Source organism: Tachyglossus aculeatus, chromosome 11, assembly GCF_015852505.1.
Source record: "Tachyglossus aculeatus isolate mTacAcu1 chromosome 11, mTacAcu1.pri, whole genome shotgun sequence".
In the NCBI taxonomy this organism is placed as follows: domain Eukaryota; kingdom Metazoa; phylum Chordata; class Mammalia; order Monotremata; family Tachyglossidae; genus Tachyglossus; species Tachyglossus aculeatus.
The window spans coordinates 65,573,121-65,645,209 of record NC_052076.1 but is presented as its reverse complement, the minus strand read 5'-3'; the positions used below and the strand labels follow the sequence as shown (position 1 = coordinate 65,645,209).

Sequence of the window (72,089 nt, the reverse complement as noted above, 5' to 3'; positions counted from 1 at the left end):
GAGGAGAAGCCTGCAAAGGAGACAGGAATGAATATCCAGAGAGATAAGAGGAGAACCAGGAGAGGACAGAGTCATTGAAGCCAAGATTGGATAACATTTCCAGGAGAAAAGGGTAGTACACAGTGTCAAAGGCAGCCTGAGAGGTCGAGGAGGATTAGGATAGAGTAGGAGCCGTTGGATTTGGAAAGAAGGAGCTCATTGGTGACTCCAGGAGGCCTTCCCAGACTGAGCCCCCTCCTTCCTCTCCCCCTCCTCCCCCTCTCCATCCCTCCCGCCTTACCTCCTTCCTTTCCCCACAGCACCTGTATATATGTATATATGTTTGTACGTATTTATTACTCTATTTATTTATCTGTTTCACTTGTACATATCTATTCTATTTATTTTATTTTGTTAATATGTTTTGTTTTGTTCTCTGTCTCCCCCTTCTAGACTGTGAGCCCCCTGTTGGGTAGGGACCGTCTCTACGTGTTGCCAGCTTGTACTTACCAAGTGCTTAATGATAATACTAATAATAATGATTATAATAATAATGTGGTACTTGTATGAGAAGCAGTGTAGCTCAGTGAAAAGAGCCCGGGCTTTGGAGTCAGAGGTCATGGGTTCAAATCCCGGCTCCGCCACTTGTCAGCCGTGTGACTTTGGGCAAGTCACGTGACTCCTTTGTGCCTCAGTTCCCTCACCTGTAGAGTGGGGATGAAGACTGTGAGCCCCCCGTGGGACATCCTGATCACCTTGTAACCTCCCCAGCGCTTAGAACAGTGCTTTGCACATAGTAAGCGCTTAGTAAATGCTATTATTATTATTATTATTATTATTTGTTTGCTAGGCACTTACCACGTGCCAGGCACCATTCTAAGAGCTGGGGTGGAAACCAGCAAATTGGGTTGGACCCTCTCCCTATCCCACGTGGGGCTCACAGTCTCCATCCCCATTTTGCAGATGAGGGAACTGAGGCACAGAGGAGTTAAGTGACTCGCCCAAGGTCATGCAGCAGACAAATGGCAGCAAACCTTGTGACTCCCAGGTCCGTGCCCTATCCCTATGCCATACTGCTTATCTATTGATGGTTATCGATTGCAGGAGCCTCTTTTGCAGGCTCCTCCTCCCCCTCCCATCCTCTCACTGTGGGGGTTCCCCAAGGTTCAGTGCTTGGTCCCCTTCTGTTCTCGATCTGCACGCACTCCCTTGGTGACCTCATTCGCTCCCACGGCTTCAACTATCATCTCTACGCTGATGACACCCAGATCTACATCTCTGCCCCTGCTCTCTCCCCCTTCCTCCAGGCTCGCATCTCCTCCTGCCTTCAGGACATCTCCATCTGGATGTCTGCCCGCCACCTAAAGCTCAACATGTCGAAGACTGAGCTCCTTGTCTTCCCTCCCAAACCTTGTCCTCTCCCTGACTTTCCTATCTCTGTTGACGGCACTACCATCCTTCCCGTCTCACAAGCCCGCAACCTTGGTGTCATCCTCGACTCCGCTCTCTCATTCATCCCTCACATCCAAGCCGTCACCAAAACCTGCCGGTCTCAGCTCCGCAACATTGCCAAGATCCGCCCTTTCCTCTCCATCCCAACCGCTACCCTGCTCATTCAAGCTCTCATCCTATCCCATCTGGACTACTGCACCAGCCTTCTCTCTGATCTCCCATCCTTGTGTCTCTCTCCACTTCAATCCATACTTCATGCTGCTGCCCGGATTATCTTTGTCCAGAAACGCTCTGGGCATATTACTCCCCTCCTCAAAAACCTCCAATGGCTACCAATCAATCTGCGCATCAGGCAGAAACTCCTCACCCTCAGCTTCAAGGTTGTCCATCACCTTGCCCCCTCCTACCTCACTTCCCTTCTCTCCTTCTCCAGCCAAGCCCGCACCCTCTACTCCTCTGCCGCTAATCTCTTCACTGTACCTCGTTCTCGCCTGTCCCGCCATCGACCCCCGGCCCACGTCATCCCCCGGGCCTGGAATGCCCTCCCTCTGCCCATCCGCCAAGCTAGCTCTCTTCCTCCCTTCAAGGCCCTGCTGAGAGCTCACCTCCTCCAGGAGGCCTTCCCAGACTGAGCCCCTTCCTTCCTCTCCCCCTCGTCCCCCTCTCCATCCCCCCATCTTACCTCCCTCCCTTCCCCCACAGCACCTGTATATATGTATATATGTTTGTACATATTTTTTTTACTCCATTTATTTATTTATTTAATTTATTTCTACATATCTATCCTATTTTATTTTGTTAGTATGTTTGGTTTTGTTCTCTGTCTCCCCCTTTTAGACTGTGAGCCCACTGTTGGGTAGGGACTGTCTCTATATGTTGCCAATTTGTACTTCCCAAGCGCTTAGTACAGTGCTCTGCACATAGTAAGCGCTCAATAAATACGATTGATGATGATGATGATGATTGATCTCTGCTATGTACTGAGCGCTCGCTTGCTTCGTGGAGAGCCCCGCACAAAATGCTCGGGAGGGGACACTACAACAGAGTTGGTAGATGTGACCCCTGCCCACAAGGAGTTTAGAGGAGGAGTTGGGCGTTAAAAACAGATTATTGGATTGGTTTCATCACCCCCCACAGACAAACGTTTGAAGTCAGTGCCTGCCAATGACAAAGTAAGAAATCATCTTTAGTAGGTGTGAAGATGGAGCCATCTAGTTTCGGCTTGCTACCGCTTCAGCAGAACCCTTTAATTTTTGCCTCATGATGGCTTCTGCTTAGTTACTCGGTTTTATGAAGAAAAATTGGATCTCGCACCTTCAGTGTTGGGGAACATCCAGCTCCTCAATTTTACTCGCTTTTGGCCCGCTACACATCCGCCATACACCCCCTGGCCTGGAATGCCCCCCCCCCCCCGCCCCCCGCATCCTCCAAGCTAGCTCTCTTCCTCCCTTCAAGGCCCTACTGAGAGCTCACCTCCTCCAGGAGGCCTTCCCAGACTGAGCCCCCTCCTTCCTCCCCCCCTCCTCCCCCCTCTCCATCCCTCCCGCCTTACCTCCTTCCCTTCCCCACAGCACCTGTATATATGTTTGTACGTATTTATTACTCTATTTATTTATTTATTTTACTTGTACGTATCTATTCTATTTATTTTATTTTGTTAATATGTTTTGTTTTGTTTTCTGTCACCCCCTTCTAGACTGTGAGCCCACTGTTGGGTAGGGACTGTCTCTATGTGTTGCCAACTTGTACTTCCCAAGCGCTTAGTACAGTGCTCTGCACACAGTAAGCGCTCAATAAATACGATTGATTGATTGATAGATTTTGAGAGAACGGTTTCAGGGGAGTGAAGGGGTTGGAAGTCAGAGAGGAGGGGGTCCAGGAGAGAATTAGAGGGAATTTGAGACAGCAGGTGTAGATGACTCGCTACATGGGGGACATGGACTGTGTCCAATCTGATTAGCTTGAATTTACCCTAGTGCTTAGAACAGTCCCTGCCACGTAGTGAGCACATAATAAATGCCATAAAAAAAATCACTTGCCCTCTGTGTGACAGGCAGCAGGAACATGACTGGCAGGATGAGAGAGCACTTCCTGGACTAACTCCTTATTTCCCCTACTCCCTCTAATAATAATAATAATAATGGCATTTGTTAAGTACTTACTATGTGCAAAGCACTGTTCTAAGCTCTGGGGGATACAAGGTGATCAGGTTGTCCCACGTGGGGCTCATAGTTTTAATCCCCATTTTACAGATGAGGTAACTGAGGCTCAGAGAAGTTAAGTGACTTTCCCAAGGTTACAGAACAGACATATGGCGGAGCTGGGATCATGGGTTCTAATAATAATAATAATGGTATTTGTTAAGTGCTTACTATGTGCAAAGCACTGTTCTAAGCGCTGGGGAGGTTACAAGGTGATCAGGTTGTCCCACGGGGGGCTCACAGTTTTCATCCCCATTTTACAGATGAGGTCACTGAGGTGCAGAGAAGTTAAGTGAGTTGCCCAAAGTCACACAGCTGACAGTTGGCAGAGCTGGGATTTGAACCCATGACCTCTGACTCCAAAGCCTGTGCTCTTTCCTCCAAGCCAAGCTGCTTCTCTACCTCCTGTGTCAACCTGCACTTGGATTTTCTCCGTTTATTCACCTCACTTTCAGTGCCACAACACTTACGTATAGATCTGTAATTTATTTTCCCAACTGTCTCCCCTTTTAAACTGTAAGCTTCTTCTGGGCAGGAAACATATATCCCAAATCTGTTATATTGTAGTCTCCCAATCACTTTATACAGTACTCTGCATGTAATAACCACTCAATAAATGTGACATTGATTGATCAGTACTGCTGGACAAGCCACGAGTACTATAATCAATTCCTTACACACGGTTTCCTCCCCAGTTTCCCTCCCTCCCTCTTGCTCCTTGTTTCTCTATTTGTTTGCCATATTATGGAAAATGCCCACAGGAGTCTATAAAGTCAAACCCTTGTCCCAAGATAACTGTTCAGGTAAGAAACCTCTCAAATGGACAGGCTCAGGAAACCGGCTACATCAGCTCAGGATAATGACTCCAGAACTATTCCCCCTGGAGAAGAGAAACCATGAAATTGGTATTTATTCTCAGGAACGATTCTTTCTCCGCCAGTCAGAGCCTCCATCTTTTCCCATTGGGATTTCCAGGAGCTAATTCCCCTGGGCTGGAAATGGGGGCCTGGGACTGGGGAAAGTATCTTGCTTTTAAAGTCAGGCACCCAACTTCAAACGGGAATGAAAGGGAATCTTAGGAAGCTACATTCTCCACCCTATCGCCAACAGCTGTTTGCTTTTGCATCATCGGTAAATTCAATTTATAGATGTTTAAGCAGGGGAGATGGTTCACTTTGTCATCCCGGGCCAGGTGAGTGTGCGGATTCCTTTCCCTTCAAAGATGCCTCTTCTTTGATATAATGATGGGTAATGACTGACTGCATCCTGGCACCTGCCGCAATCACGGCTTCCTTTCTGGTGCCTGATTGCAAATGAAAGCCAGCTTTGGAGCTCGGCAGTGGATGGGCGTCTGGGCAGAAACTGCAGCTGTGTTAGAGGGTGAGCGGAAGAAGATGGATTGGGAGAGTTGTCCTCATCTGCCTTTGAACCCCCAAACTGGGCTCAGGGACTGTGGTGGTGACTCTGACTAGCCCCCAAACTCAGGTTGAGGGAAGAGGACCCCACGTGATGGACTCCTAAATGCCCCTCTCTAAGGGAAGTTGAACTGAGCAGTTCCTAATGCCTTCTATGGCATGAACTTGTAACCAAGACAATCGGAGGGAAGGATTGGGAAGGGCATTGTAGGGCTGGAAAGTTGTGGGGAAGAGGGCCCAGAGCCATTTTGGAAAGAGGAGGGGCTCTTCTGCTGTCAGCTTCCCTTAGCCAGTCTTGGAAGAGTAGTGGTAGGCTCAATAATCAATCAATGAATTAATTAATTGTATTTGAGTGCTTACTTATTATAGTGCAAAGCACTATAGTAGATGCCTGAGATGGCACAACAGAACGGGGTTGGTAGACACGTTCCCAGCCTACAACAATCATCCTTCTAGACTGCGAGCCCGCTGTTGGGCAGGGACCGTCTCTATATGTTGCCGACTTGTTCTTCCCAAGCGCTTAGTACAGTGCTCTGCACACAGTAAGCGCTCAATAAATACGATTGAATGAGTGAATCTAGCTTTACTTCTCTTTATTCTGATGACTTGACACCTGTCCACATGTTTTGTTTTGTTGTCTGTCTCTCCCTTCTAGACTGTGAGCCCGTTGTTGTGTAGGGACTGTTTCTATATGTTGCCAACTTGTACTTCCCAAGCGCTTTGTACAGTGCTCTGCACACAGTAAGCACTCAATAAATACGATTGAAAAAAGAAAAAAAAATTATAATACTTGCCAAGTAACCAGACAGGCTCTCTGAGCAATGATATCCTATACCAACAGAGATATTGCAAGAGTCACTATGCAGTCAAACTACCAATCAATCATATTTATTGAGTGCTTACTGTTTGCAGAGCACTGTACTAAGCATTTGGGAGAGTATAATAGAGTTGGTAGACAATGTCCCTGTCCATAACGAGCTTAAAGTGTAGAAGACTAGACAAACTTGTTGTCTTCTGCTGTCGAGTCATCTCTGACCCACAGTGATGCCATGGACACATCTCTCCCCGAATGCTCTTCTCCATCTGCAATCGTTCTGGTAGTGTATCAAAAGATAATCAAATAATAGCTACTATCACCTTCAATGGGTGTTGTTGTTAATGCCAAGATTGAATAGCTTGAGGAGGTGATGAATTGGGTTTGGGAGAAGGACAACGGGAACCCAAAGTTCATTTTTGAGAGAGGCTAGCCTTTGTCCTCAAAGTATTCACGGTTAATGTGCTACTCTTTGCTCCCTTTCTCTGAGTGAGGGAAGGCTTTGCCATTTATGGCCCTTTCCTAAGAGAGTAAAGAACATACACTGGAAGACAGAAATCTGGCTAGATAACTCTGGCAACCAACCAATCAATCAGTCACTCAAAAGTATTTATTGAGCACTTACTATGTGTAGAACTTACTGTGGGTAGAAATAAGCACTTGGGAGAATACAGTATAACAGACTGGGTAGATACAGTCTCTGTTCCCAAGGAGTTTATTGAGCGCTTACTGCGTGCAGAGGGGGAGACAGGCATGAATAGAAATAAGCAAGTGATGGAAATGTACATAAATGCTGAAGGGCTGAAGGAGGTGGGAAAAAGGATGCAAATCTAAGTGCAACTATCCCAGAGTCTTCAGCAAACTATTCAAAAGGCCAATTGGAAGGAATGAGAGACACTACCCCCAAAGAAGCAGGCTGAAGGAGTTTGGTGAGATTTGCCTCTGTAACCAGACTTGAAGAAGAGGAGAAGAAGATATGCCTAGCGAGGGCAGTGGAAGGAATCAGATTGACCCTCACCACCCATGGGAGGCCCACTAGAAAATATAGATTTTCTAGATTTGTTTCTCTTCTCTCGGTCTTACTTTGACTCCAGTTGAGGAATTAATAGAAGTCAGAACCCAACAAGCACTAACGCCTTTGTAATCTCTGGTGATGGGGTAGGTGAGTATCACCTGAGGAAGAGGAGGATTGAAGGATGAGGCAGTGTTGCCTAGAGGATAGAGCACATGACTGGGAGTCAGAAGGATCTGAGTTCTAATCCTGGCTCTGATACTTGTCCGCTGTGTGATCTTGGGCAACTCACTTCACTGCTCTGTGCTTCAGTTACCCCATCTATAAAATACAGATTAAGACTGTGAGCCCCATGTGGGATGGGGACTGTGTCCAGCCCAATTAGCTTGTATCTATCCCAGTGCTTAGTATAGTGCCTGACACAGAGCGCTTAACAAATATCATAAAAAAAAGAAGCTCCACACTTTCAACCTCCACCCCCACACCTGACGTTTGCTTGCCGCTGTTTCTCGGCAGTCTCTTCCACGACTGTTGTTTTCCCACCTCGAAACTCAACTCGTCCTGCTGAGGGATTCCCAGGTGTGGGATGAAATCTGGAAATTCCCCCCTACCCTGCTTTAAACAGGACATCAGGTCACATCATAAACCAGGTCATCCTTAGAGAGATGGTGAAGTTTACCCTACGGGTGCAATGTGTGGCTGAAAAGTCGAGCTCCAACCACACTGTGCACACACCAAGATTGTCCTTTATTATGCTCTTGGGTTCATCGCTTTCAGTATATCACACTCTTTAAGCTTTTGCCTTCTTGTCTGACTATCTCTGGGAGTTTCCCTCTAGTCTGTAAGCTCGTTGCCGACAGGTAACGTGACTACCAACTCTGCTCTATTGTACTTTCCCGAGCGTTTAGTATGGTGCTCTGCACATAGTAAGCACTCAATAAATAGCACTGATTGACTGATTCTGCTCAGAAAGAGTCTCTCCTTAATTGCAATGCCTCAGGGTGATCTGTCTGCAATGATTGCCTCCAACTTTTCAGCTGAGGCTTGGTTTTGCTTTATCTTTAAAATGTTTCCTCTGTCCCCCCTCTTGTTTTCAGTTGCACAGTTTTTGCAGCAACTATTTGGGTATCCTGCTGGCATCTATTCTTCCCTACATGTCCCATGCAGCATGACTGCATGGTGCATATTACTCTATTTATTTTACTTGTACATATCTATTCTATTTTATTTTGTTAATATGTTTTGTTTTGTTCTCTGTCTCCCCCTTCTAGACTGTGAGACCACTGTTGGGTAGGGACCGTCTCCATATGTTGCCAACTTGCACTTCCCAAGCGCTTAGTACAGTGCTCTGCACACAGTAAGCGCTTAATAAATATGATTGATTGATTGACTGTGTTGAGGTGTGCATAACTTTAATGCTAGGCCTCGGTTTGTTTTAGGACTTGGTTTAAGGAGTTCATCGTTTATTATGTGACCCCTTCCTGCTGTTTGATTTTGAATATAGCTCAGAGTGATGCTGATGAAACTGCTCAAGGAGCTGGATAAAGAGTCTCCAGGCATGGGAGTCCAAATCTTACAACCATACATGTGGTTTTTTTTCTTTTTTTGTTCACCACTTAACTATGTGCCTAACACCATACTAAGTACTGAGGTAGATACAAGATAATCAGGTTGGGCACAGTCCATGTTCCACATGAGGCTCACAGTCTTAATCCCCATTTTACAGATGAAGTAACTGAGACACAGAGAAGTGAAGTGAATTGCCCAAGATCACACAGCAGACAAGTTGGGGGACCAGGATTAGAACCCAGGTCACTTGATTCCCAGACCCGGGCTCTTTCTTCTAGGCCTCACCACTTCTCATCTGGTATCATTTAGTTCCCTAGCGCTCCACTAGACCGTAAACTCCCCAAGGGCAGGGATTGTATCTACCAAGTCTATTGTAAATTCCCAAGTACAGTGCTCTGCACAGAATAGGTGAGCAATAAATACTAGTGATCAACTGAGCTGAAACTTAGTACCACTCTGCCATTATATTCTATTTGAAAGTCTCACAAATGATATTCTGGCCTATTCTCGTCTCACAATGATATTCTCATTGTGGGCAAGGAATGTGGCTGTTATATTTTATATTGTAGTCTCCCGAGTGCTTAGTACAAGGGCTCTGCATATAGTAAGCACTCAACAAATGTGATTAATTGATTCATTCAGCTTTCTCTTTTCTCCTTGTTCATCAATGCCACCAAAGTCTGTGGTCTGTAGAATGATTTTTCCACAGGTCATTCTACGGGTCCAGGCTTTACATATTTATTACTCTATTTATTTATTTATTTATTTATTTCACTTGTACATTTCTATCCTATTTATTTTATTTTGTTGGTATGTTTGGTTCTGATCTCTGTCTCCCCCTTTTAGACTGTGAGCCCACCTGTTGGGTAGGGACTGTCTCTATGTGTTGCCAATTTGTACTTCCCAAGCGCTTAGTACAGTGCTCTGCACATAGTAAGCGCTCAATAAATACGATTGATTGATTGATTGATTGATTTTTCACGGGCCTAGACTTTTCCTGTAGGCTCTAACCTCCCTCTAGATGTAAGCGCATTGTGGTCGGGAAACATGTCTGTCAACTCTGTTATATTGTACTCTCCTAAGTGTTTAGTATAGTGCTTTGCATGCGGAAAGTATTCAGTGAATATAATTGATTGATTAATAGCGAAGTTCCCTGAGGGCAGGGTCTCTGTGCCTTTCAAGCCAATTAAACTTCAGAGACACACTCACATAAATTCCACACACAATCCATACAAACAATCTTGTATGAAGGGCTTCAGAATACGGCAGTGATTCCCAAACACTCTTAGTCTGAGACTGGCATCTTAAAAGACGTTTGTAAAGGATCTAACACCTGGGTTTCCACTAGGGACAAGTATACTACCTGGTTAAAATGATTTTTTTTTACAGTTGCAGTCGTTCTGGTTTTACTCTTGTCTTTTCAGCAAAACTACATTAGCTCTAGGGAGAGAATGAGAAATAGATCTTACAGCTACAGATTTCCTGCAGAAATGAATATATTACATATACATTCAAAATATAAAAAAATCTTTATATTATACGCATATTTACATGCATGTATAGCTATTGTTCTCTGCAAAATCGGTTATTACATGTAAAACGGTATTTAAAATTCAGTTTTACTATGGAATAATGGAATAATGTTGCATTAGAAAGGTTGTGATGCCCCCTCATGGCAACTCGAATCCCCAGAAAAATTATTTGTTGGAAAGCCCAGCTATACATCTGGAAATTATCTGTAAAATCAAGACCATAGGTGATTTCGGTTGGAATTACCTAGAAAATGGCCTCAAGCTTTCCAGTTTACCAGCATGTGTCACTGTAGGAAATTCATTTGAATAATTGACGACTAACATTACACTTTCCCCTGAATTATTCAGTTATCTTTTGGACAAAAACACCTACCCACCTGGATTAGAGAGGCCAAAGAATATATTTTTAATGACTCAGTTGCTTGGGAAACTTACATGTGTTGACTGACCTTTTGGGTGTATAGGACCAACCCTCGAAATGTTATTATTTTAATAATCATTTCACTATCCGAAGAACTCTTTATTTCTGGAGTGTTGAAACTGCATCTGTTACTTCACTTTGTCCTTAGAATCAGGGCCCTTTTCTTTCCGTTTTACAAATGGGGACTGCTAATGGCATAGTGTCACATGCAACGTCTTACTACACTGAAACTTCAGAAATGTTTGTAGTGGGAACAGCAGCTGCTTTTGCTGCTGGTAATGATGATGGGGGAAAATAAGGTACATATTGGGATGTTGAATATATATTCCAACTTCAGGAGCAGAGATCGGACTAAAACTCAGTCCAGTCCACTCGACTAAAGTTATTAAAATTAATTAACTGGGGAGGAGGGGGAAAATCATTTCACTTTTTGGGAAAATCTCATTTGAAAAAGCCCACAGCTGGGTAGTTGAAGTAATTTGTTTAAAGATCCTCAAATCTGTGACTCCAAATTTTTTTAATAATTCATTTAATGGGCTTAAGACCCTTTTGGAAATGAGAAAGGGCGTACAATCAAGAATGGTATTTAGTGAGTGCCCTTGGGAGCATTATAATGATGGTATTTGTTAAGCGCTTATGACGTGCAAAGCACTGTTCTAAATGCTGGGGAGGTTACAAGGTGATCAGGTTGTCCCATGGGAGGCTCACAGTCTTCATCCCCATTTTACAGATAAGGGAACTGAGGCCCAGAGAAGTGAAGTGACTTGCCCAAAGTCACACAGCTGACAGTTGCTGGAGCTGGGATTTGAACCCATGACCTCTGACTCCCAAGCCTGGGCTCTTTCCATTGAGCCACACTGCATACAAAACAATAGAGTTAGTACACGGTATCCCTGCCCGAAAGGACCTTACAGTCTAGAAGGGAAGACAGACATTAAAATAAATTACCGTTAGGGGATTACCAAAAAAAAAATCAAATAAAACTGCAGTCCAGGTTATATTAAAATCTGATTTCTAACAATGAAATTTTCATTTACTTTCCTTTGTAGTTTTTTCCCCTCCATGAGTGGGGGGAAGTAAATACAATGATATAAACACTGATGATTGCAGTAAAATGAAGCAAGATGGAGAACGAAAAAAATAAAAAGTTTTTTTATAAATAAAATAGCCTCTAATTTTATATTTTTTTATAAATAAAATAGCCTCTACCGTTGAGGCTAGTTGGAGAGGGAGGCTGAACATGAGTTTCTGAACTGTTGTAGAACAGGGCAGTGTCCCAGAAGGAGAGTTAATTACTACACCTTCATTATCAAGCTTAAAGAAAATAGGTCCAATTTCCCAGAGCAGTGCTCTTTCCAACAGAAGACAAGAAGTTGCCACCCCCATATTGCCCCTCCACCTCCCCTGCCTCTCTCCATCATCATCTCTTAGTACAGTGCTTTGCACACAGTGAGCGCTCAATAAATATGATTGAATGAATGAATGAATCTCTTCTGTGTTGTCTCATTACAGTGGGCTCCCAGCACCCTCTTTCCCTAGGCAGCGGTCTTTTGCCACTACACAATCTTGATAATAATAATAATAATAATTGTCGAGCTTACTACGTGCCAGGCACTGTATTGAGCACTGGGGTGGTCATGGGTTCAAATCCCTGCTCCGCCGCTTGTCAGCAGTGTGACTCTGGGCAAGTCACTTAACTTCTCTGTGCCTCAGTTACCTCATCTGTAAAATGGGGATTAAAACTGGGACAACCTAATCAACTTGTATCCACCCCAGCGCTTAGACCAGTGCTTTGCACATAGTAAGCGCTTAATAAATGCCATTATTATTATTATTATATAAGCAAATCAGATCAGACACAGTCCCTGACCCACAGGGGGCTCAGAGTCTTAATCCCCATTTTACAGATGAGGTCACTGAGGACCAGAGAAGGAAAGGGACTTGCCTAAGGTCACACAGCAGGTGAGTGGAGGGGCTGGAATTAGAACTCGGGTCCTTTCGACTCCCAGGCTCTTTCCATGACTCCTGTGCCTTGAAATTTTGCTTCCCCTACTGTCAGTTAATCCATAGTATCTATCAAGCGCCTACTGTTTGCAGAGCATGGTACTCAGTGCTTGGGAGGCAAAAATACAGTAGACAAAGTCCCTTACACAGCGAGCCAGGGCTCGTTGCCCAGGAGAGGAGCTGGCCCCTAATGCCATTGCGATTCCTTTTGGCTCCAGCCTGGGAAGGACTCAAACAGTGGTGGCAACTAGAAGCCGCTTCAGTTTTTAGAGACTCTGCAGCTGGGGCTGCTGCTGTGATTTCTGTGAATGGTGAATTGATTCTATGGAAGCCGGAAACCCTTCTCCTGTAGCCCCAGCACTCTTACTTCATTTGCTGCATTTATCATCATCACTGTCTTTATATTTTCATCTTTCTCGTGGGTCTGTCACACCCTCTCCCTCTCCCCTCCTCTTCGGTTGTGAGCTCCTCGGGGACCAGAGACTATCAAGTTGTCATTCTGATAATCTTCCCAGTGCTTAGTACAGTGTTTTGCATTCACTCATTCAATCGTATTTATTGAGCATAGAATTGATTCTATGGAAGCCGGAAACCCTTCTCCTCTAGCCCCAGCACTCTTACTTCATTTGCTGCATTTATCATCATCACTGTCTTTATATTTTCATCTTTCTCGTGGGTCTGTCACACCCTCTCCCTCTCCCCTCCTCTTACTCTTCAGTTGTGAGCTCCTCGGGGACCAGAGACTGTCTAATTGCCATCCTGATCATCTTCCCAGTGCTTAGTACAGTGTTTTGCATTCACTCATTCAATCGTATTTATTGAACATAGAATTGATTCTATGGAAGCCAAGAACCCTTCTCCTCTAGCCCCAGCACTCTTACTTCGTTTGCTGCATTTATCATCATCACTGTCTTTATATTTTCATCTTTCTCGTGGGTCTGTCACACCCTCTCCCTCTCCCCTCCTCTTACTCTTCGGTTGTGAGCTCCTCGGGGACCAGAGACTGTCTAATTGTCATCCTGATAATCTTCCCAGTGCTTAATACAGTGTTTTGCGCTCACTCATTCAATCGTATTTATTGAGCACTTACTGCGTGCAGAGCACCGTATTAAGTGCTTGGCAGAGCACAATAGAACAATAAACAAACTGATTCTCTGCCCACTGTGAGCTAACAGTCTAGAGGGGGGAGACAGGCATTAATATAAATAAATTACGGATCTGTACAGAAGTGTTGTGGAGCTGGGAGGGGAGATGAATAAAGGGAGCAAGTCGGAGTGACACAGAAGGGAGTGGGAGAAGAGGAAAGGAAGGCTTAGTCAGGGAAGGCTCCTTGGAGGAGATGTGCCTTCAAAAAGGCTTTTGAAGTGGAGAGGAGTAATTGTCTGTCGAACATGAAGAGGGAGGATGTTCCAGGCCAGAGGCAGGATGTGGGTGAGAAGTCGATGGCAAGATGCTAAATAAATATTAGGACAACTACAATCCCTATCCTTAAGGAGTTTACAGTCTAGTTAGGGAGACATGCTACATGTCTAGCAACTCTATTGAATTGTATTTTCCCAAGCGATTAGTACATTGCTCTGCACACAGTAATCACTCAATAAAAACCTTTGATTGATCCAAATCCCTTCTGAAATCACATTGCCCCAGGAGTGCCCTCTAATCTCCCTATTTTATATTCCCCTTAACAGCCCCTTAATTTTGTATGCACCCCAGCCCCAGAGTATTTATGTACAATCTGTAACTCATTTTTTAATATTAATGTCTGCCTCGCTCTCTAGACTGGATTTAAAACACTTGATAGCCTTGACTCTTCCTACCTCACCTCACTTCTCTCTTTCTACACCCCAGCCGGCAGACTTCACTCCTTTAGTGTTAGCCTTCCCACTGTGTCTCGATCTCACCTGTCTTGCTGTGACCCCTCACCCATTGTCCTGCCTCTGGCCTGAAATTTCCTCCCTCCTCAAATCCAACAGACAATGACTCTCCCCCACTTCAAGGCCTTATTGAAGGCTCATTTCCTCCAAGGGGCCTTCCCAGACTAAGCCCCACTTTTCCTCATCTCCCACACCCTTCTGTGTCACCCTGACTTGCTCCCCTTGCTCTTCCCCATCCCGGCCCCACACATTTTTGTATATATCTGTAATTTTTTAAATTTGCATTTGTATTTGTGTCTGTCTCCCCTGTCTAGATTGTAAGGTCGTTGTGGGCAGGGAAGGTCACTGTTTGTTGTTGTACTTCCCCAAATGCTTAGTACAGTGCTCTTCACACAGCACTCAATAAGTACGATTGGATGAATGAATGACTGTAAGCTCACTGTGGGCAGGGAATGTGTCTACCAATTCTATTGCATTATAATAATAATGATGGCATTTGTTAAGCACTTACTATGTGCAAAGCACTGTTCTAAGCACTGGAGAGGATACAGGGTGATCAGATTGTCCCATGTGGGGCTCACAGTCTTAATCCCCATTTTACAGATGAGGTCACTGAGGCACAGAGAAGCTAAGTGACTTACCCAAGGTCACACAGCTGACAATTGGCAGAGCTGGGATTTGAACCCAGGACCTCTGACTCCAAAGCCCGTGCTCTTTCCATTGAGCCACGCTGCTTCTCATGTATTGTATTATACTCTCTCAAGTGCTTAGTACCTTGCTCTGCACACAGTAAGCGCTTAATAAATATCACTGATGGATTCAACACTTCTGCACCACCTAAGAATTAAATACTCACCGTCCACCCCTCACTTATTTGCAGATTTTTACACTCTATTTCATCCTCCTACCTGCAATTTACTTTAGTGTCTGTTTTCTCCTTGAGTGCCGGGATCATGTACACTAATCCTATTGTATTCTTCCAATAATTCAGTACAGTGTCCTGCATTCATTCATTAATTCATTCAATCGGATTTATTGAGCCCTTCCCATGCGCATAGCACTTTACTAAGCACTTGGGAGAGTACAATATAACAATAAACGGACACATTCCTTGCCCACAGGGAGCTGACAGTCTAGAGTCTCTCAATCAATCAATCAATCAATCAATCAATCGTATTTATTGAGCGCTTAGTATGTGCAGAGCACTGTACTAAGCGCTTGGGAAGTACAAATTGGCATCACATAGAGACAGTCCCTACCCAACAGTGGGCTCACAGTCTAAAAGTGGGCTCACAGTCTAAAAGTCTAAAAATAAATACTACTGATTGATTGCTTGAGGCTGAAACTCAGAGTCAGCACCCTCAAGATGATCAATTTCCTGTTTGCAGGAGAAGAACTGGTCCGAGCCCCTTGTTTTAGGGAAGCTGTGCGGCCTACTGGAGAAAGCACGAGCCTTGGGGTCAGAAGGACCTGGGTTCTAATCCTGCATCCACCACTTATCTGTTATGTGACCTCGGGCAAGTCATTGCGCTTCTCGGTGCCTCGGTTACCTCGTCTGAAAATTGGGGATTAAGATTGTGAACCCCTTGTGGGACAGGGACTGTGTCCAACCTGATTAGCTCTGTCTACCCCAGCCCTGAGAACAGTGCTTGACACATCATCATCATCATCAATCGTATTTATTGAGCGCTTACTGTGTGCAGACCACTGTACTAAGCGCTTGGGAAGTACAAATTGGCAACATATAGAGACAGTCCCTACCCAACAGTGGACTCACAGTCTAAAAGGGGGAGACAAAACCAAACGTACTACAAAATAAAATAGAATAGATATGTACAAGTAAAATAAATAAATAAATAGAGTAATAAATATGTACAAACATATATACATATATACAGGTGCTGTGGGGAAGGGAAGGAGGTAAGATGGAGGGGACGGAGAGGGGGACGAGGGGGAGAGGAAGGAAGGGGCTCAGTCTGGGAAGGCCTACTGGAGGAGGTGAGCTCTCAGTAGGGCCTTGAAGGGAGGAAGAGAGAGTGCTTAACAAATACCATTATTATTATTATCTTTCAGTCACAAATCATCTCTACTGACAAGGAGAAGCATCAGGAGAAGCAAATTCTCCACAGGGCAGGTGGACTTGGCCACCCTGCGATAACTGTGGTAAAATGCTTACTATGTGTCAAGCACTAAGCTATGGGCTGGGGTTGACCAATCAATCATTGGTATTCACAGTGCTTATCATGTGCAGAGCACTGTACTAAGCGCTTGGGAGAGTACAAGATAATCAGAAGAGCAAGTATCCTATCCCCATTTTACAGAAGAGGAAACTGAGGCACTGAGAAGTTAAGTGACTTGCCCTAGGTTACCCAACAGGCATGTGGCAGAGCTGGGAATAGTAATGGGCTCTTCTGCCTCCCAACCTAGTGCTCTAGCCAATAGACCACACTGCCTCCTCATATTCATTCATTCATTCAATCATATTTACTGAGCGCTTACTGTGTGCAAAGCACTATACTAAGCGCGGGGGAGAGTGCAGTGCAACAATAAACAGACGCATTCCCTGCCCATAATGAGCTTACAGTCTAGAAGGGGAGACAGACCTTAATATAAATAAATAAATAAATTACTACATAAGTGCTGTGGGGCTGCGAGCTGGGATGAATAAAGCAGATGCAGAACGGGGAGGGAGAAGAGGAAAGGAGGGTTTAGTCTGGGAAGGCCTCTTGGAAGAGATGTGCCTTCAATAAGGCTTTGAGGAGGGTGAGAGTAATATCTATTCTATTTTGTACATATCTATTCTATTTATTTTATTTTGTTAGCATGTTTGGTTTTGTTCTCTGTCTCCCCCTTCTAGACTGTGAGCTCACTGTAGGGTAGGGACTGTCTCTATATGTTGCCAACTTGTACTTCCCAAGCGCTTAGTACAGTGCTCTGCACACAGTAAGCGCTCAATAAATACGATTGATTGATTGATTGATTGATAGGAGGAGGGAGGGTGTTTCAGGCCAGAGGTAGGACATGGGTGAGACAGATGAGATAGAGGTACAGTGAGAAAGTTAGCATGGAAGGAGCGAAGTGTGCGGGCTGGGTTGTAGAGAAGAGTAGCGAGGTGAGGTAGCGACTGCATTGTCCAAGGTAATGCTTGATTCCCTCATTTCCCAGGCCTTCGACCCAATAGGGTTTTAGTGAATCTTGGGAAAACACCCACGTGCCTATCGGTTGGCCTCTCCGAATTCATCTTCCAGGACGATTATTTATGTACATCTCCTCTTTTCCTTCTCCCTCCTTTCTGTATTTTAGGGCCTGTTTCCTCAGTTATATTACCAGCTCCTTGAAAGCAAGAATCATATCTGCTAATTCTATTGTCCTCTTTAAGCCCCCAAGTACAGTGCTCTCCCTTCACCTGCATATCTGACCCCATCCCTTCACACCTTATCAAAATCCTCCCTAACTACCATCTTCAACTGTTCTCTCTCTAATGGCTTCTTCCCCCCTGGGAGTCCCTGTCTCCCCTATCCTAAAAAAACCTCTCCCTTGACCCCAAGCCTCCCTCCAGTTATCGCCCCCATCTCCCTCCTCCCATTCCTCTCCAAACCCCTTGAGTGAGTTGCCTACACCCATTACCTCAAGTTCCTTTCCTCCAATTCTCTCCTTGACCCCCTCCAATCTGGCGTCTGTCCCCTCCACTCCATAGAAACTGCCCTCTCAAAGGTCACAAATGAGCTCCTTCTTGCCAAATCCAATGGCCTCTACTCCATCCTAATCCTCCTCAACCTCTCAGCTGCCTTTGACACTTTGGACCACCCCCTTCTCCTAAAAACGTTATCCATCCTTGACTTCACTGACTACTGTCCTCTCCTGGTTCTCCTCTTATCTCTCTGGCTGTTCATTCCAGTCTCCTTCACGGACTCCTCTCCTGCCTCCCACGCCCTAACTTTGTGTTGAGGGGAATCCCTCAAGGTTCAGTTCTGGGTCCCCTTCTATTCTTCATCTATTCCCACTCCCTTGGAGAACTCATTCTCTCCCATATCTCCAATTACCACCTCTACACGGATGACACCCAAGTTTACATCTCCAGCCCTGAAGATTTCTCTCCCTCCCTCCAGGCTCACATCTCCTCCTGCCTTCAAAACATCGCTACTTGAATGTCCTGCCGTCAGCTCAAACTTAACATGTCAAAACTAGAACTCCTTATCTTCCTACCCAAATCTTACCCTTCCCCTGACTTTCCCATCACTGCAGACAGCACAACCATCCTTCCTGTCTCACAAACTCGTAACCTTGATGTTTTCCTTGATGCCCCTCTCTCATTCCTCCCACTAAATTCTGTCAGTTCAATCTTCACATCGCTAAAATCCACTCTTTCCTCTCCATCCAAACCGCTATCACGTTACTCGCAGCACTTATCCAGTGCTGCCTTGATTACTGCATCAGCCTCCTTGCTGGTCTCCCAGCCTCCTGTCTCTCCCCACTCCGGTCCATACTTCACTCTGTTGCCTGGATCACTTTTCTATAAAAACGTTCAGTCCATCTTCCCCACACTCCTCAAGAACCTCCAGTGGTTGCTCATTCACCTCCGTATCAAACAAAAACTCCTCACAATTAATTTTAAAGCACTCAATCACTATGCCCCCTCCTACCTCACCTAGCTACTCTTCTACTACAACCCAACCTGCACACTTGGCTCCTTTAATGCTAGCCTTCTCACTGTACTTCCATCTTGTGTATCTCATTCATTCATTCAATTGTATTAAGCGCTTACTGTGTGCAGAGCACTGTACTAAGCGCTTGGCAGGTACAATTCAGCAATAAAGAGAGACAATCCCTGCCCACACCGGGCTCACCTCAACGCCGATCTCTGCCTTCGTTCTGCCACTTGCCTAGAATGCCCCTCCTCTTCATAACCGAAAGACAATTACTCTCCCTGCCTTCAAAGTCTTACTGAAGGCACATCTCCTCCAAGAGGACTTCCCTGATTAAACCCTCTTTTCCTTTTCTTACATCCTTTTCCACACCTCCCTAACTTGCTTCTTTTTCTCATCATAATTCATCCTAATTATTATTATTATCCCCCCTCCCACCCTCAAAGTACTTATGTACATAGCCATTTATTTATGAATTTATTTAGGTGAATGTTTATCTCTCCCACTAGACCGTAAATTCATTGTGGTCCAGGAATCTGTCTGTTATAATGGTCTATTGAACAGTCCCAAGTGTTTCATACAGCGCTCTGCACACAGTAAGCACTCAATAAATACAATCAATTGGTTGATTGTTTGATTTGGACTAAGGTGTGATTAGGTGGGAGTGCACGGCACTATTCTCTATTTTGTCATTTTTATCATTGTCATTATTATGTTTGTTAAATGCTTACTATGTGTCAAGGACTGTGGGAGATACAAGTTAATTAATTTGGACACAATCCCTGTCCTAGATGGGGCTCACACTCTAAGTAGGAGGGGGGAACAGGTATTTCATCCTCATTCTAAAGGCTGAGGAAACTGAGGCCCAGAGAAGTTAAGTCACTTCACTTCCCTGGGCCTCAGTTCCCTCATCCATAAAATGGGGATGGAGACTGGAGCCGCATTCATTCATTCATTCATTCAATCGTATTTATTGAGCGCTTACTGAGTGCAGAGAACTGTACTAAGCGCTTGGGAAGTACAAGTTGGCAACATATAGAGACGGTCCCTACCGAATAACGGGCTCACAGTCTAGAAGGGGGAGACAGACAACAAAACAAAGCATGTAGACAGGTCCTTCATGCCAGGCGGGGACTGCGTCCAACCCGATTTGCTGGTATCCACCCCAGCGCTTAGTACAGTGCCTGGTCCGCAGTAAGCGCGACCTGATTACCTTGTATCTACCCTTGTAGATACAATGGGGTTGCCAATGGGTAGCCAATGGGTTGGTAGCCCTTGTATCTATTAGAGCAGCAGCGTGGCTTAGGGGAAAGAGCCCGGGTTTAGGAGTCAGAGGTTGTGAGTTCTAATCCCCTCTCTGCCATTTATCAATCAATCAATCAATCAATCAATCAATCGTATTTATTGAGCGCTTACTGTGTGCAGAGCACTGTACTAAGCGCTTGGGAAGTACAAGCTGACAACATATAGAGACAGTCCCTACCCAACAGTGGGCTCACATAGAAGGGGGAGACAGAGAACAAAACCAAACATACTAACAAAATAAAATAAATACAATAGATAGGTACAAGTAAAATAAATAAATAAATAGAGTAATAAATATGTACAAACATATATGCATATATACACAAACACTTTACCTTGTTTATCAGTTGTGTGACTTAGGGCAAGGCACTTCACTTCTCTGTGCCTCAGTTCCCTCATCTGTAAAATGGGGATGAAGACTGTGAGGCCCACGTGGGACAACCTGATGACCTTGTATCTACCCCAGTGCTTAGAACAGTGCTTGACACTTATTAAGCGCTTAACAAACACCTTAATGATTAAGAAATGCCACCGTTAATTCTTCTTCTTCTTGTTATATGGTTACTGTAATTATTATTCAGTGGTGATCCCGAGAAGAAGGGACTGCCTTCGATGCAAAGTTCCCTCATCTGGAAAATGGAGATGAAGACTGGGAGCTCCATGTGGGACAACGTGATAATAATAATAATGATGATGGTATTTGTTAAGTGCTTACTATGTGTAAAGCACTGTTCTAAGCATTGTGGTGGGGGGGGGACACAAGGTGATCAGATTGTCCCACGTGGGGCTCACAGTCTTCATCCCCATTTTCCAGATGAGGGGACTGAGGCCCAGAGAAGTGAAGTGACTTGCCCAAGGTCACACAGCTGACAAGTGTCGGAGGCGGGATTAGAACCCATGACCTTTGACTCCCAAGCTGGGGCTCTTTCCACTGAGCCATGCTGCTTCAATCACCTTGTATCCCCCCAGCGCTTAGAACAGAGCCTTGCACATAGTAAGCGTTTAACAAATGCCATCATTATTATTACTCTATTTATTTTAGTTGTACATATTTACTATTCTATTTATTTTGTTAATGATGTGCATCTAGCTTTAATTCTATTTGTTCTGACAACCTGACACCTGTCCACATGTTTTGCTGTCTGTCTCCCCCTTCTAGACTGTGAGCCCGTTGTTGGGTAGCGACTGTCTCTATATGCTGCGAACTTGTACTTCCTAAGCGCTTAGTACATCAGTAAGCGCTCAATCTAGACTGTGAGCCCATTGTTGGGTAGGGACCGTCTCTATATGTTGCCAACTGGTACTTCCCAAGCGCTTAGTACAGTGCTCTGCGCACAGTAAGCGCTCAATAAATACGATTGAATGAATTGAATGAATGAAAGTGGTAGAACCAGGATTAGAAAGTAATTCCTTCTCACTCCCAGGTCCATACTCTTACCCACTAGGCCACACCACTTTTCACTGAGGGCAGGAATATATGCTCTGTTATATTGTACTCTTCCAAGTGCTTAGTACAGTGCTCTGCACACAGTAAGCATTTAATAAATACCATTGATTGATTGATTGATGAATTGCGACAAACAGTCTTCAAACCAAAGGCGTCAGTAAGCGCTCAATATAGATTGTGAGCCCGTTGTTGGGTAGGGACTGTCTCTATATGTTGCCAATTTATACTTCCTAAGCTCTTAGTACAGTGCTCTGCACACAGTAAGCATTTAATAAATACCATTGATTGATTGATTGATTGATGAACTGCGACAAACAGTCTTCAAACCAAAGGCATCAGTAAGCACTCAATATAGCCTGTGAGCCCGTTGTTGGGTAGGGACCGTCTCTGTATGATGCCAACTTGGACTTCCCAAGCGCTTAGTACAGTGCTGTGCACACAGTAAGCATTTAATAAATACCATTGATTGATTGATTGATGGATGAACTGCCACAAGCAGTCTTCAAACCAAAGGCATCAGTAAGCGCTCAATCTAGACTGTGAGCCCGCTGTTGGGTAGGGACTGTCTGTATATGTTGCCAACTTACACTTCCCAAGCGCTTTGTACAGTGCTCTGCACACAGTAAGTAAGCATTTAATAAATACCATTGATTGATTGATTGATGAACTGCGACAAACAGTCTTCAAACCAAAGGCATCAGTAAGCGCTCAATATAGCCTGTGAGCCGGTTGTTGGGTAGGGACCGTCTCTATATGTTGCCAACTTATACTTCCCAAGCGCTTAGTACAGTGCTCTGCACACAGTAAGCGCTCAATAAATACGATTGAATGAATGAATGAATAGGATTGAATGAATGAACTAATGAATTATTATTCATCATTCATTTATTATTCATTATTCATAATGAATAATTATTCATCATCACTATTCATTTATTATTACTATTATCATAATAAATAATATAACATATAATATAATTATATTATATAATTACAATTACAATTAAAATTATAAATTAAATTAAATTAATGATAATGATAATGATAATGATAATGATGATGATGATGATAATAATAATAATAATAATAATAATAATAATAATAATAATAATAATAATAATAATAATAATAATAATAAAGAGTGAGCTGCCGACCAGCAGGGGGAGCCCAGGCTGCGGAGCCGCGGGGGCGGGAGGGGGCGTGGCATCCACCAAGCCCCGCCCACCAGGGCGGGGAGCCAATGGGAGCGCCGGGGGGCGGGAGGCGGGGTGATGAGGGGGCGTGGCTCCGGAAAAGCCACGCCCACCATGCCAGGGAGCCAATGGGAGCGCCGGGCCGGCGGGAGGCGGGGGGAGAAGGGGCGTGGCGTCCTCAAAGCCACACCCACCAGTCCGGGGAGCCAATGGGAGCGCCGGGTGGGTGGGAGGAGGGGGGGCGTGGCCCCGCCCACCGACGCCGGAGAGCCAATGGGAAAGCCGATCGTTGTGACGTCACGGAGGGGGGTGATCCCGCGGAAATTTGAAATAGCGGAAGTGCGGGCGGGCCGCGGGGAGCCGCGTCGGGTTGCGATGACCTCATCCGGGATGCCGAAGGCTGCCGAACACGGTTGGTAATAATAATAATAATAATAATAATAATAATAATAATAATGGCATTTATTAAGCGCTTACTATGTGCAAAGCACTGTTCTAAGCGCTGGGGTGGCCGCCGATCCCCCGCCCGGAGGACCCTCGGGGCCCCCTTCATTCATTCATTCATTCATTCATTCATTCATATTTATTGAGCGCTTACTGTGGTGCAGAGCACTGTACTAAGCGCTTGGGAAGTCCAAGTTGGCAACATCTACAGACGGTCATTCATTCATTCATTCAATCGTATTTAGTGAGCGCTTACTGTGGTGCAGAGCACTGTACTAAGCGCTTGGGAAGTCCAAGTTGGCAACATCTAGAGACGGTCATTCATTCATTCATTCAATCGTATTTATTGAGGTCTTACTGTGTGCAGAGCGCTGTACTAAGCGCTTGGGAAGTCCAAGTTGGCAACATCTAGAGACGGTCATTCATTCATTCATTCAATCGTATTTATTGAGCGCTTACTGTGGTGCAGAGCGCTGTACTAAGCGCTTGGGAAGTCCAAGTTGGCAACATCTAGAGACGGTCTTTCATTCATTCAATCGTATTTATTGAGGTCTTACTGTGTGCAGAGCGCTGTACTAAGCGCTTGGGAAGTCCAAGTTGGCAACATCTAGAGACGGTCATTCATTCATTCATTCAATCGTATTTAGTGAGCGCTTACTGTGTGCAGAGCGCTGTACTAAGCGCTTGGGAAGTCCAAGTTGGCAACATCTAGAGACGGTCATTCATTCAATCGTATTTATTGAGCGCTTACTGTGGTGCAGAGCGCTGTACTAAGCGCTTTGGGAGTCCAAGTTGGCAACATCTAGAGACGGTCGTTCATTCATTCAATCGTATTTATTGAGCGCTTACTGTGGTGCAGAGCGCTGTACTAAGCGCTTGGGAAGTCCAAGTTGGCAACATCTAGAGACGGTCTTTCATTCATTCAATCGTATTTATTGAGGTCTTACTGTGTGCAGAGCGCTGTACTAAGCGCTTGGGAAGTCCAAGTTGGCAACATCTAGAGACGGTCATTCATTCATTCATTCAATCGTATTTAGTGAGCGCTTACTGTGTGCAGAGCGCTGTACTAAGCGCTTGGGAAGTCCAAGTTGGCAACATCTAGAGACGGTCATTCATTCAATCGTATTTATTGAGCGCTTACTGTGGTGCAGAGCGCTGTACTAAGCGCTTTGGGAGTCCAAGTTGGCAACATCTAGAGACGGTCGTTCATTCATTCAATCGTATTTATTGAGTGCTTACTGTGTGCAGAGCGCTGTACTAAGCGCTTGGGATAGTCCAAGTTGGCAACATATAGAGACGGTCATTCCTTCAATCGTATTTATTGAGGTCTTACTGTGTGCAGAGCGCTGTACTAAGCGCTTGGGAAGTCCAAGTTGGCAACATCTAGAGACGGTCATTCATTCATTCAATCGTATTTACTGAGCGCTTACTGTGTGCAGAGCGCTGTACTAAGCGCTTGGGAAGTCCAAGTTGGCAACATCTAGAGACGGTCATTCATTCATTCAATCGTATTTATTGAGCGCTTACTATGTGCAGAGCGCTGTACTAAGCGCTTGGGAAGTCCAAGTTGGCAACATCTAGAGACGGTCATTCATTCATTCATTCAATCGTATTTATTGAGCGCTTACTGTGTGCAGAGAGCTGTACTAAGCGCTTGGGAAGTCCAAGTTGGCAACATCTAGAGACGGTCATTCATTCATTCATTCAATCGTATTTACTGAGCGCTTACTGTGTGCAGAGCGCTGTACTAAGCGCTTGGGAAGTCCAAGTTGGCAACATCTAGAGGCGGTCATTCATTCAGTTGTATTTACTGAGCGCTTACTGTGTGCAGAGCGCTGTACTAAGCGCTTGGGAAATCCAAGTTGGCAACATCTAGAGACGGTCATTCATTCATTTAATCGTATTTAGTGAGCGCTTACTGTGGTGCAGAGCGCTGTACTAAGTGCTTGGGAAGTCCAAGTTGGCAACATCTAGAGACGGTCATTCATTCATTTATTCAATCGTATTTTTTGAGGTCTTACTGCGTGCAGAGAGCTGTACTAAGCGCTTGGGAAGTCCAAGTTGGCAACATCTAGAGACGGTCATTCATTCATTCATTCAATCGTATTTAGTGAGCGCTTACTGTGTGCAGAGCGCTGTACTAAGCGCTTGGGAAGTCCAAGTTGGCAACATCTAGAGACGGTCATTCATTCAATCGTATTTATTGAGCGCTTACTGTGGTGCAGAGCACTGTACTAAGCGCTTTGGGAGTCCAAGTTGGCAACATCTAGAGACGGTCATTCATTCATTCAATCGTATTTAGTGAGCGCTTACTGTGGTGCAGAGCGCTGTACTAAGCGCTTGGGAAGTCCAAGTTGGCAACATCTAGAGACGGTCATTCATTCAATCGTATTTATTGAGCGCTTACTGTGGTGCACAGCACTGGACTAAGCGCTTTGGAAGTCCAAGTTGGCAACATCTAGAGACGGTCATTCATTCAGTCATATTTATTGAGCGCTTACTTTGTGCAGAGCGCTGCACTAAGCGCTTGGGAAGTCCAAGTTGGCAACATCTAGAGACGGTCCCTACCCAACAGCGGGCTCACAGTCTAGAATGATGATGATGGCATTTATTAAGCGCTTACTATGTGCAAAGCACTGTTCTAAGCGCTGGGGTAGCCGCCGATCCCCCTCCCGGAGGACCCTCGGGACCCCCTCTCCACTCATTCATTCATTCAATCGTATTTATTGAGCGTTTACTGTGTGCAGAGCTCTGTACTAAGCGCTTGGGAAGTCCAAGTCGGCAACATCTAGAGACGATCCCTACCCAAACAGCGGGCTCACAGTCTAGAAGGGGGAGACAGACAACAAAACAAAACATATTAACAAAGTAAAATGAATAGAATAAATAGGTACAAGTAAAATAAATAGATAGAGTAATAAATACGTACAAACATATCTGCATATATACGGGTGCTTTGGGGAGGGGAAGGAGGTAAGGCGGGGGGAGGGGGAGAGGAATGAGGGGGCTCAATCTGGGAAGGCTGACCAACCCCCCCGCACTCCCTTGGGACCCCCGGACCCCCCCCCCCCCGTCTCCCCAGGACCCCCCACCCCGCCACCCGGGCCCCCAAAACCCCGGACCCCCAGGACCCCCCCACTCCAGCACCAACGCCCCCAGGCCCCCAACCCCAAGACCCCTAGCATCTCGGACCCCTAGGACCCCCCCACCCCCGGGCCCCCAGGACCCCCCGCCCCCGGGGGATCCGGGACCCCCAGGACTCCGCCCAGGGCTCCCAAGAACCCTGGATCCAGGACCCCCAGGACCCCCCCAGGCCCCTGGATCCCAGGCCCCCCGGGACCTCCAGGATCTCCCTGGACGCCCCCCACCCGGCCCCCCAAGACCCCTGGATCCCACACACCCCCGGAACCCCCAAGACCCCTAGATCCCGGACCCCCTCCCAAGGGCCCCCAGAACCCCTGGAGCCCAGACCCCCCGGGGCCCCCAGAACCCCCGCCCCCGGACCCTCAAAACCCCTGGATCCCAGGACCCCCAGAGCCCCTGCCCCCAGGTCCCCAAGACCCCAGCATCCCGGACCCCCCCCCGGGGACCCCCAGCATCCTCCTGGACCCCTGGGCCCCCAAGACCCTTGGATCCCAGACCTCCCCCTGACCTCCAGAACCCCGCTCCCTGGCCCCCAAGACCCCAGCATCCCGGACCCCCCCCCCCCCCGGGGACCCCCAGCATCCTCCAGGACCCCCCCGCCCCTGGGCCCCCAAGACCCTTGGATCCCAGACCTCCCCCGGGCCCCCAGAACCCCGCCCCCTGGCCCCCAAGACCCCAGCATCCCAGATCCCAGACCCCCCGGGGACCCCCAGCATCTTCCAGGACCCCCCCCCCCCCCAGTCCCCGGGCCCCCAAGACCCCTGGATCCCAGACCCCTTGGGACCCCCAGGACCCCCAAGACCCCAGCATCCTGGAAACCCCCCCCCACCCCGGGGACCGCCAGCATCCTCCAGGACCCCCCTGCCCCCGGGCCCCCAAGACCCTTGGATCCCAGACCTCCCCCGGACCCCCAGAACCCCTAGCCCCCAGGACTCCAGCATCCCGGAGCCCCCAGGGACCCTCAGCATCCTCCAGGACCCCCCCACCCACGCCCCCAAGACCCCTGGATCCTGGACTCCCAGGACCTTCCCCTGGAGACCCAAGACCCCCATCCCCCAGGATCCCCACCCCTGAGCCCTCAAGACCCCTGGATCCCGGACCCCCTGGGACCCTCCGGACCGCCCCCAGGGCCCCCAAGGCCCCTCCATCCAGGACCCCCCCCAGGACCTCCCACCTGGGCCCCCAAGACCCCTGGATCCCTGGACTTCCAGGACCTCCCTGGTTCCCGCCCCACCCGGCAGGGTCGGGGGAGGAGGGGGCGCAGCCTCCCCCGCAGCAGCCCCAGAACCCCAACCCCACACCATCAATAGACCTGTCTTTATATGCATATATTCTAAACGACTGATTTATTTTTGTCACTGTCTCCCCTTCTAGGTTGTGAAAACTCCTTTTAGGTAGGGAAGGTGTCTGTCAACTCCCTTATATTGTACCTTCCCAAGCGTTTAGTACAGAGCTCTTCACGTAGCACTCAAAAAATGCCACCGATTGATTGAGGAACCACCGACTCTAACCAAGTGCTTCTGGTGGCTGTCGATAACCCCCAGCCCCTGCCCACAAGGGGCTTCCAGCCTTCAACCCATCAGTAGTTATTTCTTGAACTCCTCCAGGGTGCAGAGCAGTCAATCGTATTTATTGAGCACCTACTGTGTGCAGAACACTGTACTAAGCACTTGGAAGAGTACAACATAACAGAGTTGGTAGTCACGTTCCCAGCCCACAGTGAATTTCCAGTCTGGAGGGGTCAGTTGTATTTATTGAGCACTTACTATGGGCAGAGCACTGTACTAAACTCTTGAGAGAGTACAATAGTTTGTGGACCCATCCTCTGCCCTCAAGAATCTTGTGATCTAGCATAGAGATGATAGAGAGGTGGGCAGTGGCCCTTGTCACCGGGTTGCTGTAATAATAATTGTGGTATTCAAGTGTTTACTCTGTGCCAAGCACTGTATCAAGTGCTGGGTTAGATTCAAGATGATCAAGTTGGAAGTTCATTCATTCAATCGTATTTATTGAGCGCTTACTGTGTGCCGAGCACTGGACTAAGCGCTTGGGAAGTGCAAGTCGGCAACATATGGAGACGGTCCCTACCCAACAACGGGCTCACAGTCTAGAAGGGGGAGACAGACAAACAAAACAAAACAAGTAGACGGGTGTCAATACCATCAGAATAAATAGAATTATAGTTGTATGCCCATCATTATTACTACTCTATTTTATTAAAATAAAATAAAATAGAGTTGTAAATATGTAAGTCAAATAAAAGTAATAAATATGTACAAATATATACAAGTGCTGTGGGGAGGGGAAGGAGGTAGGGCAGAGGGAGGGAGGGGGCGATGGGGAGGAGGAGAGGAAAACGGGGGCTCAGTCTGGGAAGGCCTCCTGGAGGAGGTGAGCTCTCAGTAGGGCTTTAAAGGGAGGAAAAGAGCTAACTTGGCAGATGTGTGGAGGGAGGGCATTCCAGGCTAGGGGAAGGATGTGGGCCAGGGGTCGATGGCGGGACAGGCGAGAATGAAGCACAGTGAGGATGTTAACGGCAGAGAAGCGGAGGGTGCGGGCTGGGCTGTAGAAGGAGAGAAGGGAGGTGAGGTAGGAGGGGGTGAGGGGATGGACAGCCTTGAAGCCGAGAGTGAGGAGTTTTTGCTTGAATCAAAAGGTTGACAGGCAATCTCTGGAGATTTTTGAGGAGGGGAGTGTCATGCCCAGAGCGTTTCTGTACAAAGATAATCCGGGCAGCGGCGTGAAGTATAGACTGAAGCAGGGAGAGACAGAAGGACGGGAGATCAGAAAGGAGGGAGGCTGATGCAGTATGATTGAATGAAAAGTTGGCTAGAGCACGTGCCTGGGAGTCAGAAAGTTATAATCCCGGCTCCACCACGTCTGTTCTGTGGCCTTCGGCAAGTCACTTCACTTCTCTGTGCCTCAGTTACCCCATCTGTAAAATGGGGATGGAGACTGTGAGCCTCACTTGGGACAGGGACCGTGTCCAAACTGATTTGCTTGTATCCACCCCAGCACTTAGTACAGTGCCTGGCACAGAGTAAGCGCTTAACAAATACCACAATTATTATTATTAAGTTGGACACAACCCCTGCCCATACATGGATGTCCCACGTTATGGGGGAGGGAGAATAGGAATCTTATCCCCATTTTTACCGAAGCGGCAACTGAGGCACAAAGAAGTTAAGAGACTTGCCCATGGTCAAATAACAAGCAAGAGGAAGAGTCAGAATTAGAACCCAGCTCCCCGGACCCCCAGACCCTGCTCTTTTCACTAGGCCACGCTCCTGTGAAGAATAGTGCTTGGTACATAGGAAGCGCTTAACAAATACCATCATCTTTATTATTATTAATAACCAGGCTAAGGACATTTGTAACTGCAGGGTACCCAGGGATGAGGGTACAGATTTTGGATGAGAAACTTGGAGGGGCCAGAGGGAAGAATCCAGCTTGGAAGACTTGTTTTTGTCTTAAAACCCAATCTCGGTTTTGGACAGGATCAAATAACCTGGGATCAGAGGTAAAGGGAGCCCAAGTGTACTTCTATCACCCTTGTTAGTTTTTATGAGCGGGAGTATACGGAGAGAACAAACATTTGGAAATGTTTAGGGAGTTGACTGTGCTAATTCTGGGTTCTTCTAGACTTGTTCCAAGATGAAGGTGCATGCAGTGACTGTGGCAGTCCAGATAAACCAGGGACCATTTTACAAAGATTTGTTCCATCCGGGAACGTGCTTTTTCCAGACACCTTCCAAACCAATCAACTTTTGTTCTATGAGCGGTTCAAAGCCTATCAGGATTACATCTTGGGTAAGTCGCCCCGTGGCAGCCAACACTAGCTTGGTGGTTTCTGTTATTTGATTAATTTACCGGGCTGTAATTTGGTTTTCTTTCCAGCCCATCCTTCAGTAGAGGCTACTGAAGGAGGTGCACTGAGTAAAGACGTTAGGGTCTGGGGTGGGACGGCAGCCAAAAGGATCTGGAAACATTCCCGTGATAGTTTGATTATGGCATTTTATAGCTATGTGGGCGATAGTCATGCTGAGTTGCTGGCTGGTTGGGCAGGGGCTCCGTCTTTAATATCAATTCTTAAGTGTTTAATTTGCTTGTAGCTGACTGCAAAGCCTCCGAGGTGAGGGAATTCACAGCTGAATACTTGGAGAAGGTCCTCGAAACATCTGGATGGCAGGCAATCTGGCGCACTAATGTGTTCGAAGTGCTGGTTGAGGTAAATTTAATTCAGTTAAGACATTTGTCTCCAGCTAAAAGCACTTTACCTCAGACCATTATATGCAAAGTACTTATTTTTAATTAAAGTTTATGAGCTGATTGAAAATGGCGTGTTTTTCCCAACTAATTGTGATGATGGGTGGGTGGGGGACTACCTAAGGCAAATTTTCAAGGCAACTTTCTCTCCGTAACCGCCGTGGTTGAAATTTCAGAGTCCTCTTGACAAGGTCAAGAGGAGCAGAGAGGCAGCGTGGCTCAGTGGAAAGAGCACGGGCTTTGGAGTCAGAGGTAATGGGTTCAAATTCCGGCTCCACCACTTGTCAGCTGTGTGACTTTGGCCAAGTCACTTCACTTCTCTGGGCCTCAGTTACCTCAACTGTAAAATGGGGATTAAGACTGCGAGCCCCCCATGGGACAACCTGATCACCTTGTAACCTTCCCAATGCTTAAAACAGTGCTTTGCACATAGTAAGTTCTTAATAAATGCCATTATTATTATTATTATTATTACTATTATTATTATTATTATCATTATCATTATTATTATTATTATAAGGTGACTGGGGCCATAGCCCACGAAGTGTAGGTTTTTACGTTTGTTAACATTGTCTAGTTGTGAAGTCAACAGCAGAGTTAATTTTCGTCCTCGTAATTGTTGCATGCTAAGTATTTTAAACTGAATTGGAGGTAAGAATTCAGTCTACTTTTTTTGCTTAGCAAATCTTCACTTATGTGGTTAATCTCTTGCTAAGTGCTTAGTGCAGTGCTCTGCACACAGTAATCGCTCAATAGATACGATTGAATGAATGGATGGGAATGTCCCCCAGTGCAGGAAGTAAAATAATCTTATTTTTCAATTGGCTGGGACTTTAACGTTAAATTTGCAGTCTAATTAAATCTGTGAATTTTTCCTCATCATATTTGTGAGTTGGACCACACAAAAAATAACTTGTTAAATTATGGTGTTGAATTGATAGTGTGAAAGCAAGTACTTACCAACTGCTCCTCTCAGATAGTGTCACTTACGACAATCCTAGGCAGAAGACAATGAATAGTAATGTTTAATCATAAAGTTAGACTTCCAAATATGATGAATTTAAGTTTAGCCCAATACATTCAAGTACTCTGGGAAAATTTTTTTCTTTTTTTCCATCCCTTTGCTTCTAGTAGATTATTTAATTTATTTGAGACAAATAATTTAAAAAATATTGTATTTGGCCAATTTTATCCTTTTCTGTCCCAGTTCAGGTGACACACGCATCTTTTTTAAGGAGATGTCCTGATGCATTAAAATGAAATGTGTGGCTTGTTTTCACCCTTAAGTGTGTCCAACCTGATTAACTTGTATCTAAGGGAAGTAGCATGGCTTAGTGGAAAGAGCACAGGCTTGGGGGTCAGAGATCGTGGGTTCGAATCCCTGCTCTGCCACTTGTCAGCTTTGTGACTCTGGGCAAGTCACTTCACTTCTCTGGGCCTCAGTTACCTCATCTGTAAAATGGGGACTAAGACTGTGAGCCCCATGTGGGACGACAACCTGATTACCTTGTATCTGTCCCAGTACGTAGGACAGTGCTTGGCACATAGTAAGCCGCTTAACAGATACCATCATTATTATTGCTATTACTCCATCCAGCCCTTAGAACAGTGTTTGGCGCATAGTAAGTGCTTAACAAGTACCATAATTATTATTAAGTAGTTACGGTAATTGTTCAAGCATTTGGGACAGTGCGTTCTGCAATTCTAAATACATAGGGTTTGGGGGACAATTTAAGCAGGAAAATGCAGAAATGATTGAGGGATGCTATTGGGCCAATACATTTTTTCATTCACATAGGAAATTCCCGTTCCATCTTTCTCAGTTTGATTTTCCTACATCCCAATCTGTCCCCAAGAGAGAATGGCCTTTCCTGATTATCGAACTTTTTAGCTATTGAGCTGTGTCTCTTAGAGCCCTCTTGAGGTTCCCTGTAACAGTGATTATTCAAAAGAGTGGTAAAATCTTGTATAAAACTACAGTTGACTTCTTGGAAAACACATAAGCCAAACCATGTCACCCAATCAGTAGGAATTAAGAGTTAGCTTCTTGAGGGGTCATTTTTTTTTCCAAGCATTAAAAAATAGTTCAGTGACTAATATAGTACAGCACCATGCACACAGTAAGTGCTTAATAAATGCCGCTGACTGATTTTCATAAGTTCAAAGCTTAAACGATATAAAAAGAAACAAGTTTTTCTTAATCATATCTGAAGTTCATTAATGCAGAAACACAGTTAGGGGATTTTTATATAGTTCTGAATATGTTCCAGATGGGGGTGATTGGAGCAGAACAACTTTCACTTCCCGAATTGTACGGCTTTACTCAATTTTTGTTTAATAAAGTCAGTCTAGTCAGTAAGGCAGTTAAGGTCATGGGTTCTATTTCCAGCTCTGCCACTTGTCTGCTGTGTGGACTTTGACAAGTCATTTCACTTCTCTGGGCCTCAGTTACCTCATCTGTAAAGTGGGGATTTAAGACTGTGAGCTCTATATGGGACGGGGACTATGTCCAACCCGATCTGCTTGTATCCGCTTCAGTGCTTAGTACAGTGTCTGGCACATAGTAAGTGCTTAACGAATACTATAATTATTATTATTATTACTACTACTAATAATAAGGTGCTTCCAATCACTGCCAGCCATCCTACATTCCATTCTTAGGCAGGAGGAGCATGGAACTATATAGTACATGATTATCTGGTGCCAAAACAAAACAGGGAGGGATTGGGATATTCCTTAAGGAGGAAAACCAGCTTTACCGAAAACCATTCCTATTTTTGTGTTTCTGGCACTATTTTGAGACATCAGCGACCGTACTAAACAAGACAGTCCTTGTTTTATTCAAGATATGGGTGGTAGAATCTCAACACTATTTTGAGACATCAGCGACCATACTAAAAGAGAGAATCCTTGTTTTATTCAAGAAGTGTGTGGTAGAATCTCAACACTATTTCGAGACATCAGTGACCGCATTGACAAGAGAGTTCTTGTTTTATTCAAGAAGTGGCTGGTAGAATCTCAGCCATGATGTATCAAAACTGCAACACAAAGCAGTGTCTTATAAGATTCTTCTGTATTTTTAAATACATCAGTTTATATCTGGAAATCTGTTAACAGCGAATTTGGTTTAGTTGGTGAGAACAGTAAACTTTGAAACCTAGGAAGCTATTATACGTTTTTCTCAAACATTAGTATGAATATCCATTTAAGAAGAACTCATTATTTGACATTTTGATCAGGGCATCAACTCTGACAGATTCTGATCAGTTGCTGTTGATTTTTGGGAACACAAAACTGCTATCTTGGTATGTGTCAAATTTCATGACGTTTGGAAATTTGTATTCCATTTTGTGCTCCTGCAAAAATGGATTTTTCTATAATGGTTTCGGCCACGGAGAGGGAAGAACCACATTGTGTCCATGTTCCCTCTGTTGGAATGAGCTGCCTGTGGCTAGGAGAGAGCTGGTTATCTACCCTGGGCTGAAAATAGAGAATTCGTGGAAGAGCAGGGGTTGGGGGTTGAGGAATTTCCAGCTGCTGGGCTTCTCTGGCTCCTAGCTGGCCCAGCCCTACCTAGCAGGGGCTGGGAAGAGAAAACCTCAATTAGGGTTCAGTGTGGGTGAGGGTAGATGTGGTGTATGCTTATGCTTGTGTACAATGCATATACTTGTATTTGCAGATGTAAAAAAAAAATATCTGAGCACCAAAATGAAAGAGGAAAAATATACTGATGGCGTTCTTTCTTTGGACCTGGGTTTTAGCATTTAAAATGTAGTTGTTACGGATGGATTCTCACGGGAGGAACCCTTCATGTTTTTTGTACTAGACTTTCTGGCAGAATATTTTCCTTTAAAATCTTGGAAGCATCCAGTTACTTGTGAAATTTTAAAATCAGAAAAGCTATCCGCTGTTTTCTGAAAGCCCAGGAGGGCAAAATATTTGGTTTTTGACATTTGCCTTTTTATCGGTCTTATCTTTCTGGTAAATAACGTTGAGTAAATGAAAAGGATCTGGAGTGCCTACTATGTGCAGAGCAGTGTACTAGACATTGGGAGAGTACAGTGATAGAAGACACAATCCCTGCCCCAGGGGAAACCATGGATTAGGCATCTTGTCTTTCCCATATTAATGCTCATTTCCCAATAGTCCCATGATGGAAATGTATGTGCATGGTCAGATGCAATCATTTTGTGTGTTTCTGGAAAATAGAATAAATAAACAAGTCTCATTGCCTTCTCTTTTAGGTCACAAATGTGGACTTTTCATCACTGAAGGCAGAGGTGAAACTTAGTGACCCGTATCTCTGTGAGCCCCGGGTTGCTACTTTTACTTGCGAGTGTATGAAAGAGCTGTTGGATCTAAAGGAGCATCAGTTACCACTGCAAGAGCTGTGGGTAGTGTTTGATGATTCAGGAGAGTTTGATCAGACGGCGCTTGCAATAGAACACGTCAGGTAAAAGACAAATGGAGATTTTTGTTGGTATCCCGAAAAAATCGGCCTGGCTCTGGCTTCCCCGGGGGAGTATCTAAGTCCGAAGCCCAAGATGGCAAATCACTTATTGTAATTTTAAAAAGGTTTCTCGTTGTGCAGCAATATTTAGCCCAGAGTGAGAGAGGCGACAATGATCCAAGAAATAAATTTGAACATCTAAGAAATTTCTGTACTATTAGAAACAGAAGCGGTGGTTACTAAATACTGAGGCTGAAGCAGTTGAAGGAAGAAGAGCCTATTTGGACGGTTACGCCTCAGTTAGCTCTCATAATTGGCTCCAGGAAAACAGAGTAAGCAAAAGAGCACCAAACGCACGATAGTTTCCAATAGGAATTAAAGCATAGGGAGTTCTACTGTAGCATGGGTGTTGTGTCCTTGGAAAACCTTATGCTGTGGTGAAATCACATTATAATAACCGCTGACTGAATGGGAATTACTGGGTTAGGAGGTAGATAGTTTGAAGATACAAAAATGGATTGACCTTTTACAATATAAATTCTTATATTATTATTCCCCCACCCCATCCCTGTCTCTCACCCCCAGCGGAATGCTTTTCCACCATGGCCACTTGGCTATTTTGGGGTAGGAAATACTAGAAACTTGCAAAAACAAACCCAAAATACTGTATGGTACAGTTCAGTAAGGCTGAGGAAACGTCTGGAAAGTTCAACAGCATCCCACTTTGACTAAAGCTGCATGCTCAGACACCGCCATTTCCTGCTTTTTTGCTTTTTTATGGTATTTACTAAGTGCTTATTTTGTGTCAAGCGGTGTTTCTCCTTAACCCAGTCTATTTGTGCCAATTGTACATTGTGTCATGCCAGAAAAACTTTTGTTGGGGAAAGAATGTTCCCTAATTCTTCCATTGGGTTATATCCATATTGTCTAAGAACAGCATGTCATTACAGGGAATACTGTGAAGAGCATTCATGGATTCACAAGATCCCTAAAGACCAAATTTATGTCATTATATTAGAGCATAGTAAATACAGTTAGGTGATTAAATTGTAACTTAAATATGAACCAATACTAAAATATTTTGAATTAGATGTTTTTTGTGTACATTCTGTACAGCGCTCAATACAGTAGTCATTATTATACCTTGTTCTAGTGTCTTCCGCCACCAACCTCTTCCTTACGCCCTCTTTTTTATCTGGAACTCCCTCCTCCTTCACATCTTCTAGACTGTGAGCCCACTGTTGGGTAGGGACCGTCTCTATATATTGCCAACTTGTACTTCCCAAGCGCTTAGTACAGTGCTCTGCACACAGTAAGCGCTCAGTAAATACGATTGATTGATCTGGGAGACACTTGCTCTCTCCATCTTCAAAGTCTTTCTGAAATCACATCTCCAGGAAGCCTTTTCTGATTAATTTCTCATTGTGCTCATCCAATATCCCCCCAACTATCCCTTCAACACTTCGCGCCACCTAAGTATTTGGATACCCTTCTCACTCCCCCATAATGCTTGTGAACTTATCTTTAAACTATTTAACCATAATCATTATTATGGTATTTGTTAAGTGCTTCCTATATGCAGGCACTGTAGTAAGCGCTGGTGTTTGACATAAGCAAATCAGGATGGCCACAGTCCCTGTCCTACCTGGGGCTCACAGTCTTGATCCCCATTTTATGGATGAGGTAACTGAGGTACAGAGAAGTTAAGTGATTTGCCCAAGTTCACACAGCAGACAAGTGGCAGAGCCGGGATTAGAACCCATGACCTTCCGACTTCCAGGCCTGTGTTCTGTCCACTGTGCCACACTGCTTCTCTTTACTTAATCCTAACTGATTTATTTTAGTGTCAGTCTCCCTGTGAGATTTCTAGGGCAGGGATGTATCTACTATTTCTGTTGTAGACCCCTCCAAGTGCTTAGTACCTTGTTGGGTGTTCAGTCTGAGCTCAGAAAATATTTTGGATGAACTTTCAGAGGGTTATTTTTCACATAGCAAGGACAATGCCCTCCATGCCTAATGGAAATAGGCTTTAATCACTAAACCAAGGTTAACTGTAGGAGAGTGCTAAAAATAATACCAGGCATTGAATTGAATAGACCTATCAAGAAAGGGTCCTGTAAAGGAGAGTTTTATAATGTAGATGGGTATACATTTAAGGATTTAAAATGCCTTGAAAAAATGACTTTTTTCATCTTGCAGGAATAACCAGATACTCTTTCAGTATGTTTGATATTTTTGTATATTATTCATTACAGAATGCATTAGGTGAATATTAAATATTACAAGGAATTTCAACCTGTTTTAGAGTCCACTCTTGGGGCCCCAAGTCTTCTATCACCTGAAGACCTCTAACCCTCACTACTCTATCTCCCACCCCTAATACAATAATATTAGAGAGCCGTTCACTCTCTAATTGCTTCTTCCCCACTGCCTTCAAACATGTCCATGTCTCCCCTATCCTAAAAAAACCCCTCCCTTGACCCCATGGCTCCCTTACTGCCTCATCTCCCTCCTACCCTTCTTCTCCAAACTCCTTGAGCGAGTCCTCTACACCCGCTGTCTCAAATTCCTCTCCTCTCATTCTCTCCTTGACCCCTTCCAAACTGGCTACCGTCCCCTTCACTCCACAGAAACCGCCCTCTCAAAGGTCACCAATGACCTCCTTCTTGCCAAATCCAACAGTCTCTACTCCATCCCAATCCTCCTCGACCTCTCAGCTGCCTTGGACACTGTGGACAACCCCTTTCTCCTGGAAATGTCATCCATTCTTGGCTTCCCTGACTCTGTCCTCTCCTGGTTCTCCTCTTATATCTCTGACTGTTCATTCTTAGTTTCCTTTGTGGTCTCCTCCTATCCTTCCCACCCCCTAATTGTGGGGTCCCTCCAGGTTCAGTTCTGGGTCCCCTTCTTTTCTCCATCTATACACACTCCCTTGGAGAACTCATTCGCTCCCATGTTTTCAACTACCGTCTCTGTGCAGATGATACCCAAATCTAAATCTCCTCCCCTGATCTCTCTCCCTCTCTCCGGTCTTGCATCTCCTCCTGCCTTCAAGACATCTCTATTTGGATGTCCTCCCGTCACCTCAAACTTAACATGTCCAAAACAGAGCTCCTTAACTTTCCATCCAAGCCCTGTCCTTTCCCTGCCTTTCCCATCACTGTAGACAGTACCACCATCCTTTCTGTTTCACAAGCCCGTAACCTTGGAGTTATCCTTGACTCTTCTCTCTCATTCAATCCACATTTTCAATCCGTCACCAAATCCTGTCGCTCCTACCTTCGCAACAGCACTAAAATCCACCCTTACCTCTCCATCCAAACTGCCACCATGCTAATACAATCACTCATCCTATCCCACCTAGATTACTGCATCAGCCTCCTTGCTGACCTCCCAATCTCCCACTTTAGTCCATACTTCACTCCTCTGCTCGGATCATCTTTCTACAAAAACGTTCAGGACGTGTCACCCCCCCCCGCCCCCGAAAAAAAACCTCCAGTTGTTGCCCATCCACCTCTGTATCAGACACAATCTTCTCACCTTTGGCTTTAAAGCACTCCAATTCCTTGCCCCCTCCTACCTCACCTCACTTCTCTCCTTCTTCTCTCCCAGCCTGCATACTTTGCTCCTCTAGTGCTAACCTTCTCACTGTGCCTGATCTCACCTGTCTTGCTGCCAACCCCTGGCCCACCTCCTGCCTCTGGCCTGGAACGCTCTCCTTCCTCAAATCCGCCAGATAATGACTCTCCCCCACTTCAAAGCCTTATTGAAGGCACATCTCCTCCAAGAGGCCTTCCCAGACAAGCCCCACTTTTCCTCATCTCCTACTCTCTTCAGCATCTCCCTGACTTGCTCCCTTTGCTCTCCCCTCTCCAGCCCCACAGCACTTAATGTATGTATCTGCAATTTTATTTATTTGTACTGATGTCTGTCTCCCCTCCTCTAGACTGTGGGCTTCTAATGGGCTGGGAATGTCACTGTTTATTGTTTTACTGTACATTCCCAAGTGCTTAGTACAGTGCTTTGCACACAGTAAGCACTTAATAAATACGATAGAATGAATACTAGCAGCAGTTGGAAGTAAGTGTCACTAGAAAGCAGCTCTGGTCTGATTCATATCCTCCCGATAAACTGCTACTGCTGCTTCCTTCTGGGTTTCCCGATGTCCCATTGTGTGCCGTTAACTAAGGTTATGGTTCTTAGCCCTATAGTTCTTTGAATTACCCTCAGGGACTCTGAATTCCTGTTTCAAAAATAGCTAACTGTCCCGTGACATTCAGTATGTCTTCTGTGATTCTGGCTTTTTGGGGGTTTTCTCAGAAGAAACGATCAGAATGTAATCCTGTAAACCAAGCTGAAATTTGTTGAGTTATGCCCACATCTTTGGCCCTTTTGTTCTTAGCTGGAACTTAACGATGGTGTAGTATTTGCGGGGTCTCACCATAATGTTCCAGTGAATTTGGTGATGGTTCCTCTTGTAGTTTTGGAGAAGCTGCTTTTTGTTTCTAAGTGACTGGGCCCCTGTAAAACCTAGGTACAGCTTCCATGAATCATATTTTATAATAATAATAATGATGGCATTTATTAAGCACTTACTATGTGCAAAGCACTGTTCTAAGCACTGGGGAGGTTACAAGGCGATCAGGTTGTCCCATGAGGGGCTCACAGTCTTAATCCCCATTTGACAGATGAGGTAACTGAGGCACAGAGAAGTTAAGTGACTTGCCCAAAGTCACATAGCTGACAAGTGGCGGAGCCGGGGTTTGAACCCATGACCTCTTACTCCAAAGCCCGTGCTCTTTCCACTGAGCCACACTGCTTCCCCAAGCGTTCTCTTCCTTTTATAGGGAATTTTAGTTCCAATCCCACTTTTAAACAAAAAACCTGAAACATGCACTCTAGAGAAAAATTTTAGGGGGACTTTGAAAACTGGGCGACCTGCAGTTGGAGGATTTGAAGGACAAGAAACAGTATAAGAGGTTGATGGGCAGGAATTAGGCCCAGTTAGAAGGTGATCTTGGGAGGAATGAAGAATAAGGACTACAGTGGTTTTGACAGCTGATATGTAAGATAGTGGAAGCTGGGGGAGAGCCTTAATAATAATAATAATGATGGTATTTGTTAAGCACTTACTATGTGCCAAGCACTGTTCTAAGCACTGGGATAGATACAAGGTTTTCAGATTATACATGTGGGGCTCACAGTCTTAATCCCTGTTTTACAGATGAGGTAACTGAAGCACAGAGAAGTGAGGTGACTTGCCCAAAGTCACACAGCCGAAAAGTGGTGGAGGTGGGATTAGAATCCACATTCTCTTACTTTCAAGCCCGGACTTTTTCCACTAAGCCATGGTGCTTCTCTAATCCTTGAATCCAAGTAGTAAATTCTGCTTGGTGTGGAGGGAATTAGGACTTAAATAGCAGTGCAAAATATTTGGCAACCTTTGATTTAAGAAGTAGTTAAGTGGCTAAATTTTGGGTCCCCCTCCTGCTGAGAAGCAGCATGACATAGTGGCTAGAGCACTGGCCTGGGAGTAGGAATGTCAGGGGTTCTAGTCCTGGCTCTGCCATTTGTCTGCTGTGTGACGTTGGGCAAGTCACTTCACTTCTCTGTGCCTCAGTTACCTCATCTGTAAAATGGGGAGCAAGACCGAGCCCGATGTGGGTCAGGGGACTGTGTCCAATCCAATTTGCTTGTATCCACCCCAGTGTTTAGTGCAGCACCTGGCATGTAGAAAGTGCTTAACAAATGCCATCATCATTATTATTGTTATTAATAATAATAATCGTGGAATTTGTTAAACACTTACTATGCAAAGCACCGTTCTAAGCGCCAGGGAGGATGCAAGGTGATCAGGTTGTCCCACGTGGGGCTCACAGTCTTCATCCCCATTTTCCAGATGAGGGAACTGAGGCCTGGAAAAGTGAAGTAACTTGCCCAAAGTCACACAGCTGACAATTGGTGGAGTTGGGATTTGAACCCATGACCTCTGACTCCCAAGCCTGTGCTCTTTCCATTGAGCCATGCTGCTTCTCTGATCTAAATAATAATGATGGTATTTGTTAAGCGCTTACTATGTGCCAAGCACTGTTCTAAGTGCTGGGGTAGATACAAGGTTGTCCCACGTGGGGCTCACAGTCTTAGTCCCTATTTTACAGATGAGGTAACTGAGGAACAGAGAAGTTAAGTGATTTGCCCAAAGTTACCCAGCAGACAAGTGGCAGAGCTGGGAATCGAACCCACGACCTCTGACTCCCAAGCCCGGGCTCTTTCCACTAAGCCACGCTGCTTCTCTCCTAGAGAAGATTAGTCGTGTTTGTACACGAGAAGGACAGATAGTCTCAATATTTCTTTGTGGGATCGTGATCGAATAAAACAACAATAATTGTGGTATTTGTTAAGTGGTTACTATATGCCCAGCATTTTCCTAGGAACTTGGTAGATATAAGATGATCAGATCAGACATGGTCCCTATCCCACATGGGGTTGCAGGCTGAGGGAAGAACAAGTATTTAGTTTCTAATTTGTAGATGGGGAAATTGAAGTCCAGAGAAGTTAAGTGACTTAACCAAGGTCACAGAACAGGTAAGGGGCAGAGCTGGGATTAGAACCCAGCTCACCTGATTCTCAGTCCTGTGCACTCTCCAAAGGGAGAAAGAGAGAATGGAAGGAGGGTTTGCACGTCATCCAAAGACCAGTGAAGCTCTATAATTTCAGTTACACTTGGGGTTGAAAAGATACTTAGTAATAATAATTGTGGTATTTGTTAAGCGCTGACTATGCGCCAGGCATTTTTTCAAGTGCTGGGGTAGATATAAGGTAATTGGGTTCCACACGATCACTGTAACAGTCTTAATCCCCATTTGACAGACAAGGGAACTGAGGCACAGAGAAGTTAAATGGTTTGCCCAAGGTCACAGAACAGACAAGTGGCGGAGTCCGGATTAGAACCCACGTCCTTCTGGTTCCCAGGCCTGTGCTCTTTCCACTAGGCCATCCTGCTCCAAAGAGGGGACCTGTCATCTGCTTCTTTCCCCTTTATGCCAAATACCACAAATATCACAGTCATTCATTCATTCAATCGTATTTATTGAGCACTTACTGTGTGCAGAGCACTGTACTAAGCGCTTGGGAAGTACAACTTGGCAGCATATAAAGACGGTCCCTACCCAACAGTGGGCTCACAGTCTAGAAGGGGGAGACAGAGAACAAAACAAAACATATTAACAAAATAAAATAAATAGAATAAATATGTACAAATAAAATAGAGTAATAAATACGTACAAACATATATACATATATACAGGTGCTGTGGGGAGGGGAAGAAGGTAAGGGGGGGATGGGGAGGAGGGGGGGAGGAAGGAGGGGGCTCAGTCTGGGAAGGTCTCCTGGAGGAGGTGAGCTCTCAGTAGGGAAAATGAGGGAGGATCCCCCCCAGGCCCAAGGCCTGAGGCCCACTTCCACCCCATTGCTTAGTACAGTGCCTGGCACATAGTAAGTGCTGAACAAATACCATAATTATTATTTTATTCAATCTGTAACCAAATCCTGTAGGTTCAGCCTTCAGAACATCACTAGAACCTTCCCTTTCCTCTCCATCCAAACTGGTACAATGTTAATCCAAGCATTTATCTTATCCCGCCTTGATTACTACATCAGCCTCTTTGCTGACCTCCCTGTTCCAGCATTTTCTACAAAAACGTTCAGTTCATGTTTCCCCATTCCTCAAAAACCTCCAGTGGTTGGTTGCCCATCCATCTCTGCATCAAACAGAAACTTCTTACCATCGACTTTAAGGTATTACATAACCTTGCCCCTCCTACCTTACCTTTCTGCTTCCCAACTACAACCCAGCCCGCACACTTCACTGCTCTAATGCCAACCTACCCACTGCACTTCAAGCTCATCTATGCCGCTTCCGACAAGTTGCCCTTCATTGTTACTGTTATCGTTATTATCTACTTAGCCTAGATTTGTTTACACAAAGTGCCCTTTAGCTGAATAGGATATAAAAGATAGCACCTTGAAGACTTAGTCCTTATTTTCCTGCATACACAAAAAATCTAATTAAAAATCTTTCATTATTGTTAGATGTTTACATTCCTGTTCAGTCAAGTACTCTTTTGTCTTCTATCATTTTAAAAAATATATTTATATGTTGCTTTTTTTGGAATCTTGAGAACGTATTAAAACTCTTTACATTTTTCTTGAGGGAAACTATCTTTAATGCTCTTTCATTTAACGCTTTATTTTCAGGAAACCAAACGAGAGGGCTAATGGCTCATAGCAGAAACCGGTTCCATAGTAGATGAGTCCCTCTGAAGTAGGCATCACCAGCCTGTGGCCCTCGATCCAACCCTGGCTCTTCTTGGAGCCAAATGTAGCTCTCGAGCAGGGTCTTGGGCTAAAGAGGGGCTCCCCTTGAACACCCCCACAATGCCGGGTGCCTCAACAACAAACAACACTGCATGGAGCTTCTGGGGTTCACCGGCCCCTTACTGTGGGGGGAGTCAGCAACAGGTAGTCAGCCTGGGGTCCCCCGCCAGGCAGGGTGGCTCAGTGCCTATCGTCCCCGGCCCCCAGAAGACTCTGGGAGTAGCTGGGGATGGAGCCATGCCACTTGGACTACCTACCCATCTTGTGTTGTTTGGAACGGGAGGGTGGTCCTTGCCCCTTTCTGACCAGGAAAGAAGTTCCTGTCCCTCTGAGGAAGGAAACCCTTCTCACTCTGGACACTCCTGAAGACTTGGAAGCACTTCTGAGCCAGGTCTTCATAATAATAACAGTATTTATTAAGTGCTTACTATGTGCCAAATACTGTTTTAACCACTGGGATAGATGCAAGTTAATTAGGTCGGACACAGTCCCTATCCCACATTCGGCTCACACTATTAATCCCCATTTTTTACAGATGAGTTAACTGAGGCACAGAGAAGTTAAGTGACTTGCCCAGGGTCACATAGCAGACAAGTGGTGGAGCCGGGATTAGAACCTATGACTTTCTGACTCTCGGGCCCGTGCTCTTTCTACTACACCCCGCTGCTTCTTTTGGCAGCTGGGCCAGAGACCAGTAGGGACAAGGGCAGAAGCAGGATTTAAGAAATTCTCCTGGCAGCTCCTTCTCCTCTTCCCTTTCCCTCCTCCCCTTCTCCTTCCCTCCTTTACTTTCCTTTCTCCCCTTTCCCTCTACCCCACACTCCTCCCTCCTTCCTCCTTCCCCTTTCTCCCTCCTTCCTCCCCACTTTCTTCCTCTCTCTCTTTCTCCCTGCTCTCCCACTCTCCCTTTCCCTCTCCTCTCCTCTTCCCCACTGGCAGTGACAGTTGTGGCTAGGAAACACCTGGGTGATGCAACGACATCACGTCACATTATGTGACATAGTGACATCGTGCCATTTGGGAGGCCCACAGATTATACGATTGGCTCTTCGTGCACCAACTGCTCAAAGTTTTCATTTTGTTTGGTTCTTCTACCAAAAAGACTGCTGCTCTAAAGATTGCAGGGTGGAGACATTTTTGGCCCTGGGGCTCTGATAGCCGCACTTTTCCAAATTTGAATCTAACCTGGCTCTAGATCAGATCTTCGCTGCACAAGGCACATGACTGCTGTTTAGTAGATCATTTCTTTCTCACTACCCTCTGCATGAGGAACCTGTTACATATTAAGTCATTTGATTTCTGGGAATGAAATTTTCTTCCATATTGGACCAAAAGTGAGGCATTATTTAGACTCCCCAACGCAAGGCATTTTCCTATGTTGTACTCTTTAGTGGAACTAGTCTTAAGTTTTAAGCATGTAGGTGAGAGAGAAGAAGGGGAAGGAGGTGGTGAGAGTTTCTTCATTGGGAATTGTTTTTCAACTTGTGCTAAATCACATCATCTGGCAACTTTTTATTTTAATGAAACTAATGCATTATGGATATGGCATACCAGCAGATGAAATATCTACAAACTAATGAATGCACTTATTCTGTTGGGAGGACATAGATATTAGAAAGGTACTTTACTGGTACAGAATGCATTTATAACCCCTAATTCTGCCTGTTGCTGGAACTAGTAATTTGAAGCTGTGGATTTTTTCAGCAAGATGTTAGTTAGCTGAGGGAACAGATATAGTTGAAACATTTGACTAATAAATAGTGAGGGTTGATTCTTCAGTTACTAGGATCTCAGAGACTTCTGGATCATGTTTAGAATACCTTGTTTGTATTGATGATAGTGATTTAATACCTTCTCAAACCCAGTTAGTGATTGTACTTTAATGATAAAACTTTGTGTTAAGGTTTTTCTACCAGAACATTTGGAGGAGTTGGGATGAAGAGGAAGAGGACGAATATGACTATTTTGTTAGATGCGTCGAACCTCGATTGAGATTGTAAGTGCCTCATTTCTGTTCTTGTAGAGGTGGTTTATCCCCTGTGTCTGCTTGTTGGAAGAACATTTGTAGCATAACTCTATATGAAATTATGGACATTTTTATGCATGTGATGTGAAATTGAATATTCTGCTTAAAAGCCATATGCTGCCAAACAGCTGGTATATTTCTTACAGAAATTGCTATCAGAAAGACGCAAAATGAACACGAAACTTAATGGACTGCTTTGTATTTTCTTGTAGCTTCTTTGGAAATGTGGTTTCGAGCCTTCCACTAGATGGTGTTCTAAAACCAGATATCTTTCTTCATTTTCAAGGGCTGCGATTTAACAAGGGGTAAATAAAAAAGAACAAAACTAGGATTTTGGAGCTTAAAAAAATGGAAAGTGAGAGATTTTTAAAAGTTGGGTGATCAGTGGCATGAGATGCAAATGGTATCAATTTTCATAGACCTGAAAGTGTACCAGCTGCGTCTTATTCCATTATTTGGCTGGAACAGTTTAAGAAGTATTATGACAGTGGATAGAGCGTGGACCTCGGAGGACCTGAGTTCTAATCCTGCTCTGCCACTTGTCTGCTGTGTGACCTTGTGGGCAAATCACTCCTCTGTGCCTCAGTTACCTCTTCTGTAAAATGGAGATTAAGACTGTGAGCCCCATGTGGGACATGGACTGTGTCCAACCTTATTAACCTATATCTACCCCAGCACTTAATACAGTGCCTGGCACATAGTAAGTGCTTAACAAATGCCATTTTAAAAAAATAAGTGGATAAGAGAGAGGGAAGCCTTAGTACTGTTCTTCTAGGGATAGAGCATTGTAGCATTTAGCATTGCATTTTCTAAATCAGTTGTGATTTCTTTTCAGCTTTTCAACTGTTTTCCCTTGGTGTATGTAAAATGTCAGAATTATAGTCAGTCTGAAAACTCTTCAGGTTTAATAAGAGTCCTTTTGAATGACGATGCTTGGCTTAGACCGAGGGGAAATGTAAGGACACTTCAATACCTTTGATGCCGTGTGCACCTGGAACATTTGATCTTGGAAAAGAATAGTCACATTTACCAACTTTGAATGAGAGCTAACAACAAAAAGCAATTTTCCATACATGCCTCTTTAAAGCACCAGCAGATGGTAAGGCAGAAGGGAGGAATTGTTTTCTGTCAGAGAGGAGAAACTTCGCTACTGATGAAGGAACTGGAATGGCAGCAAATGCCGACAGACACTTTAAGGAAGTCTCTGATGGGCTCAGATGGGAATGGAGTTCTCATTAGGGAAAACTCAAAGGGAATCAAAGTACACCATCTTTATTTTGCAGTGTATAGTAAATATTTTTCCTTGCTAATTCACAACATCATTCTTCAAAGCTTGCGTGTCTTGAAAAGCACAGATGTTTTTGTTCTTTTGCTCCTCCAATTTCTGAAGTAACAGATACAAGCAATAGGAATATACGATTTAATTTGGATGCCTGAGATGTTAATGTTTACTCAAAAGTTGACTTTTAATTCTTCACAATTTGATAGTCTTTGGAACAATCAGTTTTTATTACTGCCATTGGCAAAGTAAACTTGGACTAGCTTTAAATTCTGACTAATCAGCCCAGAAACATTTTTTTTTTCCTTTGGATGTTTCATATCATCTATTGATTTGATCATTTTTCATTAATTTGAATAACAATATTTGAAACTGTGATATTTTTAGTACCACTGAAGATTTCGTTTATTGTACATATTTACTATTCTATTTTAATTTGTTAATACTTTTTTTTCTGTTGTTGTCTGTCTCCCCCTTCTAGACAGTGAGCCTGCTGTTGGGTAGGGACTGTCTCCATAGGTTGCCAACTTGTACTTCTCAAGTGCTTAGTACAGTGCTCTGCACACAGTAAGTGCTCAATAAATATGAATGAATGAATGAATGAATGAATTTCACTAAAATTCAGTATATATCTGGGTTAGGTCAGTAGTTTTCAATAAGCAAACCACTCAGGTTGTCTCCTACTCTTAACCACCAGAGGCTCTCAGACCCAAAGGAGTCTGAGCCCATTGTTACAACAGAGAATTAAAAGGAAACTTTTGGGAATAAAACAAACTTGAACATTAAACAACCCTTTTGGCATAAATAACCTTTTATTTAAAACAAACAAGCGGATTGCCCTCATAGTTCATTTATCCATTCAGTTGTATTTATTGAGCCCTTACTGTGTACAGAGCACTGTACCAAGTGCTTGGGAAAGTACAATAAAACAATAAACAGACATTTTCCCCGCCTACAAACAAGATTACAGTCCCTTAATAAGTCAACACGTAGAAGAGAAGCAGTGTGGCCTAATGAATAGAGCACAGACAGGGGAGTTGGAAGAAATTGGGGTCTAATCCTAGCTCCTCCACCTGTTTGCTGAGTGGCCTTGGGCAAGTCACTTAACTTCTCTGTGCCTCGGTCACCTCATCTGTGAAACAGGGATTGGGATTGAGACTGAGCCCCATGTGAGACATGGACTGTGTCCAATCTGATTAGTTTGTCTCTATCCCAGAACTTAGTACTGAACCTGGCACCTAGCAGTTAAAAAAAAAAAAATAGGACATTAAAAGAAGCACAGAGTTGTTTTACCTAAGGACATATAGCACCTAATGTTCTGGGATGTATTGCTTGTACTAGGACTTCTAGTTTAAAAGCACTGCTCATATTCTTGATTATTTTTAGAGCATGACTAACTTTAAAAAGTACCCACTTATACCTTGTTTAGCCAGCAAAGTGCAGACTTCTATTGTATGAGTGTTTATCTAAAGACAAAACATTGTGAAATTTTGTTTGGTAGTATCTCTGGTTAGGGATAATAATAAATAATAATAATGACATTTATTAAGCACTTATTATGGGTAAAGCACTGTTCTAAGCGCTGGGGAGGTTACAAGGTGATCAGGTTGTCCCACGGGGGGCTCACAGTCTTCATCCCCATTTTACAGATGAGGTAACTGGGGCCCAAAGAAGTCAAGTGACCTGCCCAAAGTCACACAGCTGAGAATTGGCAGAGCTGGGATTTGAACCCATGACCTCTGACTCCAAAGCCCGGGCTCCTTCCACTGAGCCACGCTGCTTCTCAAGGATGCTTCTCACACTGCTTCTCAGGGATATTACATACTTCTTTTTTAAAGCCTTATACATTAGTTTTAAATCTAATGTGTGTGGGCACTATTTGCCCTGTGATGTCCAAAAATAGACAAGCGATTTTAGATCTCTTTTTTGAAACAACAGCTGTCCCAAAAGAGCAACATCATTTATCGCTGGGGTCCTGGCCAGAGAGGGAATCAGCATGGCTCAGTGGAAAGAGCATGGTCTTGGGAGTCAGAGGTCATGGGTTCTATTACTGGCTCTTAACTTCTCTGTGCCTCAGTTACCTCATCTGTAAAATGGGGATTAAGACTGTGAGCCCCATGTGGGACAACCTGATCACCTTGTATCCTCCCCAGCACTTAGAACAGTGTTTTGCACATAGTAAGTGCTTAACAAATGCCATTATTATTATTATTATTATTATTATCATTATTATTATTATTATGATTCCACGCTCTGAGTGAAACTAGATTTCCTGAGGTGATCAGGAGAGGTTGCCACTGCTCAAGAAATGCAGGGCTCTGCTGACTGCTGCCTAAACAAGGGCTTTTATTCGTCATTGAATGGTCCTCTGAAGAGGGCTGGTGGCTTCTCCCATTAATCGCAGGCAAGGAGCATCTTTTGAATGTACCGTCATGTACTTAGTAGGATCTTCTACTAAGTGCTGAGGTAGATGCACGTGCTGCCAAAGTCACCGTATATCTTCAGGCCACGGCATGGTGCACTGACCTGATCGTTGTCACATAGATTGCTGAAGGAATAGAACTCCAAGACCTCTATTCCATTTTCATCTACCTTTCAGAAGCATTTGACACATAAAGACTTTTAGACTGTGAGCCCCTTTTAGACTGTGAGCCCACTGTTGGGTAGGGACTGTCTCTATATGTTGCCAATTTGTACTTCCCAAGCGCTTAGTACAGTGCTCTGCACACAGTAAGCGCTCAATAAATATGATTGATGATAAAGCAGATCAGGACTCTGGCAATTAGTTTAGAAAATTTGAGCCCCGGGAGACATTCATCAGAATTTTGAGATCGTTCCTCAGTCCATGACTTGTCTTTTCAGATTTGGAGATTGCCAGTGGGGTAAAGCAGAGCTATGTAGTAGTATCATTCCCTTTATTCTATGCAGCCATTCTGGAGGTCTTTTTATTTTTAATAAGCTCCCCGGATGGTAGCGTAGAATCGGTTTCAGATCCTCATGGAAGGAAATTGGATGGTGAACCCCAGAGTCAGCCTGATGCTCCGGTTGGCTGTGACTGAAGAAAACCAAAGTGAAGTGTTGCCCAGTACCGGGAAAACCCTACACACCAAAGTTCTTCACTGACAACATGGACCTGAATCTGACCGGGACCCTTTTAGCACACCGAACCACAATGCATGGATCGACAGAGGGGTAGAATGTTTAATCAGGACGGTTAGCATGCCCGTCAGTAGAGCGGCAACATGGAATCAGATTTCAGACCAAACTGTAGGTCTACAGAGCTACGTTGTTATCATCCCTTCTCTGCAGTTGGCAAATACAGACCCACTTCATACTCCTCCTCCAACTTCTTGACCAGGTTCATCGACATCACTGATAAGGCTGTTCTCCAGCAGAAAGATCAAAAATGGGTCCTGGAACAGTCATTCTACTACTGTTGATGCCTTTTTCACCTCGACACAGCTTTCTGGGTTGGGTATATGAGGACAGGGTGGCAGGCAGATTCCCAAATAAATGTAGTATGGAGCACCGAAAGCAAGGGGAACAGAAGAAATGTTTTCAGGTGGCATTAAAGCTCAGCCTAGGCCACTTGGCATCAGGAGAATGCTAAAAGGAGCGTTTCTATTCAAGCAGCATCTTTGAGTGTATTATGAGACAGAGCAGAAACTTTAACTGTGCATGGAATGGAAAAGCTATAGTCTTTGTGTATGCATGTTGCAGTTGGGACCGTCAGCTTTTCATTTATCTCCATAGATGAACTTCAGTGAATTTGAAGCCTCAGTAAGTCTTTTCCCTACTGTAACAGAGAAGAGGCCTGTCTACGAGGGCCAGTCTTTCTCAACCTTCCCTGTGCCTACCGTGCTTTAGGCTGTGATGAAGCTGGTGTTAGAATATGCTTCTGAATCACCGGGAGACGGCCAATTCATCAGATCTGAGTATCATCGAGGGTCCTTGAGAGAATCATCCAGGTGCTTAGGCATGTGGATGATGGGTTGAATGTGTAGGTGATTATAAACTGCTTTGCAGAGGCACTAAGGCTCTATGGAAGGAAAATAAGTCCAAAGAAGATGAGGTTTATAATAATATATGGTATTAAGCTCTTACTATGTGCCAGGCACTGTACAGAGCCTGGGGGTAGATACAAGCTAATTGGGTTGGACACAGTCCCTGTCCCTCATAGCGTTCACAGTCTTAATCCCCATTTTACAGATGAGGTAACTGAGGCACAAAGAAGTGAGGTGATTTCCCCAAGGTCACACAATAGGTGGAGCCAGGATTAGAACCCAGGTCCTTCTGACTCCCGGGCCTGTGCTGTATCCACTAGGCCATGTTGCTTCTGAGTCTATGTGCCAATTTGCCTCAGAAGTCCCTTTACCCACCCAGATTTTCACTGGCCATTCGAGATGCGAATGCTGTCACTGAATTTAGCTACTGAGGCAGCAGTACAATATCCAACAATTTGCAGCTACACAAAAATGTAGAAAACTGAATCAAGAAGGGCATATGTCCTTTTGGGGGGCTGGCAGACTCTCTGTCATGCCAATGCAGCATCTAGCTTCGTTCCAGACTCAGTCAATTCGGCTGTAGTGTTGAGTGGCACTGCACAGAGAACCATCTTGAAGCTAACTGGGAAAATTGGGAAAGAATGTCAACTGAAGCAGCAAATTTCCCTGTCAGAGCACACAGCGCACACTAAGATAACTAAGCTCCCCCTTTCCTCTTCTTACCCTCCCTTCTGCATCACCCGGACATGCTCCCTTTGTTCTTTCCCCCTTCCAGCCCCACAGCGGTTTAAATAAATTATCTGTAATTTATTTATTTCTATTAATATCTGCCTCCCCCCATCTAGACCGTAAGCTTGTTGTGGGAGGGAATGTGTCTGTTTATTGTTGTAGTGTACTCTCCCAAGTGCTTAGTACAGTGCTCTGCACACAGTAAGTGCTCAATAAATATGATTGAATGAATGAAATTTAGGTACACAATCACACCGGGTTGTATTCTCAGGAACAGTAAATATAGGATCATCACTATGTAGTGGTCCTTGAAACGTGATGTAGCAAAGGATATGACCTGAAATCATAATAATGATATTGTCATCAAAATATCTCAGACCTTGAGGTATGGATAGTTGTATAGAAATCCTGTGTGGTCAGCTTCACAGATGTAGCAAAGGAGCATACAAATCCTAGAGCTAAAATTTCTCAGATGGTTATTATTATTGGTCACAACAGTGGCTAAAGCTTGTCACAGTAAGGAGAGCTGCTGGAAGATTGACCGGGTCACCTGACTCTGATTCAAAGTGAACAGATCCACTTTTCCTTCCTAGGTAACCTTAGCTATTTTGGGATTTTATTCCCAAAATAAAAAGGCAGTTGCCTTCTCCTTAAGATTTTAAAAAAATATTGGGTTATCTTTGTGGTAATTATTGCTTGAAATTGAGGTTTGTGGCATGGTTCAATTAATTCAATTAATTCATATAAATTAATTGTCATTATTTGTACATTCCTGGAGAAGGGTCATGGTCATAATTGGCCAAAACAAAATGCTATCTTTTATTTCTTACGCCCCCAGCTCTATAGTGTGGGGTTGATTTTCTTAAAAAAAACTCTGGGCTAAGGAAACCTCATACAGAGTACTTACTCATTCCAATGTTAGATGTTTAAATTATATATTATAAATTATATTAATGTCTCCCATTCTAGACTGAAAGCTCAATATGGGTAGGGAACATGTCCACTAATTCTGCTGTACTCTCCCAAGTGCTTTGTACTGTACTCTCCACATAGTAAGCACTCAACAAATACCACTGACTGTTTGCATAATTGTTTCTTCTGACAACAGGTTGCACTGGGTCGGAAACAAACTCGTGTAACTGAGACAACATTCCTCAATTCTCTTAACAGCATTCTCACCAAAACACACACTAATAGTAATAACAATAGTAATAATAATATTTGTTAAGTGCTTACTATAAGCCAAGCACCGTATTAAGCACTGGGGTAGATATAACATCATCAGGGCCCACAGAGATGCACAGTGTAAGTAGGAGGGAGAGCAGATACTTGCAGATGAGGGAATTGAGGCAGGTAAATTCATTCAGTCGTATTTATTGAGCGCTTACTGTGTGCAGAGCACTGTACTAAGTGCTTGGGAAGTACAAGTTGGCAACATATAGAGACGGTCCCTACCCAACAGCAGGCTCACAGTCTAAAAGGAGGAGACAGACAACAGAACAAAACATATTAACAAAATAAAATAAATAGAATAAATATGTAGAAATAAAATAAAATGGTGTGGGGATTAGAACGGAGGTCCTGTGACTCCCAGCCCATGCATGCCCTTTCCACTAAACCATGCTGCTTGTGCTCAGGGAAAACCTGGGTTATGGTAGAACTGAGTATATTCTTTCTTCCTGAAAAGCCTTCTTTTTGCTTTCACACAAACCAAAGTATGCAACTCTCCCATTTGATGCATATTAATGTCCTTCCACCCTGTACCTGGGATTTTGTGAATTTTTTTTATGCAGGTTTGAGGCGGATTTTATACTCTGCTGTTTCAGTTTGGTGGCCTCAGGAATTGTCTTTTGGCTCTTAAGCTTTCAGCTTTATTCTGGCAACACTAAGCTTTTTAATACAGCTTTGTGCCAAATGGGGACTGTGCTTCAACTAGACTTTTATGTTTGTATATAACTAAGAAAATATGTCCTAGAAAACTGCATAAATATAAACTGGTTCTAAAGGAATGGCCAGCAATTAACTCTTATTTTTTGACTAAAATTTTTCTTAACTTCAGCAGGAAATTTCACTGCTTTTCTCATCTGAATCTTAGAGGGCCATGTTTTCCAAATTCAGAATTTCTCATAAAGGGGTTTAATGCTTCCAGGGATACTGTGGCAAAATTATAAAGACTGAATCTACAACCTCTTAATAGCTCAGATGGCAACCTCAAACTGGTCTACATAAACAGAATACTCAGACCTCCTTTGTCTCTTTCATCTAACTCCTTTTTTCTCCCTCCCTCCCTCACTTCTGTATAGTAGTAATGGTATTAACTAAGGGCTTACTGTGTGTAGAACACTGTACTAAGCGAAGGAGAGAATACACAGACAGGAATTGGGCATGAGCCCTTGTCCCTCAGGGAGCTCATAATATAAAAATCCCCTTACCTTCTGCTATTCCTATGCTTTGTTATTCCTAACATTTAAGATCTGATGCAAAAGAGAGAAATTTGGCTTTTTTAAATAAAGGAGTATTACGGAGAATTTGTAGAATGAATGAATTTTAGAGCCTCTGTTATAATTTTGACTATAAAGTCCTACCGTTATAAACAAATTATTATTATTCATTCATTCATTCATTCAGTCGTATTTATTGAGAACTTACTGTGTGCAAAGCACTGTACTAAGCACTTGGGAAGTACAAGTCGGCAACATATAGAGACGGTCTCTACCCAACAACAGGTATTACTATGGTACTTGTTAGTATTATGATATTTAAGTGTTTACTCTGTGTCAAACATTATTCTGAGCGCTGGGGTGGATGCAAATTAATTACATCAAGATACAGCCTCTGTCCCACATGGGACTCACATTCTAAGTAGGAGGGAGGTCAGATATTTAGTCCAGATTTTACAGATGAGGAAACTGATACGCAGACAAGTAAAATGACATTCCCAAGGTCACGCAGCAGGTCTCTCTAAATTAGGATCTAAGATTATAATAGGGCAGATATGCTTAGTACCAGAGGGGTAGGGCTAGATTTATAGAGGCCTCTTCCAGAGCTACTATTCTGTAACTGGGATTTTTAAAGATTTGTTTTTATTTTGAAAATATTTGAGAACATTATTTTGCTGACACACTTAGCCCTTGTGATTGGTGCCTTTTTTTCCTGAAATGAGAAAGGTGTGAGGAGGAGAGTTTATTTTAAAATAATATTACTATTCTTTTCTTTAATAATTCAGTGGGCCATGTGCAGAACGTGGAGTAGACTTGGTTTCTGCCCATGCTTTTAGATGATTAATAATGGCACATTCATCCGGGCCCAAACTGAATAACCAAAAAACTTTTATCCTGGGGCAATTTAACAGGGATGAACATATTCTTCAGTCCTCAACCAAAATATAATTATAATAATCAGAAATGAGTAGTATGCTCTTGAGGTCTGAAATTGAAAACAATTCTCTTAATGTGTCTTTCAGGACTGGGTGGGCCTGTTTTTCACCGTACCATTAAGTGACTGAAAAGTTTTTAATGTTAATTCTGCATTTCAACTTGCAGGCATTATGACATTCTTGAAGATCGGGTTCCCTCAGGACTCATTGTTGACTACCGTAATCTTCTATCTCAGTGTGAAGAGGTCTATAGGAAGTTTCTAAATCTGAGGAGCAGTTTGGGCAGCGATTCTGACTCCGAACTGGAAAACGTCTCCATGGTAGAAGGGTTGAGGCTGTATTCTGAGATCGAACAGCTGAAGCAAAAACTAAAGCTAATTGAGAACCCCTTGCTGAGGTATCATGGGTCTTTACTGTTCTTAGCCAGACCGGTAATACTCACCAGATGTTTTTGTTTTGAATTGAGAATTGACCACTGTATTTTGTATGTTTAAGATACGTGTTTGGTTATCAGAAGCAAACTGGACTCCAAGCAAAAGGAACACGTCCAACAGGCGGAAAGATCACCCATGTTGTCTCGACTTCCATGATGGTTAGCCTGCTCCAGTCTCTGCTCAGGGAACGGCTCTATCAGGAGTCTTGTGAAGAAGAAATAGAAATCCAGGTACGACGGAGAAGAGTTCCTCACTGCTCTTCATGGCTCTGGCTCTTAGATTCGTTGTGCTTTTTTTAAATCTCACCTCAGGAGAAAAAGCTTAAATTTTTTGCATTCGGAGAAAAGGCTTGCATTTTTATGCATTCACTGACAGTTTGCTGTTGTTGTCTTATGCTGTCGAGTCGTGTCCGACCCATAGCGACGCCATAGACATATCTCTAACAGAACGCCCCACTTCCATCTGCAGTCATTCTGTTAGTGTGTCCAGAGAGTTTTCTTGGAAAGTTACAGAACAAAATTTCCAAAATTGTGAAGAGTCTACTTTTAGCCTTCCGCTCTCCGACTGTTATCTCTCTGAGCGGGATTTCTGGGAAGTGATTGTTTATCCCAGGTGATTGAATGTTCTTTAATCATAACCCAATTACTGGATGCTGAGAGGGTATTGTGTTAAAGTGATATCCTGGAGCTATTCTTAAATGCAGTGGAGAACAGTGTTACTATTTTCTATTTGAACTCTGAAAGCCAACAGGGCCATTTTGGGCGTGTATTCATATCAGTTTGTAATCTTATTTTTCTTTCCAGTTCCATAGTGATCCACTGTCAGCTATAAATGCCTGCTTTGAAGGAGACACCGTCATCATTTGCCCTGGTCATTATGTGGTAAATGGCATGTTCTCCATTACTGACTCTATCAAATTAGAAGGTAAATGTGGAAGATCATGTAACTAACTTGTATGCATGAAAAGTTTGAGTACTAAGACTAGCAATCAACAGTTTTCTAGGTGTCAGGTGTGAGTTGAGTGTCCAGCCCTGTAATTTAAGTTTTGTCTGACTCCTTCCTAGTTTGTAGATTCCTTGAAGCCCGGGATCATCTCTACTTATTCTTTTTGTACTTTCACAGGTGCTTAGTACAGTGCTCCACAAACTTGTTTAACGCTTACTCTGTGCCAAGCACCATATTAAGCACTAGGGTAGATAGAAGACAATCAGGTCCGCCATAGTATATACTGTTGGTTGATTAAACACTCAGAAAGATTTTGCCTGGCAAAGCACATACAAATTCTAGAACGAGTTCTTATGAGAATCTAGGGATGTGCTTTACTTAGAGGTTGGGCTTATTTTTGAACTTGCTACAGCACGGGGTGACTGGAAAAAGTGGGGCTGAAAGTCAGGACACCTGGATTTCAGTTCCACTTTTGCCAGCATTTTTTACAGGGTGGTCTTTGGCAAGAATTAAATTCTTCAGCAGACTTAAGAACGAAGTGCTTTTCTGGATTCTGAAAAGCCTTTTCTCGTCTACACTTGGCCTCCAGCAATGCATGTATTTACAAATTCACTACTCAATTCAGGAATAGAGTGAGGTTTTGTGCTCATAGACTTGCCTTTCTGAACCTGCCGGTTGAAATGAAAGGCAGGCCAGTGCTCTAGCACATTTGAAGATTCTTTTAGTCTGAGTATCAGTGACCCTATGCCTCATGAGAAGGAATGCCGTGATGACAAATGAGATGACTGATATGAAAGAGCTTTGGGGAAAAAAAAGAACATATGAATTTAAGATATTATGGCCCTTCGCATTCTTGCACGGAGGGTTCATGCATGACTTTTGGGGTTGTCTACCTAGCTAGGGCCATTGAAATTTATAATGTCCACTTGAGTTGGTACTCAACAAACCCCGATGATTGCCGTGTTTTTTATAAAGCTTTCTGGCAATCACAAATTTTACACTGTTCCTAAGTGAAGTACTCGTAAAAAAAAAATACAACACTGAAAGTGCCTATTAAAAGTAACTCTGCAGTATTCACAGACTTATCTTGGATTTGGAGGGACTTCTAAATTTAGGTTACTTTACAGCTCTTCATCTTCAGCATACTTCCATAATGTGTCAGATAAGATGCACCTGTTCGACTGTTTACCCAAACAGCTTCAAGTTAGCAATAAAACTTGTAATGCAAAAAAGTGTATATCATTTTAGGGCTTCTACAGCTGTTCACAAAATGCTTAAGCTGTGTTTTTATCTCTATCTTGTCAAAACTTCTTAATGGAAGGAAGGCTGGAAGTTTAATTTCCTGCTGTTCACCACTACGTAGTCTTACCCCCTTTTTTTGTTTTATGTGTGTAATTTTTGCTCTCTTCCTCCTCTCCTCCGTTTGATTTATAAAGATGTGTGTGTATAAATAACACATATACAGGATAAATGACGGCAATGAAAACACTTTATTCTTCGGCGTATTGAAAATAACATTGATACCCTGGATCGTGTGGTGGCTGAGGAACTTCTTCCTGGGTTGGTGAGGAAATTAGGATGTAATTGCTAAAGGGTCATAAATAACCCTTCAGAATCCAAATAAAGGCTTTTAGATAATGGATGCAGGTAGATGAGAGTAGAGGTGGATTTACGACTACTGGGCATTTCTGAGAATTGGTGATCAGATGATTTCTGTCTGGTGAATGATATGGGTAATTATTTACATTAGAAGTGCTAGACTTAGTTGGTACCTACCTCTAAATTTAACTCCCACTGGTGCTTTCCTATCTTGATTTAAGATATGGGATCATTATAGGAGCCTGGTACCTTTGAATCCTTGAATGTCTCTCATTTGCATAAAATAATTTTCCCCCCAGAAAGGCAATTTTCTTGAAATCCCATTGTATTAACAGAATGCAAACAAGGCCAAGAGGCAGACTTAAGAATGAAGTGCTTCCCTGGTTTCTGAAAAGCCTTTCCTCGCCTACACTTGGCTTCCAGCAATACATTTATTTACGGGTTCACTACTCAATTCGGGAATAGAGCGAGGTTTTGTGCTCATAGACCTGCCTTTCTGAACCTCTTGGTTGAAATGAAAGGCAGGCCAGTGCTCTAGCCTACTTGAAGATGTTTTTACTCTATTGTCTCAAAGGTTGTATTCTATCAATTTTTCTAGAGGTTGCCAGGCATAGCGCTGAAAGAAAAAAAAATGTCCTGGGGAAATTAGAACCATTGAAAATGGAAAGGCGCAATTCAGAATTGTAAGGAAATGGTCTTGTAGGAAGCATCTGGAGACCGTAGAATTGTAGGATCATGTAAGAACATAAGGAATGTCGTTCTTGGATCAGACTTAATTGTAGCCCATCTAACCCAGTGTTCTCTTTCCAACAGTAAAAGCAGGGGGCTTGGAGGAAGAAATGTGTTGGTTCCTATTACTTACCATAACCGTTTTTTCCCTCTTTAGGTTATGGACTACCGGATGATATTGTAATAGAGAAACGGGGGAAAGGAGACAATTTTGTAGATTGTACAGGTGCCAGTATTAAAATCTCAAACGTGAAATTTGTTCAGCATGAGTCGGTGGAAGGAATCTTGAGTAAGTTACCTAAGCCTTTTTGCTTACTGTTTGAGGTTGGAGGTGGCATTGCTGAATAACTGAGGGTGAAGTTGGTGAAGTTTTGGGGCTTGACTGTTCTTTTAGAAATCATTTTCAAGACTTTATGAAGACGAGATGTGAAAAGTTATGGGAATTGCACGTATCACTGATTATTAGAAAGGGAATTGCTACATAAGGGAAGGCAATTTTTTTTCCTTAAGGAAAAATGCCGGCACATCACTCGTGTATAACAGTTTTGTCACTTCAGAAGTGTTTTAAAAGGTATCTCAAAGTGAAATTGGAAAAAAAAGTACAAGTGGTAAGCTTAAGATGTTGCGGTTATGTGATGGTTTCTTGGTTTAAAAAATTTGCAGTCTGAAAAAAGATACTAATTTTTTTCTCATAAGTGGAGTAAATGAAGCAAACCCTATGAGCCATGGATTTTTTGGTATTTGATATTCTGAGTGGTAGTTTAGGAACTTCTTGAAATGTGTTTGAGAAATAATATATTTATAATGAATTTCCCCTGCATGTACGTTCACTGATCATCATTTCCTTTATACATAAAAGTACTGGTTTTGTAAGCTTGGAAAATATGTTGTTTTTCCTGTAGCTTATTGAAAAATCATTCTTTTAGAAATTCTTTCCCCTAGAACTGACTTTTTTTTAGTCCTGTGTTCTATTATTTTCTGAATTATTTGTCATAGGCCTCAGAGCTCTTTCTCCTTCCCCCATCCAAAACTCAGAAACAAAATGCCCAATTATTAATTTTGCTGGCTACCACATCATTTTTAGAAAAATGCCACTTGTAGAAGAGTGGATTTTTAAAGAAGCACTTTTTAAGACAATTAGTGGATACCAGACTAAAAATGAACACCTAATTATTATTACTTTGAATGGACTTGTTGGGAATTTTTAAAATTAAAGGCCAAATTACATCCCTAATATTTTGAGCAAGTGTTTCACCATAAATTCATAACTCATTTTGGAATCTAGATCTAGCGATGTACTTTAACAGCTAGCTAATTCAATACCCTTGTACCATGATGCTACATTTGAGAAGTTATTGTAACATCTAATGTAGTTGATCTGAGATGAATATTTTCCATCACAGGTGTTCACCATGGCAAAACTACTTTGGAAAACTGTGTGCTACAGTGTGAGACTACAGGAGTTACAGTTCGAACATCAGCAGAGTTATTAATGAAGAACTCGGATTTATATGGGGCTAAGGTACAGCTTTATTGGGTCTGCATACCAGAGCGAATCCATAGACATTGAATCCATTGAGCCGATCAAATGAATCCATGAATTATCCTCTCAAACCTCATTTCCTGAATCCTCCCCTTCCCTTCTATCCTGGTCCAGGCAGTCATTCATCGTATTCTGGCTAGATACTGTATCAACCTCCTCACTGGTCTCCTTACCTTCAGCTTTCCTTGTCCACTTCTTTGTGCCGCCTGGATCACCTTTGTAAAATGTTGTTCTGTACCCTTTTCTCCATTCCATCAAAGCTTCAGTGGTTTCCTGTTGTTTTCCACATCGAGCAGAAAGTTCAGGCTTTAAGTCACTCCATCAGTTCTCTTTCTTTTATTCATTCTCTTCTCCCTTAACACTCCATCTCACACTCAAAGGGAGAAGGTGAGTCAGTCAATCAATGGTATTTAGTGAGTGCTTACTGTGTGCAGAGCACTGTACTCAGCACTTGGGAAGTACAAATCAGCAACGTATAGCGACGGTCCCTGCCCAACAATGGGCTCTGTGAACAAGGAGCTGGTTATGTGAGAGACGAGATTGAGCAAAGCGAGTAGGTTTTGATGTTCGAGGAGCTAAGTGTGCGGGCTGAGCAGTAGTAGGAGATTAGCAAGATATGGGGACGCCGGGGGTGAGAACTGGTTACCTTAAAGCTGAAGACATGTAGTTTCTGACTGATAGGGAGATGGATGGGCAACCAGTGGCGATTTTTGAGAAAGTGGGGTGACATGCAGAATAATTTTTTAACAAAATGATCCAGGCAGCAGAGTAACATATGGACTGGAGTAAGGAGAGACAAGAGTGAGGAAGGTCAGTGAGGTGCTGATACAATAATCGAGCTGCGATATGCTAAGCTCTTGGTTAAATGTGGTGGCAGTTCAGACAGAGAGGCAGGGTTGGATTATGGACACGTTGTGAAGGTAGAACCAACAGGACTTGGTGACAGGCTGAATATACCAGTTGAATGAGAGAGATGAGTCGAGGACAATGTCAAGATTATGGGCTTGTGAGACAGGTTTGGGGCGGGGGGAGGTTGTCTATAGTGATGGGAAAGGTGTGGGGAGGAGAACATTTCGATGGGAAGACAGGAGTTCTGTTTAGAACAGAAGCAGCGTGGCTCAGTGGAAAGAGCACGGACTTTGGAGTCAGAGGTCATGGGTTCAAATCCTGGCTCAGCCAACTGTCAGCTGTGTGACTTTGGGCAAGTCACTTAACTTCTCTGTGCCTCAGTTACCTCATCTGTAAAATGGGGATTAAGACTGTGAACCCACAATGGGACAACCTGATCACCTTGTAACCTCCCCAGCGCTTAGAACAGTGCTTTGCACATAGTAAGCGCTTAACAAATACCATCATTATTATTATGTTAAATTTTGAGGTGTTGGTGAGATATCCCAGAGAGTTATCCTGAAGGCAGGAGGAAATGAGAGACCGCAGAGAAGGGCTGGAGATGTAGATTTGGTTTAGAGATGGTTGTAGAAGTCATTCATTCATTCAATCGTATTTATTGAGCGCTTACTGTGTGCAGAGCACTTGGGAAGCACAAGTCGGCAACATACACATATGTTGCACATATATGACACAAGTCATGGGAGCGAATGAGTTCTCCAAGGGAGTGGGTGAAGTTGGAGAATAGAAGAGGGCCCAGAACTGAACCTTGAGAGACTCCCATAGTAAAGGAGAACGGAGGAGGGACCTGCTAGATTCCTGCCTCGGACTCCTTTGTCATGGCCTTCTCCCTCTTGGAGGTCCCCCTTCTTCAAATCTGCCAGACCATAGCTCTCCCCATCTTTAAAGTCCTTCTGCTCGCCCACCAGTTCATTGGTCTAGGGTATGATTCTAGCTTAGGGTGCGAGAGGTCCTGGGTTCAAATCCTCCAGCGCTTTGTACAGTGCTTAGTACGGTTCTGAGCCCCGGGGTAGATACAAGGTAATCAGGTTGTCTCACGTGGGACTCATAGTCTTAATCCCCATTTTACAGCTGGAGTAACTGAGGCACAGAGAAGTTAAGTGACTTCCCCGAGGTCACACAGCAGACAAGTGGCGGAGCGGGATTAGAACCCGTCCTCTGACTCTCAAACCCGTGTTTTTGCCACTAGGCCATGCTGCTTTTCTTTTCCCAGGTCCATATCCTCCCCATTAGCACCTAAGAACTTGTGCATTCACAACCATCCATAGCTCATTTATAACTATTGATTGGCATATTCTATTTAAGCACTTCTTTCTATCTGGAAATTATTTTAGATCTTTCTCCACTATTAGATGGTAAATTCCTGGAGGACAGGGATTGTATCTGACGTCTGTGGTTTCTCTCAAGTCCTTAGTTACAGTGCTTTGCACCTTGTAGGTGCTTAATAAATAATACTGATTGATTATTCCCAAAGTGTGAAAGAAAAATAAGAAATCTTCAAACTCAACTGTAATTTTAAGGAGGATCACCTAAGTATCTTAAAACTGGTAGCTTCTGTTGATAAGCGTGGTCTTTGAAAGCCAGATATTTGAATTGAGCTGTATTTGTGAGCACAAAACTTGTATAAATAATAATAGTAACTCTGGTATTAGTGCTTTCTACATGTCAAGCACTATATTAAATGCTGGAGTAAGAGAAGCAGCATGGCTCAGTGGAAAGAGCATGAGCTTGGGAGTCAGAAGTCATGGGTTCTAATCCCGGCTCTGCTGCTGGTCAGCTGTGTGACTTTGGGCAAGTCACTTAACTTCTCTGGGCCTCAGTTACCCCAACTGTAAAGTGGGGATTAAGACTGAGCACCCCACGTGGGACAACCTGATCACCTTGTATCCACCTAGCACTTAGAACAGTGCTTTGCCCATAGTAAGTGCTTAACAAATGCCATCATTATTATTATTATAAGCAGATCTGACACAATCCCTTTCCCATAGGGGGCTCACAGTCTTAAAAGGGTGGAAAAGCAGGTATCCCATTTTAAAGATGAGGAAATTGATGAACAGAGAAGCTGAGTGAATTGCCCAACATCACACAGCAGGGCAGGGACAAAACCAGTGTTAGAATCCAGGTCTCCTGGTTCCCAGTCCCGTGTTCTTTCCACTAGGTCCTGCAGTTTCTGTGGGGCACAAGATATTTTTCGCTGAACTTTGCTCAACAATCCTAAACCAGAAGTTTAGTAGAGCTCTGTTAAAATGCATAGTGGTACATTCTGGGGTCCAAAACTATTTAATTTCCAATTTTTAGTTTTTCCTGAACAACTTGAATTATTTTCAAGCCCTGTGTTCTCTCTCATTGAGACAGTGGTGGAATGAGCAATTGCTTTTTGTATCTGAAAGAAAATAAGGGCCTCTTCAGTCAATATTTGATTTGCCCTGAATGAAAGAAATTGAAATAAAAGGGTCAAATACTGAAGTGGATAGCTTCGGTTCTGTACACAGAGGGGAGGTGAAACTTTATGTCAACTAGCCAAAAGCAGAAAATTTTGAAATCTTGATCATTAAGTTACCTAATAACGCTGTTTGGCAAAGCACTTAATATACATTTGTAAAGTGCCAGGGAAAATCTAAACAGAAAAGTAAATGCAGCCTTTGTTCTAATTTGTTAAATTTCTATGGAAACATTTTCAACTATAACTTGCAGGGTGCTGGTGTTGAAATATACCCAGGGAGCGTGTGTACCCTGAGTGACAATGGAATACATCACTGCAAGGAAGGAATCCTAATTAAGGTACGTGCCAGTCGACTTGTGTTCTGTCACAGGGTTAGACTGATTGCATTTACTGAATAGCTAGGTTTGATTGAATTCCTTTGTTTTACATTCTACTGCTTTTTGGTTTTAGTAAGCATTTAGCAGACAAAAATCTTTAATCCTGTCAATGGTTGATGATAGGCATTTTCACAGTTTGGCGAGATAGTCTTGCTTGCCAGAACCTTTCAGATAAAGTGGGAAAATGCTACTTGTCAGACTTTGAAGAATATTTAGGATGCAAGACATTTCAATTCTTCCAAAGTGATGAGGTTTTTTTTTGAAGAGTTTAGCAAGAACCTTCTTGTTCTCTACAAAGTTGCTAACAGGATGGGAAAACATTACTTGTCAATCTTCCTCAGCGTACAAATTGAGTTTTTATGCCTTTAGCTTTATCTTTAGTAGAGTCTGGGAAATAATGAAGAGGAGATATTAAAGCGGAGAGTGTTGGATGTTAACGTTCCTTAAAACATTTGTTCTCAATCTCACAGGACTTTTTAAATGAGCATTATGATATGCCCAAAATAACCATGGTGAATAATGTCATCCATAACAATGAAGGCTACGGCGTGGTCTTGGTGAAACCTACAATTTTCTCTGACTTGCAGGAGAGTGCTCAAAATGGATCTGAAGGTATTAATTCCACATATTAATTCCTTGTTCGGTGACTGTTTTTTTCTTACACTAAGACACATTCACAGCTTTCTGAAGCTGTGGAAGGTGGTTTCAATTCTATACTTCAGTTCTTCTCCATGTACCTGGCTCTAGGGAAGGAGTGGAGTAAGGGTAGGCTAATAGCAGTGGAAATTTGGCTCCTTCCAGCATGGAACCATTGTTGCAGGCATGTCTGAAAGAAAAATTGCCCTGACCTGGTGGATTTTACTCTGGTGAAGCTGAAACTGGAGAAGAAGCAGCGTGGACTAGCGGGTAGAGCAAGGCCTGGTAGTAAGAAGGACCTGGTTTTTAGTCCTGGCTCCACCACTTGATTGCTATGTGACCTTGGGCAATTACTTCACCTCTCTGGGCCTCAGTTCCCTCATCTGTGACGTGGGTATTAAGACTGAGAGCCTCATGTGGGATCAGCGCTTAGAACAGTGCATGGCACATAGTAAGCGCTTAACAAATACTATTATTATTATTATTATTATTATTATTATATGGACTGTGTTGAACCTGATGAGCTTGTATCTACCCCAGTATGTAGCAGAATGGCTACATTGTAAGGGCTTAACAAATACAAATATGAGAAGCAGCATGGTGTAGTGGATAGAGCATGGGCCTGAGTGTCAGAAGGTCATGGGGTTCTAATCCTAGCTCTGCCACTTGTCTGCTGTGTGACCTTGGGAAAGTCACTTCACACAATGCCAACTCTCGCCTCGACCCCCTCCAATCTGGCTTCCATCCCTGACATTCCACAGAAACTGCCCTCTCAAAGGTCACCAGTGACCTCCTGCTTGCCAAATCCAACGGCTCCTACTCCATCCTAATCCTCTTCGACCTCTCAGCTGCCTTTGACACTGTGGACCACCCCCTTCTCCTCAGCACGCTATCCAACCTTGGCTTCACAGACTCTGTCCTCTCCTGGTTCTCCTCTTATCTCTCCAGCCGTTCATTCTCAATCTCTTTTGTGGGCTCCTCCTCCCCCTCCCATCCCCTTACTTTAGGGGTTCTTCAGGGGTCAGGTCTTGGTCCCCTTCTGTTCTCTATCTACACTTACTCCCTTGGTGAACTCATTTGCTCCCACGGCTTAACTATCATCTCTACGCTGATGACACCCAAATCTACATCTCTGCCCCTGCTCTCTCTCCCTCCCTTCAGGCTCGTGTCTCCTCCTGCCTTCAAGACATCTCCATCTGGATGTCTGCCCACCATCTAAAACTCAATATGTCCAAGACTGAACTCCTTATCTTCCCTCCCAAATGCTGCCCTCTCCCTGACTTTCCCATCACTGTAGACGGCACTACCATCCTTCCTGTCTCACAAGCCTGCAACCTTGGTGTCATCTTCGACTCTGCTCTCTCGTTCACCCTCACATCCAATCCATCACCAAAAACTGCCCGTCTCAGCTCCGCAACATCGCCAAGATCCACCCTTTCCTCTCCATCCCAACTGCTACCCTGCTGGTTCAATCTCTCATCGTATCCCCACTGGATTACTGCATCAGCCTCCTCTCTGATCTCCCATCCTCCTGTCTCTCCCCACTTCAATCTATACTTCACGCTGCTGCCCGAATCATCTTTGTGTAGAAACGCTCTGGGCATGTTACTGCCCTCCTCAAAAATCTCCAGTGGCTACCAATCAACCTACGCATCAGGCAAAAACTCCTCACTCTCGGCTTCAAGGCTGTCCATCACCTCGCCCACTCCTACCTCACCTCCCTTCTTTCCTTCTACAGCCCAGCCCGCACCCTCTGCTCCTCTGCTGCTAACCTCCTCACTGTGCCTCGTTCTCACCTGTCCCACCATCGACCCCCGGCCTACGTCCTCCCTCGGCCTGGAATGCCCTCCCTCTGCCCATCCACCAAGCTAGCTCTCTTCCTCCCTTCAAAGCCCTACTGAGAGCTCACCTCTTCCAGGAGACCTTCCCAGACTGAGCCCCCTCCTTCCTCTCCCCCTCCTCATCCCCCCTGCCCTATCTTTTTCCCCTCCCCACAGCACCTGTATATATGTTTGTACAGATTTATTATTCTATTTTACTTGTACATATTTACTATTCTATTTAGTTTGTTAACATGTTTTGTTTTGTTGTCTGTCTCCCCCTTATAGACTGTGAGCCCGCTGTTGGGTAGGGACTGTCTCTATATGTTGCCAACTTGTACTTCCCAAGTGCTTAGTACAGTGCTCTGCACACAGTAAGCGCTCAATAAATATGATTGAATAAATGAATGAATCTCTGGATCTGTTACCTGTAAAATGGGGATTGAGACTGTGAGCCCTATGTGAGACAGGTGCTGTGTCCAACCTGATTTGCTTGTATTCACCCCAGCACTTAGTACAGTGCCTGGCACATAGTAAGCACTTAAATGCCATAATTATTATAATTATTAAATACCATTTTTTTTAAAAAAAGAAGGGAGCTCAGAAATAGGGGAAAAATGAGCATCATAGGTTTTTAGATTTCTCCAGGCAACTAGTTGCATAGTGATCTTGAGTGCACAATTGACATGTCAGTACTCCCTGTTCTCTAAGTAGATCTCTCTGCTCGCACAGTGGTGGGTAGAGATTAGGTTCTGAAGAGGATGTAGAGATTAGTACAGTGCCAAGTGCTTGGTACAGTGCTTTGCACACAGTAAGCACTTAATAAATCCAGTTGAATGAATGAAGGGGCCAGGGAGAAGTACCTAATGGGCCAAAGCAGTAGAAGAGCTTTGTCGAAGACGTGGACGAGAGAGGGAAGAAGTAGTAATTGGTTAAAAAGAAGACTAGCAATTGGACGTTAGGGGAAGAAAATCTTAAATATGAAATGTAGGAAGCACTTGCTTTTCTCATAAACAGCTGGGAAAAGAGAAAAAGTATGGCCGAGAAAGTGTACCGAGCCTACTTGCCTCCTTTTTAATGTGAAGCGTTCTCCCTCGGCTCATCTCTTAGCTCTCTAGATTGTAAGCTCCTGTGGTTAGAGAACATGTCTTCCAACTCTGTTATATCACAGCCTCCCAAGAGCTTAGTACCAGATCTCTGCACACAGTAAGCACTCAATAAATACGATAAATTAGTGATTTTTTTTTCTCTTATAGAAAATAAAGCAGCGGCTGTTCTGACAAGTGGCCAGACAGAGGCTGTTGGCAAGGGAGTGCATGAAGAGCTAAGTCTCTATGTCCTTGGTGAAACAGAGCCCTCTACGAGGCCAGACCCCGCTGAGCAAGAGGAGGGCAACTGTGAGATTGTCAATGAACTGGTCGCCGCCTCCAACAAAAAGGGCCAGCTGAAGAAGAAAAGGTTGAGCGAACTGGGGATCACAGAGGCCGACGATAACTTGATGTCCCAGGAGATGTTCGTTTCTATTGCGGGGAATCAGTTCAAATGGAATGGGAAGGGCAGCTTCGGGACGTTCCTTTTCTGACTGCTCCAGCTTTGAACATCGCTACCGTAGCTCCGATTTGCACACGTGACTATATTAACCATTGCTTTGCTTCATGCTTGGCATTTTGACCTTTTTTTTTTCTTTCTTCCTCGAATTGAAATTCAATTCAGGAGTATTTATAGGCATTGCACATGAACATTTTCCTTTTGTAGCAAAGGCGGTTGAACTAAAATACATTTTTAACAGAAAAAAAGTGGGGGCTTTGCCCACCTGAAAGGGCCTTGCTTTCCTAGTCATGTACTTCATTTTAATTCTCTATTACATTTCTAATGGGTGATACTTTAAAGTCTGGGCACTGGAAGTGGGGGAGAGATTATGGGGGACAATGAGCAGAAAGGAGGAGTTCCAGCTGGACAATGGCTAACATGTTCCTGCTTGGGGCCTCTTTACTCCAATTACAGTGAATGAGATTCCCAGACTTAGAAGTTGACTTGTCTTCAGAAAAAGAAAAAGCATATTAAAAAGCCACTTTTATAATTAAGATACTACCAACTATTCAATATATTATTGAGAACTTGAAGTGGGAAGGGTGTGGACATTTTTATGCTTGTTTTTGTTGAAAAGATAACAAAAGGCTGCAACAAATCGTAAGTTGGTATGAAGAACTTTCCCCCGGGGCTGAATGTGACCTACGAATAATGTATTGCTTTTCTTTCACCGTGTCAGTATTTTGATGGAATTGCACCTCCATTTTTTCTCCAAGAAAAGAATGAATTGTAAACATGCTTGTATGAACTACATTTTCATGATAGTCATATGGTAAATCCAAACTTTTAAGAATAATGCAAATGTTTTTTCGAAAATATATGCATATATTATGTATTGATTAAAACTACAGGAAAAATGTTGAACTTGAATTCTGTGAGGCCTTTAAAACTACAAGAAACATGAAGGTGAAAACCTGTCGATTTAAAAACTGTCAGATCTACTCATTAGGGGTTCAGAAAATATTATGTATTTTTTCATTTGTTAGTGTACTTTCACTTAATGATCTCTTAGTAGTATTAATTCTCCTTTTTAGTGCTCTGATTCTTTTTTTCTGGTGTCAAAATGTTTATGCACGGTCATGTGGATGTTCAAACATGATTTTTATGTTTGTTTCACTGCCAAGGGACTTCTGAAAACAAATTACTTTGATTAGGGTGTACTGATGAATTGTGTAGCCTTAACAAAATAATTTTGAAGTCAGCTATCAGCACTTCGGATTTTCAGCAATTGGTTCTTGAAAGCTACAACTTGAGTCAAAATGTTTCAAGTGGGAACCAATTTTTCACAATACTGTAATAAATAGAGGATTGATTCCTGAACCAAAGTTGAACACTTGTTTTTTACAAAATCATGCAAAATTTTGTACCCAGTTATGGATGAGCAATGTAACTCTTAGAGTATTTGTATTGTCCATGGTTCCATGCTAGAATAGTTGACTTTTACTTTACATAAAGGACACTGGACGTGTTGATTCTCCCTGGTGATTCAGTCTGGCAATCAGGTAAAACTCCTTCACCATCTCCCCCCTTACTCAAACTTTCTTACCCTTTCCCCTCCCCAAACTGCATCAGCCTCCTTGGTGATCTCCCTACCTCTAGCTTCTCCCCTTTCCAGTCCATACTTGGATGACTTTTTCAAATTCATTCATTCATTCAATCGTATTTATTGAGCACTTACTGTGTGCAGAGCACTGTACTAAGTGCTTGGGAAGTACAAGTTGGCAACATATAGAGATGGTCCCTACCCAAAAATGGGCTCAAAAAAATCATTCTGTGTCTCCCTCCTACTTCTCAAAAATGTTCCAATGGTTGTCCATCTAACTCCGTGTCAAAAGAAACTCCACACCATCTGATTCGAGGCACTTAAACAGCTCTCTCCCTGTTACTTATGCTCGCTCCTCTCCCACTACAACCCAGCCTAAACACTTTGTTCCTCTAACCTATCTACTCACTGCCCCCCTCTCTCATATCACCTGCCATCAACTCGTTACTCACATCCTACCACCTGTCTGGATCCACCCCTGACATATCCAACAGATCACCACTTTCCCCATCTTCAAAGCCCTACTAATGTATCTCCTCCATGAAGCCTTCCCTGATTAGGCTGTCATCCCACCACCTTATTTTCCCTCCCTAATGCACTTAGTTACACCCTCTCAGCACTTAGAAACTCAATCCCATTCCAGTCCTCCCCTCCCAAAACACCTCCTCCACTGAGAGAGGAGGAGGTATTGGCTTCCTTCTCGTGTCCCAGTGCTGCTTTCACACTATTCCCTCTCCCCCATCCCTTTCTTTCCTTTCCTTCGAAAGCCCCTGACATCCGCCTCTACCACCCACTCCAATATAACATCCGCCAGGCCCCAACTCCAGGTTTTTGAACCATTTTGATCCCTTTCTCACATTCCTTTTTTCTTTCTTGATCCCTACACTGATCCTTGGAGACTCAAATACTCACAGAGATGTTCCTGATGACCCTTTTTCTATCTGCTTTCTGTTACTCCTCACCTCCACTGACCTCCTGCTCCACCCCACCTCACCCACTCACCAACCTGGACATACACTCGATCTCATCATCACTAGCTCCTGCACAATCTCTACCCTCACCAACTCTGAAATCCCTCTATCTTACCATAACCTCTTCACCTGCCTTCTCTCTCTCTCACAAATCTCCCCCCGACAAATCTGTGCCGTTCCCCCACAGAGACCTCCTATCTTTTGACCCTATCCAATTTTCTCGTCGTCCTGCCCCATTTAGCCTCCATACACAAACTACAGTCCCTTGATGATGCTCTCAACACTACTGTCTTTATTGAACTCAGATCACTCTCTCCCCTATCCCTTCGTCGATCTCATATCACTAACTCACCGCCTTATAACTTCCACAATCTGCTTACTTCACCCTTGTGCATGTGCCTCAGAGTGCCACTGGCAGAAACAAGATACCAGGCCAACCTCGTCCACTTCAAATTTGCCCTTCCTTACTTTAACTCTGCTCAGCAAAATGATTTCTTCATTCTTATTGGCACTCATGCCCACTGCCCTCACTAGAAGTTTAGCTCCCTCAAACCCCCGTCCATCTGCCTCACCACATATCTAGCCCCTAATAACCTGATCACCTACTTTATTGAGAAAATTGAAGCTATCAGGCATGATCTATTTGTTGCCAAATTGTACTTTCCAAGCGCTTAGTACAGTGCTCTGCACACAGTAAGTGCTCAATAAGTACGATTGAATGAGTGAATGAATGTGATACAGGGACTGTTTCCAGCCCAATTTGCTTGTATCCAACCCAACACGTAATAATAATGATAATGATGGCATTTGTTAAGCGCTTACTATGTGCAAAGCACTGTTCTAAGCGCTGGGGAGGTTACACGGTGATCAGGTTGTCCCGTAGAGGGCTTACAGTCTTTATCCCCATTTTACAGATGAGGTAACTGAGGCACAGAGAATTTAAGTGACTTGCCCAAAGTCACGCAGCCGGGATTTGAACCCACAACCTCTGACTCCAAAGCCCGTGCTCTTTCTACTGAGCCATGCTGCTTCTCACAGTACATGGCACATAGTATGTGCTAAACAAATGCCACAATTTTTGGAAGCTGCGTGGCTTTGTGGATAGAGTATTCATTCAATTGCATTGGGTGCTTACTGTGTGCAGAGCACTGTACTAAGCGCTTGGGAAGTACAAGTTGGCAACATATAGAGATGGTCCCTACCCAACAACAGGCTCACAGTCTAGAAGGGGGAGACAGACAACAAAACAAAACATGTAGACTGGTGTCAAAACCATCAGAATAAATAGAATTATAGCTATATGCATATCATTACTAAAATAGTCGTAAATATGTGTAAGTAAAATAAATAGAAAAATAAATATGTACAAATATATACAAATGCTGTGGGGAGGGGAAGGAGGTAGGGCAAAGGGAGGGAGGGCGACGATGGGGAGGGGAGGAGGAGAAGAAAAAGGGGGCTCAGTCTGGGAAGGCATGCAATAATTATAGTTCCTCTCAGATCTAAATATCTGAATATTTCAGCCCCTTGAGCTTGGTAAAATTGTGCGCTAAGTTTTCACAGACATTGAACCTTGTATGGACAATGTCGAT

The 72,089-nt window shown here is 43.8% G+C and overlaps 1 protein-coding gene across 1 annotated transcript; it reads left to right on the top strand.

The window, feature by feature from the left end:
- Positions 1–23,233: 23,233 nt before the first annotated feature.
- SHCBP1 (SHC binding and spindle associated 1) lies at positions 23,234–68,152 on the top strand. Its single transcript, XM_038754370.1, has 13 exons — positions 23,234–23,276; positions 30,095–30,262; positions 30,565–30,680; positions 34,963–35,171; positions 45,448–45,540; positions 55,125–55,355; positions 55,454–55,622; positions 56,196–56,316; positions 58,823–58,954; positions 60,069–60,187; positions 63,812–63,898; positions 64,408–64,549; positions 67,650–68,152. Exons 1-13 carry the CDS (start codon positions 23,240–23,242, stop codon positions 67,973–67,975), a joined length of 1,950 nt encoding a protein of 649 aa, XP_038610298.1. The 5' UTR covers positions 23,234–23,239; the 3' UTR covers positions 67,976–68,152.
- Positions 68,153–72,089: the final 3,937 nt, after the last annotated feature.

Coding starts and splice junctions, on each gene's coding strand:
- SHCBP1 (XM_038754370.1), top strand. CDS start 23,240: ATGACCTCATCCGGGATGCCGAAGGCTGCCGAACACG. Junction 45,541..55,124: donor GTCGAACCTCGATTGAGATT/GTAAGTGCCTCA, acceptor TTCAACTTGCAG/GCATTATGACATTCTTGAAG. Junction 58,955..60,068: donor GTCGGTGGAAGGAATCTTGA/GTAAGTTACCTA, acceptor TTTCCATCACAG/GTGTTCACCATGGCAAAACT.